Consider the following 72,089-nt stretch of genomic DNA (forward strand, 5'->3'; position numbering starts at 1 on the left):
TTATGTGGAAGGATGAATCTGAGTGGCACATGCTGGAAAGCCACGAGTCAGGTTCAGCCCAGTTAGTTTAACTGAGGGCTGCTGCCATGGCATTCCAGCAGTTCTCTCAGGTACCACTGAATTTGGTCACTGATTCTGCTTATGTAACAGACTTAGCCAAACATTTGGATTGTTCACTTCTGAAAAAAGTTGATAACAAAAATTTATTTTGGATGTTGAAATCTTTGTGGTATGCAATCCAGGCCCGAGTTCATCCATATTACATCCTGTACATTCAGAGTCACACTAACTTACCAGGTTTCATAACAGAAGGTAATGCCAGGGCTGATAGGTTAGCTAACCCTGCGTGGGTAGCACCTCAGCATGACAAAATTGCACAGGCCAAAGCGTCGCATGATTTTTATAATCAAAGTGTACATACTCTGCAAAAGCAATTTCAATTAACTCCAACTGATGTAGCTTTTTAAAAATTCTTTTTTGTTTCTTTTTTTGGTTTCTGATTCTGTTGCACTTCTGCACTTTTTTCCACTCCTGGATTTCTCAGTCTCCTCTGAGCTGAGCTCCTTTGGGATACTCCTTCATGGGGAGTCCCGCTTATCACAGTCCTCTGGGTCAGGACAAAAACTCCAAAGCCTGTTAGGATTGTGTTTCTCGTGTTTATTAGGATGCTATCACAAAACTTGGCAGGTCTCTCCAGACTATCTGCACAACTTCAATTCACTGCAATATGGCTCATTTTCTTCTGATGGTACAGAATGGCCTTGTGGCTCACTTTGTGTCTCACTTTGGCTTTGAAAGCACAAAATGGCCCCGAACTACGCAGTTCTTTTATCTTTATACTCATTCTTATCTAATTAACAATAGACATGTATATTATTTTTCTTAATGACCCAATGACCCATCATCTGTGCTGCACTGAGGCATTTTCTGTCCAATCACCTACTATTACCCAAAAACCTCTAGAAGAAGAACATGAAGAAGAAAGAAGAAGGAAAGGAAACAACATTCTAAATCCTCCACCTTGTCTTCTGCTTTTTAAACTGTTTTAAACTCTAACTTTTTTACCCAGTGACTTAAAAAAACTTTCTAATCTACACACTCACACTTTTAGCTTTTCTATCTGACTTTAACAGTTGTTTTCATGTATCACCATGAAAACATGCTCATAAATTTCATATTGTATGAAATTGTCTTTTTCTGGGTCTTAGAACTAAGTATCAGAAACAAGTGCACACAATCTGTGTCTCAGACTCCAACAAACTGAGGCTTGTGACATTGTCAGTTCTTATGCTGTCATGCACTCGCTGCACCTTTACCAGTGGGGGTAAACCCCAGAGGCCTAAAAGCCTTGCAGCTTTGGCAAACAGATGTCACTCACATTGCTGAATTTGGCCGATTTAAGTATGTGCACATGTCTATTGACACCTCCTCTGCTATGTGGACATCTGCTCACACTGGAGAAAAAGGCCATGATGTTCTTGCCCATTGGAAGATCGCTTTTGCAGTCTTAGGTATACCTTCTTTTGTGAAAACTGATAATGGTCCTGCCTATGGCTCACAAAAGATGCAACAGTTGTTACAATTATGGGGAGTATCACACAAATTTGGTATTCTACATTCTCCAACAGGTCAAGCCATTGTTGAATGAGCTCATGATACCTTAAAGCGTGTTCTGGTAAAACAAAAAGGGGGAATGACTTGAGAAACCCCGCATAGTCTGTTGGAAAAGGCTCTATATACAATCAATCACCTCACAGTGCCAAAAAATTCAGATAATCCTGTCATTTTGAATCACTTCCTTTCATTGCAGTCTTCAGGTGAGACACACCTGCCTCGAGCGAAAGTCTGGGTACGAGATCTATCCACTAACAAGTGGTCCATGTGAGCTCATCACTTGGGGTTGTGGGTATGCATGTTTCCACAGATACTGGGATACGGTGGATACCTGCAAGGTGCATTAGCCCTGACCTGCGACACCAAGGGCAGAAAATAGCCAACAGGAGACCTTCGGATGATGATCAGGATGCCGATCATCAATCAGATGGTCCTTCTATAAGTAGAGAGTGAGTGTTTTGCCCCGTTGACAAGTTAGACTTTGAGCAGACTAACAATGTTTTGTTTGTTGTATTAGAATTAGTAACTGTATTAGAATTAGCAATTGGTTCCCTGCAAGAATGAACAACAAGACTTGATGGTAGTGCATTAAGGATTCCATAGCATGGGTCAGAGAATCTCCCTGATCATTCTAAATCAGTGTCCGATTGAGGTTCTGTTTGGTAACCGACAAATTACTAAAATACCTATTGTGCTGTGTTGGTTCTCTTTCCTGCAAGGGCCCTGCAGGAGATAACAGACACTGCCTTTCCACCTTAAAACAAAAAAGAGGAACTGTGGATGTTGAATGTGAAAGATCAGGCAGGAAACAGTGTCTGTGTGAAACTAAGTCACATAACTTTCTCACCCTGGCCTAAGAAAGTATGGCCTGAGAAATTGTGAGGAGGAACTCAAACAGTCCTTGGAGAAGGAAAGCAACCTTTGCAGATGTTGTTTGTCTCCTTGTTGTTTACTTGCAAGAAATGGTCGAGGGGTGTTGTTCCTAACTGTTCAGTGATGGTGATGTGTTGGTTTGATGACCAATGAAAGTTTTACCTTTTTGGACCTTTTTGGACCTGTCTATAAAAGAGGATATGGAAGAATAAAACTAGCTCTCTTTGCAGCTAAACTTGAGAGTGTGTGTCATCACTATCGCCATTCCCAATACAGTGTGACACTCAATCAGCAGCAGAGAGAAACAGAAATTATGTCTCCTCTTGAAAGACTCTGTAAGGCCCTTTACATCATTAACTTCCTAAATTGTACATCATCAGAGCCTGACCCACCAGAACTCTGTCACTTCTCAAATTCGACCCAAGCTAAGCTCACTGAGAAACCACCAGTGCTAGTAAAGGATCCAGAAACACATCAGGTTTCTGGGCCTTTCCCACTGATTACCAGGGGAAGGGGCTATGCCTGTGTTTCACTACCATCTGGCCCATAATGGTTCCAAGGGAAAAGCATAAAACCATTGTCTTGGTTTTGGGAGACAGGTGTCTGCTAGGGAGGGCAGGAGCCTCCCTAACAGAATGAAAAATGTAGACCCCCTCCCTCCAAATTATGATAATCCTGAAATCAAGGGGCTCTCAGGCAGAGATCTGAGGATAGGAATAACAGTTCTTTGCTAATATTTATAACAAGGTGTTGTAGTGCATCTAAAAAATCTTGGTATCTCCCAAGGGTAAAACTCACCTCTGGTTTGTGTAATGTTAGTTCCTACCTGAAAACCTTCTTTCCCTTCCCCCTTCCTATTGGCTGTGACCTCCCTGTATCCCCTGATCACCCCTGTCCCCTAGTATAAGAGATAAGACCCAGGGCATTTTGGGCTCTCTCTTGCCCCGGATGGACAACAGACAATAAACCCGGGATTATTTCCAGCAAGTTTGAGCCTCCTGTGTCTAGATACTTTGAGTCCGTGTTGTATCCACTCCAAAACCCCCTCCACCGCCTGTGTCCCGAGATGAGCAGGGCTCTCACCACGGGGGGTGGGACAGAGGGGTCCCCCGAGAGGAGGATTGCAACAGAGTGGCACCCAGCCGTTGGGGCTGAACAAGCCCACGTTCAAAGGCTTATCAAAGCCAGGGTGAGCCGTTCTTTGGAGACTTTGGACGCCGTTTAAAATACAGCAAAAAAAGTTTCCGAAAAGGAGTCGAAAATCCTGCGGCACCAGGGGACCGACTCCAGGGCAACGGGTATCTTTCCACCGCCAGAAACGACAGAACAAGGTAAGATTTAACTCTGACACCGGGCTGGGAGGGGTGGAGAGTGAAACAGACCCCGGGGGACTGTGTTCCATGTAACCCCTTCCCAGCAGCAGCCGTCCTGGGTGTGTGGGGTTCCCCCCAGCCGTGGGCAGAGACGGGGGTGGGGGGAGAGGGAATTCTCCCTGCTGCCTGTACCAGTGTGAGTTTAATTGTAACCCTTGCGGTGCCAGTTTGTTTTCTGTGGTAGGGAAAATAGACAGATTGTGTGCAGAGCTGCTGTGACCTCCAGAATGGGATCCCAGCCCTCCACACAAGAAAGGAGTCATACACAAAAAATACAGGATTTTTTAAAAACCACAAATGCAAAAATTTCAAAAAATAAGTTAAAACAGTTTGTATCATATTTGACTCAGCAAAGTGAACAGATCGAATCGTTGCAATTAGACTCAGTAACTGCCTGGGATTAAATTGGAAATTTATTAACCTTAAAAATAGAAGGAGGAGACAAATCGGCTCTGAAATTCCTCCCGGTTTTTCTTTTAATTCGAAAAGAGCTGGTTAACAGAGAAATAAAACTGAAAGACAAACGGGCACTGCAGTCTCCACCTAACTCCCCTAACTTTTCTCCTGAAACCTCTGCTCCTCCACTGGAAGAATTACCCGGGACAAACAGTACAAGTTCTAGTCCCGTGTGTCTCTCTCAGCCACCCAGTCCTGCTTCACAAGCCATCAAGGCTCCCTCCCTATACCCTTCCAGTGTTAAAGAAAATGTATCTTCCTATCCTCACATGGCTGAGAGCCAAAATGGCGCTGGCCACGTGTTTCCTGGCCACATGGTGAATCCTCCATTGTACCCCCTTTCTCCCACCCATAATCCCTTCCACCCACCGGTTCCCGCCCCTAACCCTTATCAAAATCCCTTTGTTCACCCTGACATTCCTCTACCCTGCTCCACCCCCCAGCCCTGCTTGGCCCCACCCTATGACCCTGTCCCCCGAGGCTGTAACCCTATTCCCTATCCCTCCACCCCCTGTCCCACAGGGAGGAGGGGCGGGGAGGGAGAGAGTTACACCCCTTGCTCCTGCAGAGGGGCAGGGGGAGGCGTGTCCCGGCCCCGCCCCCCGGGGCGGGGGGGGTGCAAGCCTACTGAGCCTGGCGTGGCAGGGTGCAGTCCCTCTCCTGGCTCCTGCGGGGGTGGGGCTGGGCCTCTCCACAGGCTCGGTGAGGGAATGGAGCCCCCGGAGCCTGGCGTGGGGGGGTGCAGACCCCCGGGGCCTAGTGTGGGAGGGTGCAGACCCCCGGGGCCTGGCGTGGGGGGGTGCAGACCCCCGGGGCCTAGTGTGGGAGGGTGCAGACCCCCGGGGCCTGGCGTGGGGGGGTGCAGACCCCCGATAACTGGCGTGGGGAGGGTGGACCCCCAGGGCCCGGCATGGGGGGATGGTGCGGACCCCCGGGGCCCGGCATGGGGGGATGGTGCGGGCCCCCGCCCGGCTCCTGCAAGGGAGGAGCTGGGTCTCTCCACAGGTGTGGGGAAGGAACGGGCCCCCTGGGGCTCAGCGTGGGTGGGGGGGGTTGGCCCCCCACCCAGCTCCTGTAGGGGAGGGTATGGGCCTCTCCCCAGGTCAGGGGAGGGAATAGGGCCCCCAGAGCCCAGCATAGGAGGGGGGGTGGGCAGAGAAACCCAGGGAATACCAGCCCTGGGGAAGATGAAGTTATGCTAACAGTGGCTCCTGTAGTATACAATAGCAGCAGAGGAGCAATGTGATTACAACATCAGCCTTTCAATTACCAAGTAATCAAAGATATTTGTAAAATTAAGAATGATTTTTGTCGTGATAGCGAGGTCTTGAGGGGAATAATAAGAACTACATTGAAATCACAGGATTTAATTCCTGCAGATATTAAAGACTTTTTTCGGTGTCTGCTAACTCCCTCTGAATATGACCTTTGGGAAAGCTTATGGAAGAAATCATTAACAAAACTCCTAGCTGAACTCAAGCAAAGTAATCAAAATGCACATGATACAGAGAACAATGAAATCACTTTAGAACATTTATGTGGGGAGGGAAATTGGATTAATCCTGCTGATCAAGTGAGAGTATTAACAAAGTTTGTTGCAGATAAAGTTTGTGATATGGCTGAAAACATTTTTAACCAATTACCAACAGTTGATATTCAAGTCAGTTATGTTAATATTAACCAGCTCCCATCTGAGAGTTTCTTACACTTTGTAGATTGTCTTAGGCTACAGATACAGAGACAAGTAAAAGAACCAGTGGCCCAGACGAAACTGCTTAAAGAAATGGCCCAAAGAAATGCCAACGAGGCTTGTCGTAGAGTAATTCTGAGTCTACCTATTAACCCTCCACCCTCCATAGCAGATATGATTGAAGCGTGTGCCCAGAAAGCAGACTTGTACAGTGTACATGACAAGAAACCAGGCAACCCAAGGACAGTGGCAGCAGTGACACCAGGAATGAACAAGCCACAGATGTCACCAGAACAGCTGCAGCACATCATCTGTTTCCAGTGCAAGAGGCCAGGACATTTTGCAAGGAACTGTCCTCAAACTCAGCAACAAGGGAAACACCAGAAAGAAGCTATAGCAAATCAACAAAAAAACTAAAGTCTCAGCGCTTTTCTGTCAAGCGCAGAGAAATAAAAATGACAGACCTGAAACAGAAAAAAGACTATTTTAATGGGAAAAGGGAAGGAAAGGGAGCGGGGTGAGAGGCTGCAGAAATATATTTGTGAAAAACGTTTGCCTAATAAGGTCTGGCAACTGCAAAAGCGATTCAGACTTGTAACTGCTAAAGCTTTTTGTTTCAGATCTGATCGTTGGATTGTCGTTGGAGTTGACTTGCAGGATAATTCACAAGACCTGGCTGGACTGGATAGTAGGTATTTTGTTATTGGAGACACAGCACACACACCAATAGAGATTGAGGTGGCTCCCATGGCAATTAAGGGAGACCTAGCACACCTCACTCTCTTGGCTAGGTGTCCTCAACCACCCTTCTATGTAGTCCAAGGGCAGATAATAGCCCAGGTGATCCCTGTTCCAACAGAAGTCCCAGTAGATGACAAAGCACCAGGAGTCTACTGGGCAGAAGTAGTGGGTGAAGACAAGCCCATTATGGGATGTAATTTAACACATAAATCAGAACATCTCCATGTAGAAGGGTTAATTGATACTGGGGCAGATGTGACTATCATACCTGAAAAGGTGTGGCCCTCACATTGGGAACTGCAACCCGTGGCAGGAAAAATACAGGGTGTTGGAGGGATGAAACTGGCAAAAATCGCTAAAGATATCATCCAGATTGAAGGTCCATAAGGTAGGTTAGCTAGTGTCCAACCTTTTGTCACTGATTACAAGTGCCTGCTGTGGGGAAGAGACACCATGTCCCAGTGGGGAGTGAAATTAACAATTCCTGAGACATCTCAGGATTTTTGATGGAGGCCACTGTAGAGCGTCTGGTCCAAAAGCTATCTTGGGTAGATAATAATCCAATTTGGGTGAACCAGTGGCCTCTCAGCAGACAAAAACTCAAGGCAGTAGAAAAACTGGTGGAAGAAGAATTAGCCAAAGGACACATAGTAGAAACAACCAGCCCTTAGAATTTCCCGGTGTTTGTGATAAAAAAGCCAGGGAAGGATAAATGGTGCCTCCTTCAGGATTTGAGAGAAATCAACAAAAAAATAGAGGACATGGGGTCTCTTCAACCAGGCATGCCATCCCCGACTATATTACCACAAAATTGGCTACTAGCAGTACTGGATATTAAAGACTGTTTTTTTCAAATTCCCCTGCACCCAGCTGATGCGCCAAGGTTTGCCTTTTCCATTCCCACAATTAACCAAGAAGCCCCAATGAAACGGTACCACTGGACAGTATTACCTCAGGGGATGAAAGCAAGCCCCTTCATCTGCCAGTGGTATGTGGGGTCTTTGCTGTCCTCATTGCGTGCTGAAAAAAGAGATGCCATTATTTTGCATTATATGGATGACGTCTTAGTGTGCTGTCCCAGTAACAACATGCTGCAAGACACCCTTGGCCTAGTGGTTAAAGTTTTAACCTCTGCTGGATTCCAATTGCAGGAAGACAAAGTTCAAAGGATGCCACCTTGGAAATACCTGGGCCTGGAAATTACTGCACGGACTGTTGTTCCACAAAAATTGGAAATTATTGGTAATCCTAAAACTCTAGCAGATCTCCATTCCCTATGTGGGTCACGAAACTGGGTCAGACCCTGGCTAGGTCTCACTAATGAAGACCTGAGCCCCCTGCTCAATTTATTGAAAGGGGAGAGAGAGCTGCTGTCTCCCAGGGAGCTGACTCCAGAAGCAAAAACTGTGATTGAAAAGGCACAAAAGGCCTTGACAGAAAGACAGGCACATCACTTCAAACCTGAGCTGCCTTTCAAATTTATTGTCCTGGGGAAATTGCCACATCTACATGGGCTAATATTCCAGTGGGCCAAGGGCCAGAGAGATGCACTCTTAATAATAGAATGGGTCTTCCTCTCCCATCAACGACCCAAAACTATCACCAAGCCACAAGAGCTGATGGCTCAGCTGATTCAAAAGGCCAGGGTAAGGCTGTGGGAACTGGCAGATTGTGACTTTATGTGTATTCACCTCCCAGTCAGGCTCTCTGGAGAAGGCAAAAACTCCCCTGAGAGAATGACCAAAGAGATGTTTGAGCACCTGCTGCAGAGCAATGCTAACCTCCACTTTGCTCTGGACAGCTATAGTGGGCAAATTTCAGTTCATGTGCCAGCACACAAATTGTTTCATGAGGAATTCCACCTCATTCCTCGTGAGAAAAGGAGCCGAAGGCCACTCAAAGCTCTCACAGTGTTCACTGATGCATCTGGAACCTCTCACAAGTCGGTGATGACTTGGAGAAATCCACAGACTCAGCTTTGGGAAGCTGATGTTGAGTTTGTAGAAGGGTCACCCCAGATAGCTGAACTGGCTGTGGCCGTGAGAGCCTTTTAGAAGTTTTCAGAACCTATTAATTTGGTTACTGACTCAGCCTACGTAGCAGGAGTGGTGTCCAGAGTGGAGCAGGCAGTTCTCAAGGACATTGAGAACGAACATCTCTTTAGATTGCTTTCAAAACTGATTTATTTGGTTTCAAATCGATAACAACCTTTTTATGTGATGCATATAAGGTTGCATACCCTGTTGCCAGGTGAAATCACTGAGGGAAACCGGAAGGCTGATTCCCTTGCTGCCTCAGCTGAAAAGGTATGTCTCCCAGATGTGTTCCAACAGGTAAAGATAAGTCACCAGCAATACCATCAAAATGTGCCAGGACTGATTCATCAGTTCCAGCTGACACGGGATCAGGCTAAAGCCATCGTGGCTACCTGTCCCAATTGTCAGCTCCAGGCAGTGCCATCATTAGGCATCGGGGTTAATCCCTGAGGAATTGAAAGCTGTGAAGTGTGGCAAACAGACATTACACATATCCCCAGTTTTGGTCACCTTAAGTATGTACATGTGAGCATTGATACATACTCAGGAGCAGTGTATGCCTCTGCTCATGCAGGAGAAAAATCTGTACATGCCAAACAACACTTAGTACAGGCCTTTTCTCTATTGGGAATCCCTAAAGAAATTAAAACTGATAATGGCCCAGCATATCAATCCAAGGAGTTCCTGGGATTTGTCCAGCAGTGGGGACTGGAACATAAAACTGGCATCCCCCACTCCCCCACAGGTCAAGCTGTAATTGAGTGTACACACCAGACGTTCAAACAAGTCCTAGCCAGGCAAGGTAGCGAGGCAGTGTGGATGTCTCCACAACAGAAACTCTGTAAAGCTCTGTTTACTATTAATTTCCTAAACTGCTCATTTGAAAACATGAATCCTCCTGTGACTCAGCATTTTAACAGTGGTGATCAGTTTAAATTGTCACAGCGTCCAGCGGTTTTAATCAGGGACTCTGAAACTTGGCAAACCAAGGGCCCCTATGAACTTGTCACCTGGGGGCGTGGTTACGCATGTATCCACCCCCACAGGCCCCCTATGGATTCCTCAGAAATGGGTAAAACCTTTTTTTCCAAAGAATCCAACCCCAGCAAGAAGAGAAGAGAAGCAAGTGGCTGTTGCTTCCAAGAGAAGACGCCACCAGAGAGAGCAAGAAGAAACCTTTCTAGCCTCTGACCTGCATACTTTGGCTGTAAATATGTTTTAAAAAATGTCTGTTTCCTTTTTTTGTGGAAATAACCTACCTTTCACTCAAATCCATGATGAGCCTTAACCCTGCTGTCATCCTGCTCGCACTGAGCAGCCTGACAGTGGCCTGGATCGTCCCTCAGCCACAACAGAACATCTGGGTGACCTTGGCACAAACACTCCAACAAGAGAGCATCTGCCTGTCCACTGCAGCAGCAAAAGACCCTATGTCTACCTGTGAGAAATGAACTTGTAAAAATTCGTAGAAATCTAAATAAATGTATATAACAATAATGATATAAAATATGAAGTACAGTATGGCCCACAAGCCCTTCCCAGATCTAGTCGCGAATTCCCACTCAAAGGATAACGATCCTAGCCGGCGCCCATCAACGAAAAAGAATAGACAGGACAAGGATCATCAGGCTGACAGGGACAGGCTCGGCGCCCATCAACGAAAAAGAATAGACAGGATAAGAATCATCAGGCTGACAGGGACAGGCTCGGCGCCCATCAACGGAAAAGAATAGACAGGACATGAATCATCAAGCTAACAGGGAAAGGCTCCGACGAGATACTCATCACCGGACCTGAACACCCCGCCTTGCAGGCCACCGTTGGGGGAAGCCATCAGGTAGACAAAAGGAAAAAGTCCAGCCGAGATATCCATCAGCTCCAACCCGGATCCAACCATCCCATCCAGATGGCCTGAACCACAATGAAATCAAGAAACACCCAGAACTTCTTTACATATGAGGAGACTCTGTCCGGACGTCCATTTGACTCTATTCTCCAACGCCAGGAAATCAATTCATACAACAATCAAAGACCGTTGGTGAATGGTGCCTGCCTAGAATTTGGCCTCAAGGCTAAAAATCCCTATAAAAACCCCGGACAGTCTACCCTCCTTCGTGGATTTGGGAACACCTATACATTTGGGTATAGACCCCTGTCCACCCAGCGCTGCGCTGTTTGTTTTATTGTGGTTTTTCCTCATTGTTTATTTTTTTATAGAAATTGTTTTATAATAAATTGTTTTTTTATTTAACCCAAATCTGCCTTTGCATTTATAACATACCTGTCTGGTAGGAATCCCACTGCAGGCTGAAGAATTTTCAGCCAGCTTTAGTGATCCCAAGTTTAATACAGATCCCAAAACACATAGCACCCAGCCACTTGAAAACCATAAGCGGAGAATGGTAACAGTTAAAAACCCTGTGGAAGAGTGGGTACCTGTTGAGGGTTAGGTGTCTTTTTTTTTTTGTTTTTTCCTTCTGGCCTGCCCGGGGAATTTTTACCCATTATGTGCTGGGACAACCTAACTACCGGTACTTAGGGGTGCTCACAACGGACAAAGAGTAGCCGGGCCCGGGGAGGGGGGGAGGGGGCAGAAAAGGAAGGTGGGGACAGTTTTTTAGCTGGCTTTCTTCGGCTTCAGGGAAGGACATTCGTGTGCTGGGTCTCTGAGCTGCTGCGGTGGAGAGAAGGGAATTTCGCCATCAACCAGACGGAGCTGTGTTTCTTCTCCTTCACCCCTCTTTGTTGGTGGCCCCTCACCCCCTGTCCTGCTGGGACGTGTGGCAGCCACCGCCGCAGAGCTGCTGATACACCTCAGCCACCGGCCCAGGATCTCAGCTCATCCCTGCTGTTTCCAGCCGACTGTTCCTCGGAGCCCTGCAGGAGCACTGGGACTGCCCGCCCGAGGGGGTTTGTGAAACAAAGCCTCTCCTCCATCCCATCTCAGCTGAGAAGGCTGTCCCGGGGTCCCTGGTTCTGTGTTCTTGTTATTGCTGTAGTTATTGTTTGTTTGTTTGCCTGGTTATAGTAGAAAAGAACTGTTATTCCTATCCCCAGATCTCTGCCTGAAAGCCCCTTGATTTCAAAATTATAATAATTCGGAGGGAGGGGGGTCTACATTCTTTCATCCCAAGGGAGGCTCCTGCTCTCCCTAGCAGACACCTGTCTTCTAGAACCAAGACACTACCAAAATTGCCCAGAGCAGAAAAAGAACCCCAAGAATTAGAGCTATTAGGTTCTGCTCCTGCACCCTTTTGTATTCACCTTATGTATAACACACTGACAGACCATAAATTATATCACCACGTTGTGCAATATCGAAATGAATTTAAGGCAAGGAAATGGTGTAGTGTGCGGAGTCACGTCACAGCAGATGATCCTCCACGTTCATATCCAAGAACCCTCCCTAAAAGCATATTTCTGATTTGTGGAGATAGAGCGTGGGCAGGGATCCCATCTCGCCTTCGAGGAGGACCGTGTGCCTTTGGGAGGCTGTCCCTGTTGGCACCTAACCAAACCCAAATTAAAAAATGGATTCGAAAAGAAAATTCAACCCACAAAATTTACAAAAGGAACACTGACATTTTAGATCCAAATTGTGATTCTGACATTTTTCATTGGGCAAAATGAAAAAAAGAATTGCTGTATCCATATTTCTTCCATGGGTTGCAGCTGCCCAGGCATTAGGTGAATTAGGACAGTTAGAATGCTGGGTAGTGAAACAGGACAACTTAACATCCACTGCCCTCAGCTCCCTCCTCGAAGACGAAGAAATCACCAGACAAGCTACCCTCCAGAACAGGGCGGCTATAGATTTTCTTTTGCTTCTGCATGGACACGAATGCCAGGAGTTTGAAGGACTTTGCTGTTTGAACTTGACCTCGAAAGCTCCCAACGTCCATGGAGCCCTCCGAGAGATGAAAAACTTGATTGGACAAGTGAAACAAGAATCAGAGGACTGGTTTAGTGAGCTGTTCAAAGGCTGGGGACTCACAGGATGGTGGACTTCAATAATCAAAACAATCTTGGTGGGTTTTGTTATTTTGTTTTTAATTTTGTTAGCATTTGGAATTGTCTGTTGTTTGATTTTAAAGACCCTTATTAGTGTAATTTTTACTACCTCAGAAGCTAACCACATTGAACTAGCTGACAGAAATGAACCTAGTCGGCCCACCAATTGTGAATGGTGGGCAAGCTCATGGTAAAAGACAAAATGAGCTAGTTTTTCTTTCTCATTTTTGTATAACAGAAAAGGGTGAGGTGTTGTAGTGCATCTAAAAAATCTTGGTATCTCCCAAGGGTAAAACTCACCTCTGGTTTGTGTAATGTTAGTTCCTACCTGAAAACCTTCTTTCCCTTCCCCCTTCCTATTGGCTGTGACCTCCCTGTATCCCCTGATCACCCCTGTCCCCTAGTATAAGAGATAAGACCCAGGGCATTTTGGGCTCTCTCTTGCCCCGGATGGACAACAGACAATAAACCCGGGATTATTTCCAGCAAGTTTGAGCCTCCTGTGTCTAGATACTTTGAGTCCGTGTTGTATCCACTCCAAAACCCCCTCCACTGCCTGTGTCCCGAGATGAGCTGGGCTCTCACCATGGGTGGTGGGACAGAGGGGTCCCCCGAGAGGAGGATTGCAACAACACGCAAACAAACAACAATAACTACAGCGTTAGCAACAAAACAGAACCAGGGACCCCATGACAGCCTTCTCAGCTGAGACGGGAAAGGATGGAGGAGAGGCTTTGCTTCACAAACCCCCTCGGGCGGGCAGTCCCGGTGCTCCTGCTGGGCTCTGAGGAACACTTAGCTGGAACAACAAGGATGAGCTGAGATCCTGGACCTGTGGATGAGGTGTATCAGCAGCTCCACGGCGGTGGCTGGCACTGCCACATGTCCTGGCAGGACAGGGGGTGTGAGGCGCAGCAACGGAGAGGGAAAAAGGAGAAGCAGCAGCTCCATCTGGGTGATGGCAAAATTTCCTTCTCCCCACCGCAACAGCTCTACGCACCAAAGTTTTCTTTTCCAAAGCTGAAGGAGCCCGCCAAACTGTCCCCGCCCTCCTCTTTTCCTGCCCCCTTCCCCCCTTGAGCCCAGCCGAACTCTTTGTCTTTTCTTAAGCACCCACCAAGTACCCGCAGTTAGGTTTTCCCTGCAACTAATGGGCAAAAATTCCACGGGCAAGCCAGAACTAAAAGGACACCTAACCCCCAACAACCATATCTAGGTGTTGTAGTTAGGGCCTGGCGCTGCGGAAGAATTCGGGATGGAACGGAAAGCTAGTAACCCACCCCTCTTTTTAGGATAGTAAGTCCTTTTGTAATTAGCCAATAGCACCCAGGTGTGATGTATGTAGATGGGAGTAACACAGTGAACCCAAGCTATAAAATGTTAAGTTTCCCTGCAATAAATCGCCATTTTCGCCATCCATCACATTGATGCAGTGGGATATGGACGGAGCAGCTGGGAATAGCTGCCGTGCTGGCTCTAGCCAGGGTACCAGCCTTGCTTGAACCCCAACATCTAGGCCCTTGTCACAATCCGCAAGGTGGGATTCGTGATGTGGTTCTTTTAGTTGGTCTTAGAGTACAAAAGATTATCAGCAAACCAGGGACTTAAACAGCAAAATACACTTTATTGAGTGCTCATCAGCACTAATATGCAATAGAAGGAAAAGAAGAGAAAGCAAAGCATAGGAAAAGAGAGTAAGGGGATTATAGCTACCAACGTCGAAGTCCGCTCAGCCGTCCATCGACGCAGTCTTCTGTCCGTTGGGGAGATCTCAAAGGAAGGTAAGTTTGGGGTATAATTTTACAGTCTTTTACAAAGTGAGGGGCATAGGGCCAAAACCAGAGGAGATTGATGATCATTGTGATCAATTCCATTCCGCAGGGGGCAGGTGTAGGGTACAGAGCAAACCACGTCTTGCAAGTCTTTGCTCACCAGCAAGAACAAGGGCAATGTCTCTTGGAAACCCATTGTGCAGGGTACAACGCACAAGCTTTTGCTCACCAGCATGAATGAGTGCAGTGTATCGTGCAACCACCTGCAAACAATCACTTAGCAAACATCCACCTCATCTAGGCCCAAACCCTCAAACCAAGTCCCTTGTGATATTCAGGGTCTCTGTCTGTGACACGGTTGTGACACAGATGAGAGAATCTTTGGACCGCCTCTCACAGCCCTGCTGACACTCCTCCCACAAACACTAACAAGAATTCTCCTGAGTCCAATACAGGACCTCCTCAAAACCAGACCAGGTCTGCATGGAGATGAAGGCATCACCGAACAACCAGAAAACAGCGAAACTACTGTCCCATCACCCGACAGCAGACAAAACAGAGAACTGAACAAGATGCTGCTGCATCAGTCAAGCCATAGGCCAGATGCAATCTGGTCACAAATTGCTCCCTAGTTTATATGTTGTTATCCCTCTTTCCCTATAAAACCCTCATGTCCCCCTCCCTCAGCCCTTGCCAGAACCTCCCCAAACCTTATACCTACCCCCTCCATCCTCAGTTTTTAGTAAATAGAAAAAGGGGGGATGGAAAGGGACAAAGGAGAAAAACACAAACTCCCCCTTCCATCATAAAGCTAACAAATTTTGCTTATATTCCCTATCAGAAGCCCCATCCCTGTTTCTCCCTTGGGTAGTCGCAGCTAAACCCCTTGGTAAGCTAAATCACCTGGGGTGGTGGCTTAGCAAGCAGGCCAGTGTGGCATCTGCTGCCCTGAGCAATCTTTTAAGGGATGAGGAGACTACCAGACACACATTCCTAAAAAATCGAGTGATGATAGACTTCCTACTGCTTGCTCATGGACATGGCTGCCAGGACTTTGAGGGGATGTGGTGCTTCAACCTCTCTTCATGTTCAAAATCCATCCATGCAAACATCCAGAAACTGAAGGAACGAGTAAAGGACATAAAAGTGGAAAACCCAGACTGGGTCAATGAACTTTTCAGACAATGGGAATTAACAGGATGGGTTTCATCCTTAGTTAAGGGAATTTTGTGGATTTTTGTTGTGATTCTTATTGTGTTCCTTATGTTCTCATGCCTTGTATGTTGCTTTAAAAGATCTGTTAAGGAAGCCTTTTTACTAAATACTGAATAGGGAGTTGTGGAGGCAGGTCAGTCTGCCAAGGCTTTCCCATGGAGGAATGTGCCCTGAGGGAGCTGTGATAAGCTTATCACAGAGCTGCTGGACAATAAAGGCGTGGAATAACCACACAATGCTCTTGTCTCTCTGAGTTGGCCTGGGATAGCTTCTCAAGCAGAGCTGAAATCACTGAGCTGAAATCACTTGCAGCCACAGGCTGCCCCTTGCTGAGGTTACCCAGTGGCCAGGGATTGCCAGAGACCTCCCGAAAGCTGTCTCTTGTGGGACCTCTCTCTCTGGGAAGATTGTGGCATCCCAGGTCAGACCAACGGACACAGCCTGGCCCACCACATTGCACTGTTCAACCTTTCTGGCAGTTGGCGCATGAAAGAGAATATGATGTACCCACTCAATACCATGTTCTCTGGCCCATGTGTCTATAAGGCTATTTTTGATGAGTCCCATTGTCAGACTCAATTCTCTCAGTGGTACCATGTCTCCACAGGACTTGCTTTTCAAGGCCCAGGATGGTGTTCCAGGCAGTGGCATGAATCACTGGGTGCGTCTCCAGCCATCCAGTGATTTCTTCTATCATGGTCAGCACATAGTGCTTGCCTTGGTGGGTTTGGGGAAGGGTGATGTAATAAATTTGCTATGCTTCCCCATACCTATGTTTTGACCACCATCCACCATACCATAGAGGCTTCACCCGCTTGACCTGCTTGATTGCAGCATGTGTCTCGCAGTCATGGATAACCTGTGACATACTGTCCCTGGTTAAGTCCACCTCTCAGTCACAAGCCCATCGATATGTTGCATCTATTCCCTGATGGTCAGAGGCATCATGGGCCCAATGAGCTAGAAATAATTCTCCCTTGTGCTGCCAATCCAGATCCACCTGAGATACGTTAACCTTGGCAGGTCGATCCACCTGCTGGTTGTTCTGATGTTCTTCATTGGCCCTACTTGTGGGTACATGTGCATCTACATAACAGACCTTTGTGGTGTGTTTGTTTTGCATGGCCTGGTTTTTGGTAGTGGGGGGGCCACAGAGGTGTTTTCTGTGAGAAGCTGCTAGAAGCTTCCACCATGTCCAGCAGAACCAATCCCTGATGGCTCTGAAGATGGACATGCCACTGGCCAAGCCTGAGCCAATTAGAGATAATGGAAATGCCTCTGTGATAACATATTTAAGAAGAAAATCATAACAAAGTGGGTCACTGTTAATTCCAGCTAGAGAAGAGGAGGAGGCGAGAACATGTGAGGGAAAACAACATGGAGACACAAAGGTCAGTGAAGAAGGAGGGGGAGGAAGTGATCCAGGCACTGGAGCTGAGATTCCTCTACAGGCCATGGTGAAGCAGGTTATCCCCCTGCAGCTCATGGAGATCCACAGGGGATGCAGAGATCCACTCGCAGTCTGTGGGGGAGGTATGTAGTGAAACATTTTAACAGAGTAAAAGCATGATATTTTATTAAAAGCCTGTCTGCACAAGCCAGCCTTTGGTATAAATAACAATATTAAAGGTAGTGTCCTTGAAACTCTCATAGAGCAGTGAGAATAAAGAAAAACAATAGCCTTGTATTCTGGGGAAAGAATGTAAACAATACATATTATCCAGTAGTAGCTTGTTAAGACCGCGGACCCTGTCGGACCCTGTAAAAGTGTGCTAAAGATAGAAATAAACGGCGTTCGCCATACTTCTGTGATAACTCAGTGAATAGTCAGGTGGTTTCTCAATCGAAGTGCTAACACCAGAGTGAGTGGATGCCTGGAAGAAGCTATGATCCAGTGGGAAACCCGTGGAAAGAGGGTATGTCTGCTTCCATGCTGGAGCAGCTTGTCCTTGGAGAACTGCACCCCATGGAAGAGTGACCCACAATGCAGCAGCTTTGGGAGGACTGTTTGCTTGTGGGAGGGACTCATGCTGCAGATTTTTTGGGAGGACTGCTGCTTGTGAGAGTGGACCCATGCTGGAGAAGTTCACAGAGAGCTGTCTCCCATGGGAGGGATCCCACGGTCTCGAAGGTGAAGGACTCCTCTCCCTGTGCAGCTAAAGAAGGTCTCGGGTGACAAACTCAGCAAACCTCCACGCCCTGTCTCCCTGCACTGTTGGTGGGAAGAAGGGAGAGGCTGGGGGAAGAAAAGGTGTTTTTAAAGGTTTATTTTACTTCCCATTATCCTTCTCTGACTTTGTTAGTAATAAAACTCACTTTGTACTTGTAAGTTGAGCCTGTTTTGCCCTTGGAGTGTTTTCTCCCAGTCCTTATCTGAACTCATGAAACCTGAGTTAATTTTTTTTTTCTTTGCCCAGCTGTGGCAGGGGAGGGTGAGTGAGTGACTTTCATGTGTGCATGGCATTTGGCCAGTGTTGGAATCCAAAATAAAAGCCTCTCTGAGTCCCTCAGAAAGAGAAAATAATAAAAATATATTAAGCCATGGATATAAAGTGTTTTAGTTTTAAGTAGGTAAAAATATAGCTTAAGTGCCTTATGAGTTTGTGTTAGCTAGTGAAAAGCCTTATTACCCAGTTTAAAGTTCAGTGATACGCTTCACAGATTCAACTTATCCCCAGACACAATGAAAACATAGTAAGAACATCACTTATATTTCTAGATATAACAGATAGGATTATTCACCTAAACAGATAATACATTACACGTAGGATTTAGGTAAGGACTGGCACTGCTTTCGCATGTTAGAATTAAGCTTGGATTGGTGAGGAAGCTTATCTTAGAACTGTGTTTTTAGATGATTGGATGATTTACAAATTTAACCCCCTGTATTGGGGATCATGCACACCCACACCCAAAGAACAGCAGCACCATCATCATCATCATCATCATCATCATCATCAAGAAGAACTACAGCAAATGCTTCTGTGGCCTGGGACAACAGAACTCCATGCTGAGAAGCTGCTGTCCAGAACATCAGGACTTCATACCAGAGAGCTACTGCTCAGAATTCAGGACTTTATACCAAAAGCTTTTAGCAAGGACTTTAACTCTCTAAACTCTTTACCTTTGAGACTGATGCTTTTATACAATAAATATCTTTCTAGCAACCAACAACTGCTCATGTCTCCCTGAGACCTTGAAAACCCATTGAATCCCCATTGAAGCGTCAACAGGCCAGTGTCAAACCATGACAATGGTCAGCTTCCCTACCTGGGTAGTGATGTCTTCCCATATCTCAGAGGCCCAGATGGGTTTCCCTCTGCACTGACAGTTGGCCTTTCTTCAACAATCCAGCCATCCCCACAGAGCTACCATCAATGGGTCAGTGTAGAGACAGCGTCTTGGCCACTTCTCTTGTTCAACTATATCCAAAGCTAGTTGCATGGCCTTAAGCTGTGCAACCTGACTTGATCCACCTTGTCCCTCAGGAGCTTCTGCAATTCAACATGTGGGGCTCCATAAAGTAGCTTTCCATTTTTGGTTTGTCCCTACAATTTTGCATGAACCATCAGTGAAAAAGGCATATGGTTTTTGATTCTTTGGTAGGTGGTTATATGGTGGGGCCTCCTCAGCAGGTGTCACCTGCTCCTTTTCTTTTTTGAAAGATAGAACAAAACTCTCACCTTCGGGTCAGTTTTTTATGATTTCTCAAATCCCAGGGCAATTAGGATTTTCTATCTAGGCTCGCTGTGTGATCAAAGCAATCCACTTGCTCCACATGGCATCAGTGGCATGATGTGTAGAAGGAACCTTTCCTTTGAATGTCCAGCCCAGCACTGGTAGTCAGGGTGCCAGAAGCAGCTGTTCTTCAGTAACAATCACTTCTAAGGCAGCTCAAACCCCTTCAGAAGCAGCCAGAATCTCTTTCTTAGTTGGGGTATAGCTGGCCTCAGATCCTTTGTATCCCAAACTCCAGAACCTGAATGGTCATCCTTGAGTCTCCCCAGGTCCTTTCGGCCAGAGGCTCCAGAAAGGACCATTCTCCCCTATCAAAATGAAAAACGGGGGATGGGACCACCATGCTATTTAAGATGATTTATTGCTCAAGAAAGCCAGATAAGATATCAGGCTGAAGGCGTGAGATTTGGAGTGAAGCAATGCCGTGGCGAGAGAAAGCCCGGAGCACCGCGACTTCTCTAGAGAAGCAGCCCTGAAAAGGGCTGGGCCAAAGCGTGTGTGAGCAGCTTCGGGCAGACGAGTGATTCCAGCTCGGCTCAGCGGCGGCGGGCAGGCGACACGGGAAGAAGGGACGAGAAAGCTGGTCCAGCGTTCCGCCAAGCACAAACCTTTATTCAGACAGAGCTTTGGCGAAGGGAGCCAGGAACAGCTAATCTCCCGAACAGGGGAAAACCCGGGATATTTATAGGGGAGGAGAGGGGTGGGGGGAGCCCGAGATACATGTATCGGGGTGGGACAGCAGGGGGGAACACCAATGGGGCACAACAGTTTAACATAACTAACTCAAAGATCCCTGGGAGCAATACATTGTCTCTCTCTTACAGAGAAGTATCTTGTCTCCAGGGGAGAGCCAGGATCTCGGGCTCGGCAGGTTCGTCCACCCCCACAACTCCCCCTTCTTTACTTATTAAAAAGGCATCTCCTAAAGAGTTAGCTAATAGCGTCTTAAAACATGAAAACATACTTAGGAAGATAATAACAATTAGGAAAACCCAAAAAATGTTTTTGAGGAGGGAGGCAACCCATCTCTCGAGTCCCCAGCTCACAAAAAGGTCTTCAAGCCACTGGGGCTCTTTTTCAATCTGGAGTTCTTGGACTGCATGTTGGAGTCTCTGGATGCAGGCGTGGATGCCTTCACTAGGGCTGGAGAGGTTAAACAGCACAAACCGTACAACTCCTTGCAGTCGTGTCCATGGGCCAGGAGTAGGAAGTCTATGGCAGCTCGGTTTTGTAGCGTGGCATGCCTAACAGTCTCTTCATCTGTCAGGAGATCACTCAGGACAGAGGAGGTCTGGTTGGCCTGCTTACCAAGCCAACACTCCAGGTGAGAAGGCTCACCAAGGGCTTTAGCAGCAGCCGCCCACGGCAAAAATGCCAACATCACCACCCTCTTTGTGTAGGACCGACCTTTAATTTGGCTATCGCAATTTTCATCTAATTGGGTGAGATCTTTCTTTTGGCGGGCCAATTCATTCTTTTTCAGCCAATCATGTATTAGAGTTGAATTTGGAGTGAGGATGGTAAGCTGTCCAAGCGTGCAATGACCTCCCCGGAGTCGGGAAAGGAATTCCTGCCCACACTCTATCCCCACAGATCAAGAACACTCCCCGGGGCAGCACTCTGGGATAGTGAGAGGAGGTGGATCGTGTGCTGTTGGTGTAATTGCACCATTTGGACTGATTGTAAATTTTACTCTCGGGAGTCACATTTTTCCTTGATTTAATCACCCTGTGGTATTTTGAGGCAGGTAATGCATTGGCTACTGGGTGATAATTAAAATTTATGCAATAGGTAGCTCTGGAGGACCCCAAAAGCTCCAATTCCTGGGGTTCCTCTGGTGCATGGGGCAAGATCTTTGTCCACTCATCCCAAATGTCTACCGGGTTGGGTTCTTTCCCTGTGAAAGGATATTCGTGGGGCTTTAAAGGAATCCCTAGCAAGCAGGATGACAGAGGGTTGGTGGCGCTGCCCATGGACAACACATGCGTTCTTGTTTGAGCGTCTTTGCGAGGGTGATCCACACGTTCTCCTGGGGCTGTGCTACTAGCCAGGCTTACACAGCTGATGTTTTCAGGAGCATCCAGACTGTTAGGAACATCAGGAACCCAAGGATGGTTTTGCTCTCCATTTTCTATAACAGGACATAAAAGATTAGCTCTGATTTTTGGAGGGGGGGGGCTATTTTATTTCTCCCTTTCCTCTCCCGTCTCCCCCCTCTTTAAAAAAAAAACAACAATTATAAGCAGGGTTATTCTGTGTATTGGGGACACATGACCCAACACCAGCAGCAGCACAGAGGTGCATTTTGGTGTAAGCTGGCAATTTGGGCTAGGCAACAAAGGCAAGAAGGGGGAGGGGGATGGAGTTAAGAAGACTTGTGTACTGTCACGGTGTAGGGCGTGACGTTGGCTATCGTCTCGTTGCGGCCCTGGTAGCAGGACGGTTTGACCTCTGTCTGGTTGTTGGTCTGGTGGCATGTTGGTTTGGTGGACTCTGACGATGTCTCCGTTTCCAGGCTGCAGTGGACTGCTGTTTTTCTGGACCTGTGTGGGTCTCAAGAGACTCTGAAATTTCTGAGTCTGGTGCAGGGTTTGTAGGGCGTAAATAAGGTTTTACATTTTTCCCTGGGAGCCACTTAGGTCTTGATGGTGTGGACACACACGCATACCCTCTCCCCCAGGTAATCAATGGGAAAGGTCCTGATGTCCATTGTGATTCAGGATCCTTGATCAGCACTGGCGGCTTCTCCGTGAGTTTGGCATGAGTTGAGTTAGAGAAGTGCCGTATTACAGGGGGGTCAGGCTCTGTAGAAGAGCAATTTAGAAAGTTCATGACATAGAGCCTTACAGAGCCTCTCAATGGGGGGAATGATCTCTGTTCCTCCCTGCTGGTGATCAAGGACTCTTTTCAGGTTTTGGTGGGTCCTCTCTACTATTGACTGCCCTGTAGGAGAACGAGGAATGCCCGTGGTGTGTTTCACTCCCCACTGATTGAAAAAGTCTCATAATCTGTGAGAGATGTAAGCGGGTCCATTGTCTGTTTTAATCTGTTCTGGGACTCCCAGGGTAGCAAAAGCAAGGAGAAAATGTCGGATGGTGGGCTTGGCATTTTCTCCTGCATGGCTGAAGCAAACACTGCACCAGAGAAGGTGTCTACAGAGACATGTACATATTTATCTCTCCTGAAGGACGGGGCGTGAGTGACATCAGTTTGCCATATCTGGCAGCTGTTAAGTCCTCAGGGGTTAACCCCGGAGTTAATGACCGGTATTTGGAAAGATTGACAATTAGGACAGGTGGCAACTATTGCTCTAGCCTGGTCTCTGGGTAGTCTGAACATTCTCATCAGTGCAGGCACATTTTGGTGGAAGAACTAGTGGGACAGTTTCGCTTATGCGAAAATACCAGGGACACTGGCTGCTCCAGCAGGCATGGCTAAGGCGTCTGCCCTCCTGTTTCCTTCGGCAACGGCACCTGGGAGGTCAGTATGTGCCCTCACATGCATGACATAGTAAGGTTGCTTTCTGTGGGAGATAAGATATACTAATTCAGAAAGCAATTTGTATAAATTGGGTTAGAGACCTCTTTTAGAAATGTATGTTCTGCTCTCATAGCTATTCCAGCCACATAAGCCGAATCAGTCACCAGATTGAAAGGCTCTTGGAATTTCTCAAAAGATCTGACGACGCCTGCTAATTCAGGAATCTGTGGTGATCTCTCGACCACTTGGACATCAGACTCCCATTTCTGTGTCCTGGGGTCCTTCCAAGTCATGACTGACTTGTGGAATTTCCCCGAGCTATCTGTGAAAACCGTCAGAGCCTTGAGCGGTATTTTGCTCTGTAATGATTTGGGGAGAAAATTAAATGTAGTTTTGAAAAGTCTGTGGCCAGGGGGTGTATAGAAATTTGGCCTGAATAGCTATCGAGAGCTCACTGAAGGCTCTCATCGGTTTGGAGCAAGGGCTTCAAATCTCCAGTTGCCAATGGGAGGAAGATGCATGTGAACTCACAGGCTGCAAGAGTGTGGAGACGGACTCTAGCTCTTTTAATGAGTTCAGCCATGATTTCCTGCGGAGTGGTAATAGTCTTAGTGGGCTGGTTATGTGTAAAGATCCACTCAATGATAAGGAGTGGATCCTTCAGTGCCATGTCCCACTGAAAAATGAGCACGTGTAAGCGCGGGGCCTTACCCAGGATAACCAGTTGGAAGGGCAGGCTGGGCTCATAGCGGTGGGCTTGCCGCAAAGACAGGGCCTCCTGGACCTTGGTGATGGATTCCCGGGCCTCCGGCGTGAGGGAGTGTGGTGAATCGAGGGCCTCGCTGCCGCGGAGCAGGTTGAAGAGGGGCGCAAGGACTTCTGTTGTTACCTCAAGCAGAGGGTGTATCCAGTTGATGGACCTGCAGAGCTGGTGTAGGTCCCACAGGGTCTTGGGGTCGTCTCTGATGGTCAGCTGCTGGGGCACGATGGTTCGCTCATGGATCCACAGTCCTAGGTAGGTCCAAGGGCAGGTGTGCTGGATCTTGTCTTCGCGTATTTCAAATCCAGCATCCTCAATTGTCTGGATAGGTTTTTGTAAGGTCCTGTGCAGATAGTCATCGTCAGCAGCACAAACTAGGATGTCATCCATGTAGTGGAGGATGATGGCTTCTGGGAACAGGGTCCTCACAGGTGACAGAATGTGGGCCACGTACCATTGGCAGATGGTAGGAAAATTTTTCATCCCTTGGCAAGGACTAGCCAATGGTATCTTTTTAACGGTGCTTGTCTGTTTGGAGAGGGAACCGAGAATGCAAATCTGGGGGCATCCCGAGGATGGAGGGGTATGTGGAAAAAACGGTCCTTGATGTCAATGATGGCCAGCTTCCAATCTTGGGGGAGCATAAAAGGGGAGGGCATGCCAGGCTGAAGGGATCCCATGTCTTCAATGACATCGTTGATCTTCTGGAAGTCATGAAAGAGTCTCCACCTGTCCTTGCCTGGTTTGCGTAGAACAAAGACAGGGGAGTTCCAATAGCTACTGGACTCAGTGATGTGGCCCTTGGCAAGCTGCTCTTCCACGAGGGCTTCCAGTGAGCGCAGTTTGGTTTCAGATAGGGGCCACTGATCAATCCACACTGGATGGTGCTGTTTCCAGGTGAGTTGGGGGATGGTAGGTGTCGCTCGCTTCTCAGTGACCCCGACTAAAAATCCCTGCTGGGAATCCGCAGAGAAGCCCCCCATTGGGACAGGAGATCCCATCCCCAGAGGGTGATTGGTGCTTTAACCACAAATGGCCTGATGGTTGCCATTTTTCCCTCAGGTCCTTCCATGACAATATTCTGTTTGGTCCTCATGGAAGCTGTCATCCCTCCAATTCCTAAAATCATGCTTGTCACAGGTTGTAATTCCCAATTGTCTGGCCACTCGGAGCCGGCGATGATGGTAACATCTGCTCCAGTGTCTAGCATTCCTGGGCACTGAATTCTTTCCCCATAACAAAATAGGCTGCAGTCCACGATGAGTTTTCTGGAGCCCAAAACCTGAGTCCACATAGCGCTGGGGTTGAGGGGAACCTGATCTGGGCAGTCACTAGGAAGTAAAAAGGCCTGTGCCACGGGAGTCTGTTCCTTTAAATAATAAGGAGGGTCAATGCAGGTCCGGGAGGTGGAAATTTCATCTCCAGGGTATATCGTCTGAACCTCAGGAACGGTATGAATTTGCCCTGGAGAGTTGGTAGGATCCCCAAGTATTAAGATGTTGGAGGGACCGCCTGGTGGTCCATGTTTCCCTGTGGGGATTTTGTAAATACAGTCACCCTCCATATGTAAAGAGAGTCTAGTTACCAGTTGACACCGGGTTCCCACCTGAAGCGCTCCACTTGCTGGGTTTGATATTGTGGTCCCCATGAAGGCAGGATGGTGGGTTTGGCAGGAGGGGTGGAGTGGTGCGGCATGTGATTTGATGTCGAAGCGCGGGGCCGTTCTGCGCTCTGCTTGAAGTTTCCCGAACGCCAGTTTTGTCTGGGTAACCGTTGGTGGGCTGGAGGTTGTATAGAATGTCTCTCTGGACAGTCTTTGAAAAAATGTCCAGGCTCACCACAATTAAAACAACAACTTGTATTGGGGTCTGCAGCACAAACTCCAGATATCCCTTCTGCCACTCCTTTAGCCCCTGCAAGTGCCACCGTATTCTCACTTGAGGCAGAGGAGTGTTTCGTGCAGGCTTCAACCATCTGATCTATGGCTGGTTCGGGGTCCAGTGGGAGGGCTCGCAAAACTGCTTTGCACTCCGGATTAGCATTGGCCATTGTTATTTTTACTAATAATTCCTTTTGCGCCTGAGGGCTCTCTATCTACTTTTCAATGGCCACTTTTAACTTATCAATATACTTAATAAAAGACTCAGTTGCCCCTTGCTTAATATTGGTGAAGCACTGAGTTGGCACTTTATCATCAGGGGTGGTAAAAAGAGATATCTTAGCAGCATTAGCTATATCCTGTAAGGCTGCTTCAGGCAGATCCCGGGCCTGATCTCGGGGCTTTTGGAAATCTCCTTCTCCTTCTAATTGCTCTAAAGTAAAATTAGGTCTGTTAGCATCTTTAGCATAAACATCTGCCAATTGCTTTAAATGTTTTTTCCACTGCCTCTCCCATAACATGTACTCTCCTGGGGAGAGAAGGCAGTTCATAATATTTTTGATGTCTTGTGGGACCATGACGTGGGCAGAGAAGGAGGCTTCCAGCAAGTGTTTAAAAAAATGTGAACCCCTGCCATGTTCCTCAGCAGCTTTACAAAGTTCCTGCAGTTCCCTATAGTGGAGGGATTCCCATGCGGCAACTTGTGCCCCTGCCCTGTCTCTCCTCGTTATTACAGGAAAGGCAAGTATTTTCCGGGACAGAGCTGAGTTCCCCGCTCGTGTGGCTTCCCTCTGCACCTCAGCCCAGTGGTCTTCATACTCAGAATCTGAATAAGAAGATTCACTGCTCTCATCTCCTAGTGGAGGTGGGGGGCGCTTGGTGACAGCGCGGGGCCGGCTCGGGTGCCTAGAGCTGGCCCTTTTGTGGCCGGGTGGGGAAGCCGAGAGGGCCCCGCTCCGGCCGGAGCCGCCCCGACCTTCGGGGCACTGGGAACCTGGAGTGGGCGCTCCGCCGGGGGTGGGGCCCCGGCACGTAGGGGCGGGATGGGGGCCCGCGATGGGGAGGGGTTTCCCGATGGATGGGGCGGGGCCCGAAGCAGTTACACTCATCGATGCAGTGGCGGGGGAGGAGGAACAGGACGCGGCAGGAAGAGAAGGGGTAGAGGCAGGAAAGTGGCCATTTTGGGCATCGAGGGCGGGAAAACCGGGGTGGGAGTGGGACAAAATGGCAGGGCTGGCCACACTGCCGGCGCCATCTGTGCTAACACTAGGAACTGGGGGGGACACAATCGGGTGTGAGGGCATAGGAGAGAGGTTAGAGGAAAGACCCAGAGCGGCATGGCCATTGTCGCCCTGGTACGGGTAGAGAGACGGTGGGGGGGTGTCAGGGAGACGGCAGCAGCCCTGTGCCCAGGGGCAACGTCCACCCGCCAACTGGTTCTCAGATATGGAAGAGGGTTTAGGGACACTTGGAGAGGTTTACTGGGGTGGGGGGTTCAACTGGCGACCCAAAACTCCCTCTTCTTTTCCCTCTTTTTCCAATGAGAAAATAATATTTTGAAACACAGGAAAAAATTTTGCAACAGAAAAGTCTCCCTTTGCTTGAACGGTATATAACTTTCTTCCCACATTATCCCAAAAAATTCCCGATTTAGCAGAACCCGAATTAATCTTAAAATGTTTTAAAACCCAATGAATAAATCTTTTTAAATCCCCTTTAGAAAACTTAAAATTTCCCGCTTTTAGGGTGCTTACAACTTGGATGTACAAGTCCCTCTCAGGTGGGGTCAGCCTCCATGCGGAGAACTGTTTCCCCATCCTTTTTCACTCCCTGCCCAGCAGTAAAACAGCAAAGAAAAAGAAAAAAGCCCGAAAAAACCCTTCACGGGATCGACTTACAATTTCTCTTCAGCAGATGCAGGCGGGCTAACATAAAGCTGCTGGGTGGGTGGTCACCTAGGCGGCTGGTCCTCAGGGGCTTTTCTCCTTGCCCCAGATGGTCAGCGAGGGTCCCGGTCACAGCCTCTTGGATTGCCTCTTGCTAAAACGCAAGCAAGCTTCCTCGAGGGGCGGTGGCTCAAGTGGCGGCACACCTCGCAGCTAAAACTGCAGGCGGACGCTTCTTCAGGGCTTCTTCGAATGCCCCACGTTGAAACGCCAGTTGCCGCGGTGAGAGAAAGCCCGGAGCACCGCGACTTCTCTAGAGAAGCAGCCCTGAAAAGGGCTGGGCCGAAGCGCGTGTGAGCAGCTTCGGGCAGTTGAGCGATTCCAGCTCGGCTCAGTGGCGGCGGGCAGGCAACACGGGAAGAAGGGACGAGAAAGCTGGTCCAGCATTCTGCTAAGCACAAACCTTTATTTAGGCAGAGCTTTGGCGAAGGGAGCCAGGAACAGCTAATCTCCCAAACAGGGGAAAACCCAGGATATTTATAGGGGAGGAGAGGGGCGGGGGAGCCCGAGATACATGTATCGGGGTGGGACAGCAGGAGGGAACACCAATGGGGCACAACAGTTTAACATAACTAACTCAAAGATCCCTGGGAGCGATGCATTTTCTCTCTCTTACAGAGAAGTATCTTGTCTCCAGGGGAGAGCCAGGATCTCGGGCTCGGCGGGCTCCTCCGTACCCACAAAGCAACAAGTCAGCCATAGCTCAAGGTAGTCACGGGTTTCTTTTTCACACAGCAATATATAACATTTTGGTCCAATAGACAGTTGACACGAAACTTGTTTCTACTTATTAACCTATCACCTTTGCTTAATTTTGCTGCACTGTGTCTGTCTCTTAGCCACTAAGCTGACAGGTCACGTACTCATACACACATCTCTATTATAGCTTCTAGATCTCTAGCTTACTCTATAAATCACATTATTACAGCTTAAACTTCTCACTATTTTACCTAATATAATTTCTTACTTACTCAAGACATAGTCTTACTTATAACTATAAAAACATAAGTTTATAATTTTTCTAGTTAATGTTTGTGTACCTCTATCATTACATTAACCCAAGCTCTTTCTAAGGCTACAAATTGAACCCTTCAGCATCTGTGGAATTTTCTATTTTTCCATTTCCCATATCTGCCCTCTCACTCTGCACTAAAAAAAACTCAATTAATGGACTTGTTAATCATCTGTTGCATACACTGAGGCCAAATTTCTACTGGTACACTGACTAAACAAGTTGAAAATGGATTTTCTGGAGTGGTAATGGATAAGCATATGGTACCTAAACCTGAAACATTAGCTAAAGTCACTCAGACACTGGTACTAGGCTGACTAACTGGCAAAGCCACACAACTAAAGGCAAACAAAGAAATAAATTCAAACTTAACATTTGATTGAACTCCATATTTTTCTAAGGTCATCTTTTGGCAAAAGGTTCTTCTCTCAAATTTTTTAATTTTCAAACAAATTTTTTAGCATATTCTTTTTTTCTTTGTTTTTTTTCCCCCAATCTTGTTCATGGACTAACCAACGAAAAGATACAAAGTTATTCTGTGTACATGCAATTTTTAAAAAAATTTAGACATCTTCTGATTCTTTTGCAAAGTCCTTTTTATATTCTTCTACAAGAATAGGAAGGCAAGGACTAGTACCATGCTTTTGCCAAAAGAGCTTTACAATATTTCTGGTTTTACACCATTTACATTGATATAAAACCCAAGTTTCACAGCTTTGCAAATGGAACAAAAATAATGTCCAATGTCCTCCAGGGAAATGAAAAAATAACTATTGTTTTGAGGTCCAAATAGCTGAGACTCCAGGTGTGCTGTTTAAGCAGGCAAAAGTCCATCAAGTGAAAATGTTGATCCTTAACATTACTAAATGTTCTTTCAGATCCTGCAACAGGGAATAACTGAAGAAAATTAGTAGAAACACAACATTATGATGATAACATAAAACTTCTGTTGGCAAACTGTCTCTGTAGTTTTCAGACATAACTGTGTCTTGGCAGTTCTACTTCTGGTCTTGTTTTGAGTACTAAGGCTGCAAGGTGACTTCTCTATTGTTGGGGGTTAGGTTGTTTTTTTTTTTTTAATTCTGGCTTGCCTGTGGAATTTTTACCCATTAGTTGCGGCGGGGTAGGGGGGGGCGGATGGGGGAAAACCTAACGGAGAGTACTTGGTGGGTTCTTAAGAAAAGACAAAGAGTTTGGCTGGGCTCAAGGGGGGAAGGGGACAGGAAAAGAGGAGGGCGGGGACAGTTTAGCGGGCTCCTTCAGCTTTGGAAAAGAAAACTTTGGTGCGTAGAGCTGTTGCGGTGGGGAGAAGGAAACTTTGCCATCACCCAGACGGAGCTGCTGCTTCTCCTTTTTCCCTCTCCGTTGCTGCGCCTCACACCCCCTGTCCTGCCAGGACATGTGGCAGTGCCAGCCACCGCCGTGGAGCTGCTGATACACCTCATCCACAGGTCCAGGATCTCAGCTCATCCCTGCTGTTCCAGTTGAGTGTTCCTCAGAGCCCTGCAGGAGCACTGGGACTGCCCGCCCGAGGGGGTTTGTGAAGCAAAGCCTCTCCTCCATCCCTTCCCGTCTCAGCTGAGCAAGCTGCCACGGAGTCCCTGGTTCTGTTTTGTTGCTAACGCTGTAGTTATTGTTGTTTGTTTGCAAGTGAGTTGTGGAATTCCCTACCGCTGCTCCTTTGTTCCATGGTGAGTATGTCTCTACAGAGAGATTTACATCAGAAACTAGGTAATATAAGAAAATAGACCATATAAAAAAATAGACCATACTTTAGATTTAGTACAAAAAAAAGGTGAAGATACACAACCAAAGGGTATTCAATAAAGAAAATTACCCACAAAATCAGAACAGGAAGCGATTTAGCACAGCAGAAAAAATGTTACCCCTGTTTAATGGAAAACTATTTTGCTGGTTGTGTCTTCTCACAATCCAGTTTTAGAGGAGGGTGTTGGCCACATCAAGGGTGTGGTGATGGGACACTTGTGGCTGCTGGGGCTAGGTGGGATGGAGCATGGAGCTGATGGGGAGAGCAGCTGGGTGGGGAACACCAATGAGGGACAGCCTTTAGCAGTGGTGTCACTGTCGTTCTAATTGGGAACGGCGGGAAAGAACGACACGGACTCTCAGGGGAGTCAGAACAGGAGAAATCTTCTAGTTTATTGCTCTAGGCTTGTTATATAGATTAGTTCGTGGAAAGTACAGAAAGGAAACTCTTATTGGTCAGTAAATCACCACATCACCATCATTGGTCAGTGGGGTTCACCACCCCCTGACTTTCTCCTGCAAGGAAAACAAGAGGACAGACAAATAGCACCTGGCAGTTGTTTTCTGTTTCTGAGGATTGTTTTGAAATCCTCCTATGAATTCTCAGGCTAGCTTCTCAGGCAGGACTGAGAGGCCATGGGGCCTGCAGCCTGCTCCAAAGCTAGCATCCATAGTGTCACCACAGAAGGAACAGAGCTGCTGCACGACTTTGCAAGTGACTGGTGTGAGAAATGAACTTGTAAAAATTCGTAGAAATCTAAATAAATGTATATAACAATAATGATATAAAATATAAAGTACAGTATGGCCCACAAGCCCTTCCCAGATCTAGTCGCGAATTCCCACTCAAAGGATAACGATCCTAGCCGGCGCCCATCAACGAAAAAGAATAGACAAGACAAGGATCATCAAGCTGACAGGGACAGGCTCGGTGCCCATCAACGGAAAAGAATAGACAGGACATGAATCATCAAGCTAACAAGGAGAGGCTCCGATGAGATACTCATCACCGGACCTGAACACCCCGCCTTGCAGGCCACCGTTGGGGGAAGCCATCAGGTAGACAAAAGGAAAAAGTCCAGCCGAGATATCCATCAGCTCCAACCCGGATCCAACCATCCCATCCAGATGGCCTGAACCACAATGAAATCAAGAAACACCCAGAACTTCTTTACATATGAGGAGACTCTGTCCAGACGTCCATTTGACTCTATTCTCCAACGCCAGGAAATCAATTCATACAACAATCAAGGACCCTTGGTGAATGGTGCCTGCCTGGAATTTGGCCTCAAGGCTAAAAATCCCTATAAAAACCCCGGACAGTCTACCCTCCTTCGTGGATTTGGGAACACCTATACCTTTGGGTATAGACCCCTGTCCACCCAGCGCTGCGCTGTTTGTTTTATTGTGGTTTTTTCCTCATTGTTTATTTTTTTATAAAAATTGTTTTATAATAAATTGTTCTTTTATTTAACCCAAATTTGCCTTTGCATTTATAACACTGGCCAACCAGCAGCTTTTGGGAGGTATTTTAGTCCCTGTTTAACCACACATTTCACTCTCCAAATCTTCCAATCTGATTTTTGGAATTAAGGCAAATTGCTTTTTCTTGCTGGATTTCCCCTCCTCAATTTAATCTTTTTTCTTAAGGGTTTTTTGGCCACAATTTGTGGGTGCCTGGCCCAAAGGGACTGTGCACCTGATGACCCCAGTAGAATGAATCCACTTAACAGGAATTTACAGTGCAATGTACTCAGCTACACATGATGGAGGTTAAAAAATGGCTGTTAACATCTACAGCTATGCTGGGATGGCCTGGTGCCTGGCTACCTGACATGGTGATAGAGGAGGGAGGAGTGGGTGGGTTAAATTAAAAATTAAAATAAAATTGAAAAAATAAAAGGAAAATGAATCTACAGGAGCAGAGACTGGAGGCGCAGGTGGGAGCGGGGCAAGTGGCAGGAGCAGGGGCAGCCCCGGGGGACGGAAAGGGTAGACCCCCATAACGGGCGTTGCTGAGAGGACTGAGGGGACGAGGGGAGGGAGGGACTGATCCTTGACATTTCGCCTGCCGGTGGTCACGTGGTATGGAACGAGCCCAGCGGGCAGAGCAGGGTAGGGCGACGGACAGCCATACGCGTGCGGCCACGGCAACAGTCTCCACTCTCACACATTGCCCTCCCCATGTGGAGTGGCCCCGGGACACAAACTTGACGCCCCCACGCACAATGAGGTACCTCTGTTGCTCACAGAGCCGAAGACGGGCAGCACGAGGTATGCGATGTACATAAGCATCATGCCGTGGCTTGTGGGCGATGGGTAGGGACCACGAGCCTGCGCCACCAGTACACAAAGACACCAGCCGCCACTGCCTCCTGCCGCCCTGACACATCCCTGCAGCCAACGCACTGGCCAATGGGGAACAGCAGGAGGGCGGAGGGTGGAGCGAACGCGGGTACACAGATGTGCGCGTCTGCAAACACAGGGTCACGTGTGCGTGAGTATGCACACATGCATAAGTGGACACATGCATGTGCCCACATAGACACAGGTGCACATGAATACAGATGCATATGCCAATACCAGCACATGTGCACATACATGGGCACTGGGCACACATGCACAAACACATGCACACACATATTCTGGCACATGCACGAATGTCAGAATGCACACAGAGGCACAGATACATGCAGACACTACATACAGTCCCATGCACATGAGCAGCTAGAGGCACACCTACATCCACACACACATACATACATGCAAACAGGTATGTAGCCACATACGCTCACATGCGCAAAACATGGGCACGTGCCTGCAGCCAGCATCATGCTGCTCCCCCAGCCACAGCCCCACTCCCCTCCAGCAAAACATGTGCATGGAGCACAACCTGCCACGCATCCCTCTGCACCCCTGGCCATGACATGTGGGAAACACATGAAGTTGGGCCCAAAGCAGAGGATGGCAGGACCTTGTCTCCATCCCCATCCCCGTAGGTGACACAGTGGCCTATTGTGTTGATGTCCCACTTACTAAAAGAACTTATGCATTGGGGCATCATTGACCTAAAATGGCTCCAGCTGAGCCCAGAGGTATGCAGAGAGCACCTGGAAACCCCTCAGGGTTCAGAGCTGCTCTCCTCCCGGGAAAGCAAACCCCCATGGTTTAAGAAGGACAATTTCCCCTTAAAAATCCCCAACACATCACTGTTTATTTGAAACTGCTTAATGAAGTGGGAAAACCCAGTTGTGTGTGAGTGGCACAGGTAGGACCAGGAGCTTATGCTATACTACCTCAGGGTCATTTTCTGGGAACTAGGGAAGGGGTCCCTTCTGGGTAGGTGTTACGAATGAGAGAGGGGAGCTTAGGCAAGTCCTGACTTTGACTCAGATTTCTAGCAATAGCTCTGTTTAGGGTGGCCTGAATCCCAAATGTCTCTCATTCACAAGTTCTTAATAATGGCCGATTAAGTCTATTACAAAATGAATTATTTATTGAATAGACACAAGATTAACAGACATAAGACTTTAAACAGACTACTTACTACACAGGAATAAAACAAAAAGAACTACTAGTAGATAAAATACAGTGCACGAAAAAGGTACCTACGTTACAGCTAGCAAAGAAATTGTATAAATTAGGATTCAGTGTAACTTACCACCAAATTGATGATAGAGTACACATAGAATTCTTTCCCTCAATTTCCAGAAAAGTATCTGTGGAATTTTCATCCAAACTCTGTGGGAGAAGCGCTACACGTTTCCAAGGTGTGTGAAGAAGACTTCTGCTTCTGTTATAAATTCATATTATAATATTGGCTTTTTGCAAGTATTAAGATGAATGTTATATGTGTAATGTTAAAATGACTTTGCTGTTATAGTTGATACATGTATGTTTGAACTGTCTGCTTAGTTAGGATAACGTTCAATGAACAGGTGATGGGGACCCTGCTGATTATCAACACTCACCGTCTGTGGAAAGAAGGAGCCAAGGCCCAAATTAAAAGGTGATAAGAAGAGGATTAAAACCACAAGCCAAGAAACACGCATGCTCTAAAAAGGTGGACCCAATGAGTGGCCATGCTAAAAAGTTCCTGGAAAATATATACTAGTTAATAGAAAAGCTCGAATATGCATCAAGGTCTATGAATATGCATCAAGTTGATGCAATAGAAATGGTATATAAAGGGTGTTTCCAAAACACCCGGTGTGCACCCGGCCGTTTTAACCCTTTGCTTTACTGTCTTTGTCCCCTATTGTCTTTTTTATTAAACCTTTTAAAGTTTACCAGAAGAGTGAACGTCATTTTTCACAGCTTCCGAGAAACTGTCTAGTTTTTATAGTTTGTAAAGTGAAGTGTTTGTCAATCAGAAATTCCAGCTATTTATCTCCCTACATCTTGTTTTCAAGGCAAAATGTTTATTGACAACTGGAAGTTCCACCACCTGGCACCAGGGAGAGAGATAACTCACTGTCTTGGGGATGGTTTATCCCATACAATTTTTTGGGTTTTTGATTTGTTTTGTTTGTGCCCCGAGTGGCTGCTGTCCCTGCCCCACCGCCCACACCCCCTATCCTCCCTGGCTCTGGGGCTGTCGCGATGTTTGGGAACCAAGCCAGGGTTTCCGGAGGGAGTTGAGGGCAGGGCGAGAGGCAGCCCTTCCTCTTTTCGGCGCGGGCTGCTCGACTGGACACACGTGGCCAGTATTTCTCACAAGGGATCCTGCTGTTTCCGTGGGTTTTGCCTGCTCCTTTTTTTTATTATTATTTCTTTTTTTTTTTTTTTTTTTTTGGTTGGTTGTGTGAGAAATGAACTTGTAAAAATTCGTAAAAATCTAAATAAATGTATATAACAATACTATAAAATATAAAGTACAGTATGACACACAAGCCCTTCCCAGATCTAGCCACGAATTCCCACTCAAAGGATAACGATCCTAGCCGGCGCCCATCAACAAAAGAATAGACAGGACGCGGCCCATCAAGCTGACAGGAAAAAAAAAACTCCTCAAACTGACAAGGACAGGCTCGGTGACCATCAACGGGGAAGAATAGGCAGGACACGAAACATCAAGCCAAAACGGAGAAGCACCGACGAGATATTCATCACCGGACCCGAACACCTCGCCTTGCGGGCTACCGTTGGGGAAAGCCATCAAGTAAACAAAAGGAAAAATCCAGCCGAAATATCCATCGGCTCCAACCCGGATCCAGCCATCCCATCCGGATGGCCTGAACCACAAGAGCCACTCAGAATTTCTTTACATATGAGGAGACTCGGTCCGGACGTCCATTCGACTCTATTCTCCAACGCCAGGAAATCAATTCATACGACAATCAAGGACTGTTGATGAATGGTGCCTGCCTGGAATTTGGCCTCAAGGCTAAAAATCCCTATAAAAACCCCGGACAGTTTACCCTCCTTCGTGGATTTGGGAACACCTATACCTTTGGGTATAGATCCCTGTCCACCCAGCGCTGCGCTGTTTGTTTTATTGTGGTTTTCCCTCATTGTTTATTTTTTATAAAAATTGTTTTATAATAAATTGTTTTTATTTAACCCAAATCTGCCTTTGCATTTATAACAGATTGGTGCCGTGACTCGGATCGGAGAAACTGCGGGGAATCTCGCTGCCCGGGACGGGTACCCCCGCTGAATTTGGCGGCCTGGTGAGTGAAGAACCCCCGTAGTTCGTTCCGATATCCGAACCAAATTTAGGCGGAGGTAAAAACCACAATAAAAAGGATAAATCCGGATCGGAGAGCTCGGAAGGCACGGAGCCTTCGGGAGCCGCGGCTTACTTTGCTCGTAAAACGTCTAGTGCGCACAAGGGACACCCACGCAGGAAAATAGCTGTAAGTACTGCTGGTTGAGCGGGCGATCGGGCGAGTGTGTGAGACGTGATCTGATCACGAAGCGAGTGCGGACTTCAAGGTCGCGTTTCCATCCTCCCGCGAGGGAATTGGCCGGCCGCGAAGGAAGCGATACAGAGTGAAAGTTTTTTTTTTTTCCCTCGACACACACTCGTAAAACCTGAGACCAAAGGGTGTCTCGGGAACTGATCGCAAGGTACTAAGAGGGGAAGGGACGTCTTGTCGAGCTCGAGGCTGGTAAACCCTCTTAGTAACGGACCCAGGGAGAGGTCCAGGGAAGAATCAAAAGTTCCGATTACAAGAGACCTCAGCTCAGCTCGCTGAAAGGTGAGTATCGGCAAATTTTGATTCCTAAGTACACAACGCAGAAACTGATATCGACTCACGGAGAAGTCGAAGAAAGGTAAGAATATATTTGCGAAGTATGGGGCAGAAAAAGAGTAAGCTTCAAGGAAGAAGCACAGGAAAAGATTCCTCCGATCAGGGGGAGGAATCACCAGACATCCCACTGGAAAGTCCCTTGGGGTGGATGCTAAAACACTGGGAAGATTGTCCCCAAAGGAAGGGGAAATCAAAGGAGAAATTAATACATTACTGTATGGAGGTTTGGGGAGGACAGGAGTTGAGAAGTCACCTCACTTGGCCAGTGTTAGGCACATTTGAAAAATGGACGTGTAACAAGTTGTTCTCCTATGTGGAGGACAAAGTCCCCTCAGATCCTGAGGAGAAGGAATACGCTAAGCTCTGGGTAAATGCCAGAGTAGGGCTATTTCCAATAAAGCAAAAAGAAAAACGTGAGTCGAAAACTGAGTCCTGGGAACCCCTCGATCACTTACCACCCCCGTATCGAGGACCAGCGGGACCTTCCTCTGCCGATCAGGTGGTGCCTTCAGCACCCTTGGGCCCCCGAGACCAACCCACTGAGATACGTGTGTCTCAAGCGGGAGAGTCGGGGCCAGCAGCAATGCCGGCAGCCCTTCCCCTTTCCCCGCCTGTAAACACCGTAACCACAGCAACCTCCTTGGAGGTTTTTTCTGCGCAAGGCTGGGGAACACCCTATCCGCCCCTGCCGATCCAGCCGCCACAACCGGGACCCTCCCATACAACGGAGGGGGCTCCTCCCTTCAACCGGGTGGCGGCAGAAATTCCACAATTAATAACAGGGAGGCAATACACAATCACCAATTCCCCTCCCGCAAGTAGAACCCGTTTAAAAGCAAGAATGATAGATAATGAATGGGGAGAGAGTGAAGAGGGGCACCGGTTGCTCCCTCTTAGGGAAGTACCGACGGCCCCGGGAGTGATCGGTTTTGTGAATGTCCCCCTTAACTCTGGAGATGTAAGAGCATTTAAAAAAGAGATGGGGCGGTTGTTAGATGACCCTCTCGGAGTGGCTGAGAGGTTAGATGAATTTTTAGGGAGTAGCATTTATACCTTTGACGATCTTATGGCAATCCTGAGATCACTGTTTAATCCGGAGGAAAGGGAAATGATTAAACAAGCCGGGATCAGAGACTGGGACAGACGCAACCCACAGGGGACGCCAGGTAACCAGAAATGGCCTAGCGCAAGCCCGAGCTGGAATGCACAGACGGAGGAAGGCAGAAGGAACATGATGGATTTAAGGAGCATGATTATACAAGGTATAAGAGAAGCGGTCCCTAGGGGCCAGAACATTAGCAAAGTTTTCAAAGAGTGTCAAGGAAAGGAGGAACCACCCACTGAGTGGATCGAGAGGTTACGGCGAAGTTTACAGATTTATTCTGGGACTGACCCGAACTCTCCTATGGGGGAGGTTCTGTTAAAAACACAATTTGTTGCTAAATCTTGGGAAGATATTAGGAGGAAATTAGAAAAGATTGAGGGGTGGCAAGATAAAAGTCTTCAAGAGCTCCTAAGGGAAGCTCAAAAAGTGTACATGAGAAGAGAAGATGAGAAGCAGAAATCGCAAGCTAGAATTTTAGTAACAGCGGTAAAAGAAGTCCAGAAACAAGAACAGATGCAGGGTAAGTTTAAATCAATACCCGGGAAAGGTCGAGATTCTCACCGGGCAGCCCCGGCCCCATGGAAAGAACCCCCTGAATGCTACTACTGTAAAAAGGTAGGACACATTCAGCGAAAATGTAAACAAAAATTAAAAGATGAGAAAATTTTTCAGGAAGACTAGGGGTGTCAGGGGCTCTTTAATTTGGGGACCAGAACATCCAAGGAGCCCTTGATAAAGTTAAAAGTGGGACCCCAACGACAAGTGGTAAGTTTTCTTGTAGATACTGGGGCAGAAAGAAGTACTCTGCAAAAATTACCATACGGATGTGTGGCAAGCAGAGAAAAAGTTTTTGTAATCGGTGCAAAGGGAGACCCCTTTGAAGTACCTATAATAAAAGATGTGGAAATAGAATCTGAAAATAAAATTTGCTTAGGGAATTTGCTATTAGTAGAGGAAGCAGATTACAATTTACTGGGTAGGGACATGATTGTTGCTTTAAGAATAAATATCTTGATTAAAAACTCTGAATTGGTGGTAAAAATATTTAGGTTGACTCCTAAAGATGAAGAGAGAATTAACCCTAAAGTATGGCATTCAAAAGGAGAGGTAGGTAAGCTAGATATCAAACCTATCAAAATAAAAATCGAGAACTCCGAGGACCCTATAAGAATCAAACAATATCCCATCCCGATGGAAGGGAGAAGGGGGTTAAAACAAATAATTGATGACCTCATAAAAGGAGGAACTTTGGAGCCTTGCATGTCCCAACACAACACCCCCATACTGGCTGTAAGGAAAACGGATGGTAGCTTCCGATTGGTCCAGGACCTACGAGCGGTAAACGCTAGGACCCGGACTAGATTCCCGGTGGTGGCCAACCCCTATACTTTACTAAATAGACTCTCACCAGAAGATGTGTGGTATAGTGTGATTGATTTAAAAGATGCCTTCTGGACTTGCCCTCTGGATGAGAGGAGCAGAGATTATTTTGCATTTCAGTGGGAGGACCCAGAAACAAACCGCAAACAACAGTTAAGGTGGACGGTCCTCCCCCAGGGGTTTGTGGAGTCCCCGAACCTGTTTGGACAAGCTTTAGAACAAATATTAACCCAATTTACTTTAGAGGGCGATACAAAGCTTTTGCAATATGTAGATGATTTGCTAATAGCTGGACCAACTGAAGAAAGCGTTAGAAAAAGCACGATTGCCTTGTTAAACTTCCTAGGAAAGAAAGGTTTGAAAGTATCAAAATCCAAGCTGCAATTCACAGAGCCTGAAATAAAATATCTCGGACATTGGATATCCCAAGGGAAGAAAAAATTAGACCCGGAGAGGGTAGCAGGCATCCTCGCATTGCCTGCACCAAAAACAAAAAGGCAAATTAGACAAATCCTGGGGCTCCTGGGATACTGCAGGCAGTGGATTGAGGGTTACAGTGAAAAGGTGAAGTTTTTATATGAAAGATTAAACACTGATAGACTAAAGTGGACTGAACAGGACGATTCCAATTTTCAGAAATTAAAAATTGTCCTTATGACTGCCCCGGTACTAACCCTACCAGATACAAATAAAGAATTCCAGTTGTTTGTGGATGTGAGTGGACAAACAGCGCAGGGAGTCCTGACTCAGGAATGGGCAGACAAAAAGAAGCCTATAGGGTTTCTTTCAAAGATCTTAGATCCGGTCAGTCGAGGTTGGCCTACGTGTTTACAAGCAATTGTAGCAGTAGCTCTGTTAGTAGGAGAAGCAAAGAAAATAACTTTTGGGGCTCCTCTGGTAGTCTACACTCCCCATGATGTGAGAAACATATTGCAGCAAAAAGCAGAAAAGTGGCTGACTGATTCCAGGCTCCTGAAATATTAAGCCATCTTAATCAGTTCACCCGGTTTAGAATTAAAAACTACCTCGGCACAAAATCCTGCTCAGTTTTTATTCGGTGAACCTTTAGAGAAATTAGTTCATAACTGTTCAGAAATCGTGGAGCTGCAGACCAGAATAAGACCGGACTTAGAAGATCAGGAGTTAGAAGGGGGAGAAAGGTGGTTTGTAGATGGATCCTCGAGAATTATTGAGGGAAAAAGAAAATCAGGATATGCGATAATAAATGGTGCATCTGGGGAAGTTGTGGAATCTGGACCTTTGAAAGCAAGTTGGTCTGCACAAGCTTGCGAGCTCTATGCTCTCCTAAGAGCCCTCCGGAGGTTGAAAGGAAGGAGAGGGACCATATACACAGACTCACGGTATGCTTTCGGTGTGGTACATACTTTTGGAAAAATTTGGGAAGAGAGGGGTCTAATAAATACCAAAGGAAAAGATCTAATTCATGGGGAAATAATCAGACAGATTCTAGAGGCGGTCCGGGGGCCAAGAGAAATATCAATTGTCCATGTAAAAGGACACCAGACGGGGTTGCAGTTTCAAACCCGAGGTAACAACTTAGCCGATAAAGAGGCAAAACGAGCAGCCCTGCTTACCGTAAGTATTCCCGAGGTGACTCCGGAGGAATCCCCTGAAATCCCCATGCTCCCTTCAGAGAAAGAGATTGAAGAATTCAAAAAAATAGGAGGAGTCATGAAACAGGGAAAATGGTGGTTACCTGATGGGAGGGAACTGATCCCGAGGGGAGTGGCAAGGAGAGTGTTACAAAGGCTACACAAACAGACCCATTGGGGAACTCGGGCGCTAGCAGATCAGTTCCTGAAATTTTTTGGATGCAAGGGGATTTTTGAAATTGCCAAACAAGAGGTACAGGGGTGTGTGGTTTGCCAAAAAGTAAATAAATCCAACTCCAAACAAACCGTTTGGGGAGGGCGGCCTCTCTCATACCGACCATTTGAGAGAATCCAGGTGGACTTCACCGAATTGCCAAAAATCGGGAGATATAAATTCTTATTAGTAATAGTTGATAAACTTACGCACTGGGTAGAAGCCTTCCCTAGGGCAAGGGCTACGGCCCAAACAGTATCAAAAATTTTATTGGAAGAAATCATCCCTAGGTATGGGATAGTGGACTGTATTGATTCGGATCAAGGAACTCATTTCACTTCAAAAATTATAAAACAAACTTCAGAAGCTCTGGGTATCAGATGGCAATACCACACTCCCTGGCATCCTCAGAGTTCAGGACAGGTGGAAAGAATGAATCAGACACTTAAATCCCAACTGTCTAAACTCATGATAGAGACAAAAATGTCATGGATTAAGTGCCTCCCTCTTGCTTTACTAAATATAAGAACAATGCCTCATTCTGAAACGGGTCTGTCCCCTTTTGAAATGTTATACGGAATGCCATACAAACATAGAATGCCGGTGGGACACCCCCAAGTGGAGGATGTACAAATACAACCATATCTCATTGCTATCAACAAAAATTTACAGGAACTACGAAAAAAGGACTGATTCCCCAAAGCACCTCACTGGGATTTGCAATACACCAGATACAGCCTGGGGATAAAGTCCTCGTCAAAGCGTGGAAGGAGCTTCCCCTCAGCCCCCATTGGGAAGGACCTTTCCTGGTTCTCCTGACCACCGACACAGCTGTCCGGACCGCAGAAAAAGGTTGGACCCACTCATCTCGGGTAAAGAAAGTGAAGGAATACGACACCTCCAAGTGGAAAGTCACCACCCCTCCGGGAGAACTAAAGATCAGAATACAGCGTAACCACAAATGAACAGTAACGATCAGATAAGTTGTATACACCCTGAATGTAATTGTTTTCCGTTTATCCATTTCAAGTGCGCCTATTGTGATCAGATTTGGGTAACCCACTGTTTGGGAGGGTACAAACCTAAAGGATTGTGCACAAAGTGTCTAGAAAAAGAACAGGATTTGACTAGCCGTCTCTTAATACTTGCCACCAGGGCGGGATTGTTGGAACTCGACTCTCCTGAGTGGTTCCTACTTTTTCAAAAAGGGATAAGAGGGAAATTAGACTCCAAGGCAGAGGCTTTGGAAATTGAGTGCCGAAAGACAGTAAAAGTACCGTGCAGGACAGACACGATTAAGTCGTCTCGGTGGGCTACCTTTAAAAGGAGATACGCCATAAGAACTACAAGGGCCCCTGAAGAATATCCCTGCTGCCGGGAAGATGGTAATCCCCGCCGTATATTTTTATACGGGCGAAGGGCAAGGCAGAGGGATACACCGGTGGGGAATCCTGATGTTCCTGAATCTAGCCATGTGCTTGACCAAGGGAATGAGCCCCGAGGTGCCTCTGGGGGATCCTCCCCTAGAGAAGTGTAAACGGTGCCAGACCAACACAGATGCCGGACGAATAATCGATTGTCCTCCAGAACAACAAAGGGGGTTTTGTATTTCCAATGGCACTCAGTATAATCTATGTGAACTAAAAGGGGAGGTCTGGTGTTATCACCCAGCGGCAAGTCTTAAGGACGGGCAGTCTAAAACTCCTATAAAAAGAAAGACTGAAACTTCCCATTTCAGGTATAGGAGAGAAGTGGGAGTGATTTCCCCAATTCCAATTTGCAGTCAATGTAACAAAACGGTCTGGATAGGGGGGAAAAGACAATCCACCTTTTTGGCATATTATACGGTTAACCCTTTATGTTACAATAAAGCGAATTTGAAAATGTGTACCATGGGAGGGAAGGTATATTGGGAAGGAAGAAACTTAAAACATGAAGAAAAAGCTTTTTTTAATAATGAACCGATAATCCTTGATTTGTTAAAAAATAATGATGACCGGGTATGTTTGCAATTCGACCCAGTATTCTGCTTCTCCCGGGATGAGGAAGGGGTGGACCCTGAAAACAAAATAAAACAATTAACCCTAGAGTTAAGGAGGCGAGAAGCGGAGGCTCGGAAAAAGAGGCTAGAACAGGAAAGGCTTAACTCTCTTAGTGAACATTATGAGCAATTAGAGAAACAATACAGCAATTGGGGGTTGCCAAACCCCAACCAGAATCTTTTTATAGATCTAATGCAAGAAATAGCCACAGAATTAGGTCTATCTAACTGTTGGATCTGTGGCGGGTTAAAATCAGCTGAAAGATGGCCTTGGAAGGGAGAGGGACTTACCCCAGAGCAACTCCTAAAATGGGAAGGCTCTAAAATATCAAAAACAAAACAAAGACCAGAAGGATGGGTTATAGACCAAAGAATAATCGGTACTGTCTGCATTAGCAGAGAGGGGAAAGAATACACTGATTTAGTAGGCTATACCCCGTGTGTAAGCACACTCACGGTGAATTCGGAAAGCAAGACTAAAACCTGGCAACCTGAACCACCCACGGGCTATTGGAGTCGCTCCAGGGGGAATAACTGTGAATGGATGGAAATAATTGGACTTTGCTGGTACAAAAACTCTGGGGCCAATCCCTTCCATGAGCTAATAGGATTAAAGGAATATTGGGATGATCCGGCAAAGTTGAACAAGGGTTGGGAAGCTCCTGATGGTATATATTGGATATGTGGGAAAAAAGCTTATAGCGAGCTACCCAGAAAATGGAAAGGATCCTGCACACTTGGAATAATTCGGCCCTTTTTCTTTACTCTACCTAAAACAGAGAGTAAATCATTGGGAGCCCCTCTCTTTGAGACATTAAACAGACAAAGGAGGGAATTAAAACGGGAACTACCAATAGCGGGAGGCAACCAAAAGTGGAAAGAGGAAGAATGGCCTGCCGAAAGGATCATTCAATATTACGGGCCCGCTACTTGGGCAAACGATGGCAGCTGGGGGTACAGAACCCCCATTTATCTCCTCAACAGACTTATCAGATTACAAGCGGTGGTAGAGATAGTTTCTAACCACACTTCAGAAGCCCTAGAACTCCTAGCCAAACAACATTCACAAATGAGAGCTTTTGTGTACCAAAACAGACTAGCTCTCGATTATTTGCTAGCCGAGGAGGGAGGAGTGTGTGGCAGATACAACGAATCCGAGTGTTGTATGGAAATAGACGATTACGGAGAAACAATAAAAGGATTGGCTGCTGAAATTAAAAAGGTAGCTCATGTGCCAGTCCAAAAATGGAATTCAATCCTACAAGCCTCCTGGTGGGACCAGATATTCGGGCAAGGGGCTTGGTGGAAGAAGCTAGTATTTTTCATCACTTGTTCAGTTGCCGGAATCATTTTCCTTCCCTGCTTAATTCCTTGCTTCATCAGACTAATTCACTCTGTTGTGCAAGGAATGCAGATTGCCACACTTCCAATTGATCCTGAGAAAGCGCAAGGGAGACCTACTCCTCTCTCTAAACTAATGAAATTAGAGGAGGAAAAAGAAAACGAAAATGTGATTAAAGCCTTAAAGAAGTTTGAAAATAAATATAACCTGGCACAAGCATATAGTGAGAATTCGTTAACAGACTGGGAAGAAGATGAATGTGAGTAAAAAAATTATAGTCCTCCCCTGCAGAATTGGATGAAATAACACGAATTTTTAATGTAATGAATTATTAGGCGGGGGACTGTGAGAAATGAACTTGTAAAAATTCGTAAAAATCTAAATAAATGTATATAACAATACTATAAAATATAAAGTACAGTATGACACACAAGCCCTTCCCAGATCTAGCCACGAATTCCCACTCAAAGGATAACGATCCTAGCCGGCGCCCATCAACAAAAGAATAGACAGGACGCGGCCCATCAAGCTGACAGGAAAAAAAAAAACTCCTCAAACTGACAAGGACAGGCTCGGTGACCATCAACGGGGAAGAATAGGCAGGACACGAAACATCAAGCCAAAACGGAGAAGCACCGACGAGATATTCATCACCGGACCCGAACACCTCGCCTTGCGGGCTACCGTTGGGGAAAGCCATCAAGTAAACAAAAGGAAAAATCCAGCCGAAATATCCATCGGCTCCAACCCGGATCCAGCCATCCCATCCGGATGGCCTGAACCACAAGAGCCACTCAGAATTTCTTTACATATGAGGAGACTCGGTCCGGACGTCCATTCGACTCTATTCTCCAATGCCAGGAAATCAATTCATACGACAATCAAGGACTGTTGATGAATGGTGCCTGCCTGGAATTTGGCCTCAAGGCTAAAAATCCCTATAAAAACCCCGGACAGTTTACCCTCCTTCGTGGATTTGGGAACACCTATACCTTTGGGTATAGATCCCTGTCCACCCAGCGCTGCGCTGTTTGTTTTATTGTGGTTTTCCCTCATTGTTTATTTTTTATAAAAATTGTTTTATAATAAATTGTTTTTATTTAACCCAAATCTGCCTTTGCATTTATAACAGTTGGTTTTTTTGTCACTGTGACTGAGCTTTCCAGCTTGGCTTCTTTTGTTGCTCTGCTGTCGGGAAGCCCAGAGCCAGTGCGTGCCCCACCAGGACCCGGGACTGCCCTCGTTTCCCACCGGGGGGCTGCGCTGCTGCTGCCCTGCCCCTGCCGCGCTTCTACTGCTGCTCCAGGGTTTTTGGCTACACTGTAGTTGTTTCTCCCCTGCCTGCTGGGAGGTCGAGCTACAGCTGCAGAGTTTCTGATGCCTCTTGTTTGCTGTCCCTGGAAAGCCAGCCCTGCCGTTCCAGCTTGATGCTTCTGAGGTTTGCTGCTACAGCCCCTTTCACTGTCTAGAGGGGGCACCAGGATTGGCTGCCCCTGTGAGATGTAGGGGAAGGTTCCAAAATTTCAATATCTAGCATTTATTAATTTTTTTGTTGTTAATAAACGGGGTTTTTTCATTAACACCCCCTGGTATCCATTTCTCTCACTGGCAGAAGAAAAGGGAGTTATTGAAGCCCTTTTTCCTTAGAGGAAACACCCATTCCAGGGCGTTTTCTCCCGAAATTTCTCTCAAAACTGAGACACTCACTAGCAAGAGATAACTCATTAGCCAGACAGGCTGGCCTGGGTTATCTCATCAATTCATGTGAGGGGGGAGAATGTCTGGAGCTATCGCACCAGCTGATGGACAGAACAGATAAGCTTTTCTGTGGCAGAGGGAATGTCCAGCCACAAATCCCTATAGATTACCTCCAGCACAGACAATTCTCTCAGGTACTGGACACCTTGCTCCATGGCATTCCACCTGCTTGCGCACACTACTGCATCATCCTTGAGAGAATATCTTTCCCTCACACTTGACAGGTGTTGCCTCCAGAGGCTGAGAATATCTGTTCTATTCCAAATCCCCTTGTCAATGCCTGCATCCCATGACAGGGATCTCAGTTGCTTGGTGTACTGGTTATGCATTAATTGATAATTGGTGAGGAGGGAAGAAGCCACTCATGGAAAAGATGTTTCTGAGAAACTGCTAAGAGCTTCCTCTGCGTCTGGAAAAAAACAATAGCTGGCTAGCTCTGAGAACTAACAACCTATTAAACCATTTAGAAGCTGGGCTTGCCTCTGTGAAATACGTATTTTAAAGACAGGCAAGCCCAGGAAATCTCTCTCTTGCTTCTGGCCTTGAAAAGTAACTGGGCTCCGATTGGGCTGGCCATGCTCTGCTGCAGCCTCCCCTTTCCTGTGTGGCCTGGTGGGCCCAGGCCGGACCCCAACGGTGGCCGGGTGGCAGACAGGAGGCCACAGGGCCATGGCTGCTATCATCTCACTGACACTAAGCCTTGCCTCCACCACCGGCCTGCACTGAGCCGGGGTCCACTGGGCCCCGGAAGCGGCTCCGGGATGGGCCAGGCCCCCTCCACCTCAGCCCCCCTGTGTGGCCCCAGAGGCTGCCAGGCAGAGGGACAGGCCCAGTGTGGCCTGAAATCCATTACCGTGACTGCTTCGGCCACTGCCTGGCAGAAATCATCATGACCATCTGTCTTGGTTCTAGAAGACAGGTGTCTGCTAGGGAGAGCAGGAGCCTCCCTTGGGATGAAAGAATGTAGACCCCCTCCCTCCGAATTATTATAAATTTGAAATCAAGGGGCTTTCAGGCAGAGATCTGGGGATAGGAATAACAGTTCTTTACTAGTATAACAAGGCAAACAAACAACAATAACTACAGCATTATCAAGAAAACAGAAATAGGGACCCCGTGACAGCCTTCTCAGCTGAGACGGGAAAGGATGGAGGAGAGGCTTTGCTTCACAAACCCCCTCGGGCAGGCAGTCCCGGTGCTCCTGCAGGGCTCTGAGGAACAGCTGGCTGGAACAGCAGGGATGAGCTGAGATCCTGGGCCGGTGGCTGAGGTGTATCAGCAGCTCCGTGGCGGTGCCTGGCACTGCCACACGTCCCGGCAGGACAGGGGGTGAGAGGCCACCAACAAATAGGGGAGAAGAAGCAGCAGCTCCGTCTGGGTGATGGCGAAATTCCCTTCTCCCCACCGCAACAGCTCTGCGCCCAAATTGTTCTTCTCCGAAGCTGATGAAGCTCGCCAAACTGTCCCCGCCCTCCCCTTTTCCTGCCCCCTTCCCCCCCTGGGCCCAGCCAAACTCTTTGTCTTTTCTTAAGCACCCACCAAGTACCCGCAGTTAGGTTTTCCCTGCAACTAATGGGTAAAAATTCCACGGGCAAGCCAGAACTAAAAGAAGGACACCTAACCCCCAACAGGCACCCATGGAGGGTAGCACAGGTATGTAGAGAATATTTTAACAGAAGGTGGGCATGATAATTTCGTAAAAGCCTGTCTGCACAAACCAGCCTTTGGTATAAGTGGCGATATTGTTATAAATGCAAAGGCAGATTTGGGTTAAATAAAAACGATTTATTATAAAACAATTTCTATAAAAAATAAACAATGAGGGAAAACCACAATAAAACAAACAGCGCAGCGCTGGGTGGACAGGGGTCTATACCCAAGGTATAGGTGTTCCCAAATCCACGAAGGAGGGTAAACTGTCCGGGGTTTTTATAGGGATTTTTAGCCTTGAGGCCAAATTCCAGGCAGGCACCATTCATCAACAGTCCTTGATTGTCGTATGAATTGATTTCCTGGCGTTGGAGAATAGAGTCGAATGGACGTCCGGACCGAGTCTCCTCATATGTAAAGAAGTTCTGAGTGGCTCTTGATTTCATTGTGGTTCAGGCCATCCGGATGGGATGGCTGGATCCGGGTTGGAGCCGATGGATATTTCGGCTGGATTTTTCCTTTTGTTTACCTGATGGCTTCCCCCAACGGTAGCCTGCAAGGCGGGGTGTTCAGGTCCGGTGATGAATATCTCGTCGGAGCCTCTCCGTTTTGGCTTGATGTTTCGTGTCCTGTCTATTCTTCCCCGTTGATGGTCACCGAGCCTGTCCTTGTCAGTTTGAGGAGTTTTTGTCCTGTCAGCTTGATGGGCCGTGTCCTGTCTATTCTTTTTTGTTGATGGGCGCCGGCTAGGATCGTTATCCTTTGAGTGGGAATTCGTGGCTAGATCTGGGAAGGGCTTGTGTGTCATACTGTACTTTATATTTTATATCATTATTGTTATATACATTTATTTAGATTTCTACGAATTTTTACAAGTTCATTTCTCACAATATTGAGCTAATGTCCTTGAAACTCTCCTGAAGCAGAGAGTATGAAGAAAAACAATATCTTTTTGTACGGGAGAAAAAATGTAAACCTGTGTGTATTAGCCAATAGTAACTTGCTTAGCCCGCGGACCCTGTAAAACCCTATAAAAGTGTGCTAAAGATAGAAATAAACGACGTTTGCCATACTTCTGTGAAGATTCGGCTGAAGAGTCTGAGCGGGCTCTCAATACAGGTAAACCTGAAAGGGCACCCATGGAGGGTTGCAAGGGTAAAGCCGGGAAGGGGCCCCGGCAAAAGGGATGACAATCCCAAAATATCTCCAAAGAATCCCTTGGAGGAATGTGGAGTTGGTTTACTCATTTTCCCAGAGGTAATTAAGGATATAGATGCCCAAAGGGGGCAATAAGGGAAAATCGAGAAGGGGTCTTGACACTCCATGCCCAGGGGGGCAATAACGGGAGTCAAGAAGGAGTCTTGACAACAGGGCATAGACGAATCATGTTGTGTTGGAACAGAATTGGTTAAAGGGAAGCGTGGAGAGATATGGTTGAGGCAAAGACCAGGCATGGAGGTGCAGGACCAGGAGCACAGGCTGGGGTCCTGTGGGGCTGCTGGGACTCAGTGCTGGGCAGTTCCTGACCCCGCCAGTTCTGGGCAGGGGCAGCAGTGGTCGCTGGCCCCATGAGGCTGCGGGACACCCTGTCCACCTGTGGTGCTGCCAGCCATGCCCGTCGAGAGCGTGGAGGAGCTGTTTGGACAATGTGTCAGGACAGGGACTGGCTCTGGTATATGGTGTGTGGTAAATAAAGTGAGCACAAGGAGGAAAGGCGAAGGTGATGGCAGAATTTTTATGGCCCAAGAGGGAAAAACTGCAAGGCCCAAGGGGTCCCCGGGGACAGAGGGGATGGGGTTGGCCACAGGGAAGTGGCAGAGGCATTCTCCCTCTCCCCAGCAGGGGAGACCCAACCCGGACAGCGGTTGGGAAAGAATCAGTATGCTATCTGCAGGAAAGAGGGACACTGGAAATGGCAATGTCTGCAAAAACAGCTGGACTCTCAAGAGGAGGAAGTCCAGAGGATAATGGAAATGGATTGTTAAGGGTGCCAAAGGCTCTCATTGTACCAGGGACCCGCCAACCTGGAGCCTTTGTTAACTTTCAAGGTGGGTCTAGTGTAGAAGCAGGGCCTGGCGGCTCGGAAGATATCGGGATGTAACGGAAATGTAACGGAAAGATAGTAACCCCCCCTCCTCTTTAGTATGGTAATGACTCCTGCAATTAGCCAATAGCACCTAGCTGTGATGAAAGCAGATGGGAGTAACACAGTGAACCTAGGTTACAAAATGTCAAATTCTCCAGCAATAAACGCCATTTTGCCATCCATCACATTGATGCCTTGTGTGCGGAATGGACCAAGTGGCCTGAGTGTGGCTGCCGTGCTGCTCTTGAACCAGGGTGTCTGCCTTGCTTAAAAGGCAACAGTCCAGATCGAGAGGAGGTGTGTGTCCTAGTAAACACAGGGGCCTCTCGATCCACCTTTATTTTTATCCCTGAGAGGGGAAAATTGTCAAAAGTATTTTTGATTGTTCAAAGGAGTTGTGAAAATTGTGGTTTCTTCTGTAGGTTCAGAAGTTTGAACACATCTTTCTCTGAGGGAATTGTGGAAATTGTAGTAAATGAATTTGGGGATTTAATTCATTTGTCTACATGGGGTTTTGTGCAGAGCTGAAAGGCTCCTGTTTGGAGGGGACCACACCCCTCTGCTTTTTGTGTGTTTTGTTGTAAAAAGCCAGAATTGGCAGGTTTCAGTCCTGAAGCCAATTCTGAAACTCCTACCATGTGGGGAACCCCCCCACCATTCTGTGGTTTGTTGTGTAGAGCTAGAATTGGTAGGTTCTAATCCTAAGGCTGATTCTGCAGCTGCTGCCTTGTGGGGATGGTGGTGTCCCTATTGTTATAGATACATTTTATATTGTTGGCTTTTCGCAAATATTAAACTGAATGCTATGTGTATAAGAATGAGAAATTTTGTTGTATTAATATAGTTTTCTTTATTCCTGTTATTGATGAAATTTAGAAATAGTAGTATAATACATATATGTTAGGTTATGGCATAGTATTAAAATAAAAACTGCCTTTGTTTGTATAACCCAAAGACTGAGGAAAAAAAAATAGCTAGAGACTCCTGCATTTGTAAACTATCTTATCCAGATGAAGAGAGCAGTGGCCAGAACTCTGGGGGGAGGAATTTATTGCATTCCTGGTATCAGAGAATGTAAATCTCAATGGCGCCAAGAAGATTGATCTATTGGGAAGGGGGCAAGAGAAAACTAAACAGAAGAACACCAAAGATCCTAAGAAGAATGTATGAATATGTATGAGAATTTATGGATATGTAGTAGAGTTCTGTTTTTAAGGGACAATCCTTTGTTAGTAAGGTGTGCTCTCTTAGCTGAATGCAGAGACACCCGGCCGTATCTGTATACTTTACTTTATTTTTTTCTCCTAATTGGTTTTTTATTAAACTTTTAAATTCTATAAAAATTATGTGAACCTCGTTTTTCACACTATGCAGGCCTAGGTATTTATGATGCAGCTTCCTTTGTGGGGGCTATAGGAAAATTTTAGGGTAAAGTATTTTTATTATCTTTCCTTGGTTAATTTGTTAGTCACCTCCCTATGCCTAAGATGGACTTCATGCAAAAAAACTGGGACAGGGAGCAACTGGTTACCAAAAAAATGTGATTATCTTTAGGCAGTGGCATTGCTTGCTGCTGAACTGGATCATGTTTAAAAAGAAAATCAGTGGAACAAAAAGAGGGAAAATGGTAAAGCAGTTGACATGGACAGTCCTCCTGCAGGGATATACAGTCACTTGTTTGTTTGGGCAATCTTTGCAGAAAATATTAAGAGAGTTTACTCCACCCTCAGGAGTTAGGTTGTTGCAGTATGTGGATGTTAAACAAAGTCATGCTAAAGGAATTTTGGTGCAAGAGTATGGGGGAGCACAGAAGCCTGTTGCCTATTTTTCTAAACTGTTAAACCTGATAGCCAGAGGCTGTCCCCATTGTCTGCAGAACTGTGAAGCCACAGCTCTGATAGTGGCTGAGGTCCAAAAGCTGACATAGGGAGGGTATCTGATTGTTAAAGTTTCACATGAGATTAAAGCTTTGTTAACTGAGAGAGCCTCTAAGTGGATGACCAGCACTACGTTATTACAGTATGAATTTTTTTTAATGGAACAGGAAGATGCAGAATTTAAAAGTGGGGAAGGGTTTAACCAAGCTTCCTGTTTAAATGGCCCTGAAGCAGGGGGCCAAGAAGAAACCCATGACTGCATTCAAATGATAAATCTCCAGACGAGGGCAAGGGAAGATTTACAAATTTATGAGATACGCCCTGGCCTGAGGGAGAAAATGTGTTTATTGTTGGGTCTTCAAGAGTGGTAGAAGGGAAACAATTTACAGGATACTCTATTGTAAATGTAAAGCAATTAAAGGAAAGGGGAAGGTTACCACGGACCTGGTCAGCTCAGACAGCGGAGCTATGTGTGCTTGTGAGAGCCTGTGAATTATACCGAGACAAGACAGTGAATATTTTTACTGATTCTAAATATGCATACGGGGTGATACATGCATTTGGGAAACTATGGATAGAAAGAGGTTTATTAACCTGCAGAGGAAAGACGTTGGCTCATGAGAACTTAATCTCCTGCCTATTGGAGGTGGTGAATTTACCAAAAAGGGTGGCAATAATACACATCAAGGGGCAGCAGGCAGGGTGCTCGTAAGAGGCAATAGGAAACCAACTGACTGAAGAAGAAGCTCGTAAGGCTGCATTGTTGGCAGAAATTGTTGGAGTCTGAGGCAGGTTGCGTGCCCTTATCTCTGATACCTGGCTCTGACATCCAAGAAAACACTGAATTTCATATAACACCATGAAAACAACTGTTAAATAGAAAAGCTAAAAGTGTGGGTGTGTAAATTAGAGAGTTTTCTTAAGTCACGGGGTAAAAAATTAAAGTTTGGAGTTTAAACTAGTTTAGAGAACAGAAGTCAAGATGGAGGATTTAGGGTGTTGTTTCTTGTCCTTCTTCTTTCTTCTTCATCTTCTTCTAGAGGTTTTTGGGTAGTAGTAAGTGATTGGATAGAGAATGCCGCAGTGCAGCACACAGGTGTTGGGTCATTGGGTCACTAAGAAAAATAATTTACGTGTCTATTTTTAATTGGGTGAAAATGAGTATAAAGATAAAAGATTCGGGGCCATTTTACACCATTCGAACCAATTTGAACCAGGCAATGGTGGGCTGAACTTGAGCAGAAAGTCTGGGGAAGACCTGCCAAGTCTTTTGATAATATATTAATAAATAAGAGAAACAAGAGCCTAATGAGCCTTTGGAGTATCCTTCCTGACACAGAACTAAGACAAGCGAAACTCCCCCTGAGGGAGTATCCCAAAAGAACTCAGCCCTGAAAAGACTGAGATCGCGCATCAAGAAATCTCTAAGATCCTCCCCTTGCACCGCTGCCAGAGAAACTGTCTTTTCCACCAGAGGAACTTGAGATAGTTAAAAAGATGTGATGGATTGGCATTTAAGGAAAAAGTTAGGAACACCCACAGAAATTAAGTCTCCGAGAGAGGCTGCTGGGAGTTTCATCTCTGTTTGAGACCTGGCCAATAGCTGGCCATTTCTGAGAATTGACAGTATTGTTCACCATTGAAAAGTGAGATCAACTCTGTGAATACCACCTTTTAAACGTAAGCTTGGGAACTTCTAGCTTTCTTTGTTTCCGGCTTTGAAAGGTAACAGAACTCCAGCTGACTCCTGTTCCCCCCACCCCAGGCCCCTTTGGCCCGGCGGGGGGCTGGGCTTGGCCTCCCGCAACTCCCAGGCAAGGGGTGGAGCCTGCGGGGTTTCCCCCTGCCCCGGGCCAGGGCTGGGCTTCGCTGCAGCCCTCCCGTGAAGCCTTCCAGGTCATATTCCAGCAAGGTGGCTGTCCTGGGTTGATTATGATGTTAAATTGTATCCCCATTCGTCCACCTAACCCAGACACAGGTTTTGTATTCTTAAAATTCCATCTCAGAGTAAAAGTGAGTGGAAAAGAAGCACCGAGTCTGTTATCAGAGACTGTACTTGCTCCCCCCGCATCGGGAGTTTTGACTACAGCACAGACAGACAACAAGACACAGATCGCCTTGGCTTTCCAACTAGCCGGAGCAGAGAGGTCTTCCTGGACTGTTTTCTTTCCCTTTTTTGAAACAAATCGAACCTGCTCTGGACTGGGGACTCGGGGGAGCACCGGGAGCTTGCACCCGTGGACTACCGGGAGCCCAGCCTGGGCAGCGGCATTTTCCAGCGCCAGAGGGACTGATAACAGAGCGAACACCCACAGGAAAGAGACCCTCTGAAGTTTGTCATCTCTTCTGAAGGGCGAGAGGTTTTGTAATGTGATATCATTCATTTTTGTGCTGGGTAGTGCTGTGCCTGTGAAATAAACAGGTTTTTTCCACTTCTCTCAGAGAAATCTCTTCCCGAACCGGTTGGGGGGTGGGAAAAAAAAAGGGCCACGTGGGTTTGCTTCCCGGGGGGAGCCCCACTGGAGGTTTTCTCCCAAATTTTGCCCTAAACCATGACAAATACATTCATTGGCGCCCAGCGCGTGGCACGAGAGAGTGGAAAAACCCTGTACTGATTGTACTGAAGGGGCAATTACTTTGTATTGGGATAAGATAAAGCAGTCCCTAGCCATCCAGCCATGCTGCTTGAATTAATAATGTCTTTTGGGGTGCAGGCCTTCATGTGTTTCTGGTCGCTAGGCTTTTTTGAGGTTTTAATACCTTTATGGTCCCTTGGTTTATTTTCTTATCCACAACTAGCCCCGGTATTGTCCCTAACACATAGCTTTTACAGTAGAGGGGCACGGATTAGAATAGCTATTGGGCTGGGCCTAGTGATTATGATTTCCAAGAAGTTTATTCAGGTGCTGCAGTCTGTTCCAAATATAAAGGATTCATGGGTATGGTTATGCACCCAGTTTGTTAGAGGAGGAGCAGGGAATGAGGCTTTTCAACCTTTCCTTTCCTTCTTCTCCTCTGAATCGGTTACATCACTATTGGCGAGTGTTCAGTTTCCCCTGAATGTTAAAGAGACCATCTTTCTGGCATTTAATCTGGTAAGTTTCCTCTATACAGTCTTCAGCCTCTCTAGAATGAGGGCTGAGATTTCTAGAAGGACTGATGAAACCCCTGAACCAAGCATGGAAAGTCCTGAGTGAGGTGGAGAATGGGAGGATATGGGCCAAATCCTGAAGGAATTTTCTGACCCTGTAGTTTGGGACTTTCCACATGAACAAATTCTGAATCCAGCTGAGGTGGGGAAATATCTGAAAGAGAAGTGTCAGGATAATTCCAAAGAAAAAAAGATCATTGCAGTAAGCTGGGCCCTGGCATATGCGTACCGTACATTGCTAGATACTGTAGGGCAGCAAACAGGAGGAAGGGGACAGGGAGGTAAATCAACAACTACCCCAATTACTCAGGCTGCAGCCAACCTCCCAGTTACAAAGCTGGTAGCTAAACCGGACAGCAAGCCTCAACCAATGGCTGTTGCTACTAGCACAAGAAGTGGAAAGTGCACAGATAAAACCGATCGACCAGTGGATGATGATGATGATGATGCAGGAGAAGGACCCTCAACGCCTCCTGACACAAAACCAAGAGTCAAAGCAACTGGAACGAGATCAGAAGCTAATATTGAGTCTTTTTCTCTGAAAGATCTTCGTGGCCTGAGGAAGGACTACACTCGACGACCTGATGAATCTATAATTAGTTGGTTAGTCCGTCTGTGGGACGCCGCAGGTGAAGCTACAGTTCTAGATGGCACTGAAGCGAGGCATCTGGGATCCCTGTCACATGATCCGGTTATCGACCAGGGGATGATGAGGGGGGCTAACCCTCGCAGTCTCTGGGCACGGGTCCTTGAAAGTGTAGCCCAAAGATATCTGTGTGTAGATGATCTCTACATGCAGCAAACGCAGTGGAAAACCATCGAACAAGGGATCCAACGCCTGAGAGAAATGGCAGTGGCAAAGAGTGTTTTTTCAGATGACATACCAACTAAGAATCCAGACTTGGTGCCATGTACATCCGTGATGTGGCGAAAATTCGTACGACTTGGGCCACAAGAATATGCATCTGCTTTAGAAATGATGAAATGGGATGAAAGGGAGGAGACCGTGCTGGATATGGCGAAAAAGCTTTGAGCATACGCAGATGCCGTGCATGGCCCCACACATGCAAGAATTGCAGCTGTGGAAACACGTCTGCAGAAATTAGAGGATAAGATAGAGGAGAATCACAAGAAACTTAGAGATGAGATTAAAGAGGACCTTCTCCAAATCTCAGCAGTACAGATCAGAGGTCCTGGCACTCAACGCAGACGTTCCCCCGATCGGGAGAGAAGGTATACCCCACGAGCTGAGCTGTGGTTCTTCCTGCGTGATTGCGGAGAGAACATGAGGAGATGGGATGGGAAATCTGCTGCAGCTCTGGCACAACGGGTGCATGAATTGAAGGAGGAGAAGAGTCACAAAGGAAGTTCCACCAAAAGGGAAGCAGCTCCAGTTGCCCGTAGCCAGACTGCCAGGTATGATGACGATGACATGTCCGATCCCCTTGAAGGAACATCCAAGACATATACCAAAGGAAAGAAGGATAACCAGGCTTAGAGGGGCCCTGCCTCTAGCCAGGTAGAGGCTAGGGAAAATCGTGTTTTTTGGACTGTGTGGATTCGTTGGCCTGGCACATCAGAACCACAAAGATATGAGGCCTTGGTTGACACTGGTGCACAGTGCACGCTAATCCCATCAAGACATGTAGGGGCAGAATCTGTTTCTATTGCTGGCGTGACAGGGGGATCACAGGATTTTACCTTGGTGGAAGCAGACGTGAGCCTGACGGGAAATGAGTGGAAGAAACACCCCATTGTGACAGGCCCAGAGGCCCCATGCATTTTGGGCATAGATTACCTCCGAAGTGGGTATTTCAAAGACCCAAAAGGATTCAGGTGGGCATTTGGGATAGCAGCTGTGGAGACAGAGGGTGTCCAGCAACTGAACACCTTGCCTGGACTGTCCGAGAATCCATCTACAGTAGGACTTCTGAAGGCGAAAGAACAACAAGTACCAATTGCCACCTCGCCGGTGCACCGCCGACAATATAGAACAACTCGAGATGCTGTGATCCCCATCCACAAGATGATCAGAGAGCTGGAGAGCCAAGGGGTGGTCAGCAAAACCCACTCACCTTTCAACAGCCCCATCTGGCCTGTGCGTAAATCTGAAGGAGAATGGAGATTGACTGTGGACTATCGTGCATTGAATGAAGTGACTCCACCGCTGAGCGCTGCCGTGCCAGACATGCTGGAGCTCCAGTACGAGCTAGAGTCCAAGGCAGCGAAGTGGTATGCCACTATTGACATTGCTAATGCATTTTTCTCCATTCCCCTGGCAGCAGAATGCAGGCCTCAGTTTGCCTTCACCTGGAGGGGAGTGCAGTACACCTGGAACCGACTGCCCCAGGGGTGGAAGCACAGCCCCACCATTTGCCATGGGCTGATCCAGGCTGCCCTGGAAAAGGGTGAGGCTCCAGAACATCTACAGTACATAGATGACATCATTGTGTGGGGGAACACAGCAGCAGAAGTGTTTGAGAAAGGAAAGGAAATCATCCAGATCCTCCTGGAAGCTGGTTTTGCCATCAAGAAGAGCAAAGTTAAGGGACCAGCTCGTGAGATCCAGTTCCTGGGGGTAAAGTGGCAAGATGGACGGCGTCAGATTCCTACTCATATCATCAGCAAAATCTCAGCAATGTCTCCACCAACTAATAAGAAGGAAACGCAAGCTTTCTTAGGTGCCATAGGGTTTTGGAGAATGCATATTCCTGAATACAGTCAGATTGTGAGCCCTCTTTACCTGGTCACTCGGAAGAAGAATAATTTCCATTGGGGCCCTGAGCAGCAACAAGCCTTTGCTCAGATCAAGCAGGAGATCGCCCATGCAGTAGCCCTTGGCCCAGTCAGGACAGGACCAGATGTGAAGAACGTGCTCTACTCTGCAGCCAGGAACAATGGCTTGTCCTGGAGCCTCTGGCAGAAAGTGCCTGGGGAGACTCGAGGCCGACCATTAGGATTTTGGAGTAGAAGCTACAGAGGGTCCGAAGCCCACTACACCCCAACAGAAAAAGAAATTTTAGCAGCCTATGAAGGAGTCCAAGCTGCCTCTGAAGTGATTGGCACTGAAGCACAACTCCTCCTAGCACCCCGACTGCCAGTGCTAGGATGGATGTTCAAGGGAAAGGTTCCTTCCACCCATCATGCAACCAGTGCCACATGGAGCAAGTGGATTGCCCTTATCACGCAGCACGCCCGTATTGGTAAACTGAATCGCCCTGGGATTTTGGAGATAATTACAAACTGGCCTGAAGGTGAAAATTTTGGTCTCACAGATGAATAACAAGAGGAAGTGACAAGGGCTGAAGAAGCTCCACCATATAACGAGCTGCCCGCAGAAGAAACACGCTACGCTCTTTTCACTGATGGTTCCTGTCGCATCGTAGGGATGAACCGGAAGTGGAAAGCAGCCGTATGGAGCCCCACACGACAGGTCGCAGAGGCCACTGAAGGAGAAGGTGGATCAAGTCAACTTGCTGAACTCAAAGCTGTTCAGCTGGCCGTGGACATTGCTGAAAGAGAGAGGTGGCCAAAGCTCTACCTCTACACGGATTCATGGATGGTGGCCAATGCTCTGTGGGGATGGTTGGAGAGGTGGAAAGAGGTTAATTGGCAGCGTAGAGGAAAACCAATTTGGGCTGCTAAAGAGTGGAAAGATATTGCTACCAGGGTAGGGAGACTACCAGTGAAAGTCCGCCACGTAGATGCCCATGTCCCCAAGAGTAGAGCTAATGAGGAACACCAAAATAATAAGCAGGTAGATCAGGCTGCAAAGATACAAGTGTCAAAAATAGATTTGGATTGGGAACATAAGGGAGAGTTGTTCCTAGCCCGATGGGCTCATGATGCCTCAGGCCATCAGGGTAGAGATGCCACCTATAAGTGGGCACGAGACCGAGGGGTGGATTTAACCATGGACAGCATTTCTCAGGTTATCCATGACTGTGAGACATGTGCTGTGATCAAACAGGCCAAGCAGTTGAAGCCCCTCTGGTACGGTGGGCGGTGGTCCAGATACAAGTATGGGGAGGCCTGGCAGATTGACTACATCACACTGCCCCAAACCCGCCAAGGCAAGCACTACGTGCTCACAATGGTAGAAGCCACCACAGGATGGTTGGAAACATACCCTGTGCCTCATGCCACTGCCCGGAACACCATCCTGGGACTTGAAAAGCAGGTCCTTTGGAGGCATGGCACCCCTGAGAGGATTGAGTCAGACAATGGGACTCATTTCAAGAATAACCTTATGAACAGCTGGGCTAGAGAACATGGCATTGAGTGGGTGTACCATATCCCCTACCATGCACCAGCAGCCGGGAAAGTGGAGAGGTACAATGGACTGTTAAAAACTACCTTAAAGGCACTGGGTGGAGGATCTTTTAAAAACTGGGAGCAACATCTAGCAAAGGCCACCTGGTTAGTCAACACCAGAGGTTCTACCACCCGAGCAGGTCCTGCCCAGTCTGAGTCTTTACATGTAGTAGACGGAGACAAAGTCCCAGTGGTACATGTCAGAGGTCTGCTAGGGAAGACAGTTTGGGTCAATTCTACCTCGAGCACAGACAAACCCATTCGTGGGGTTGTCTTTGCTCAAGGACCAGGTTGTACATGGTGGATAATGCAGAGAGATGGAACAACACGATGTGTACCTCAGGGAGACCTGATCATTTGGTAAAAGGTTACTGCCATTGTCTGTACATTAAACCACGCAGACATGAAATAGAAGGAAATGTGTAAGTGTTGAAGGTATGAGCAAGTGAAAGATGGTGTTTTGAGTGAGTAAAATGAGAGAGTGGGGAATCCTGCAGCTCTCCAGCGTGGGGGTCTGGATTCAGTAGCTTAGTGTGGGGCGTGACAGGGGCATGATGGATATATTGCTTGTATTTTTTGGGTGGAACGGAGGGGAAGTTTCTATGTATGTAAATGTGTGCAGAGTTGGAATGTTAGTTTTGGCAGTAAGTCGACGATATGGGGATAAGGGGTGTCGTGGTTTTAAACTAATAACTAAGAAAATTACTTATTTCTTGCTGTGAGATATGGATTAGAACAAGAGCAAAACAGGCATAAAACTTAAAAGGAAAAAAAAAAGAGAAGTTTATTGACAAACTACAATAAGAACACCAGAATAAGCTTCCAGAAAAACCTTTTCATCCCCAGTCTACCCACTATTCCCTTGTTCACATGACAAAAGAGACAAAAACTTTGGAACTTTGATGGTTAAAACAGTCCCAATTCTTGCTACAGTCTTTTCACCAGTCTTTATAGAGAAACAGAAGTTTCTTCCTGTTAATTTATGGAGTTTCTCACAAGAAAAACTATTTTTGTTATAGTTTTCCATTGCTCTAATGTTAGCTGCCCAGAGCTGCTGTTATTAGAGCCCACTCCTCCCATTTTCACATCACTCTGAAGTGTGTATGGGCCATGAGTCTAGGGATGGGATTTTTAAGGATAAGTTATTCAAAGGCAAAAAGTCTTCTTCATCTGTTTCTGTGAGCTTCACTAGAAAACAGTTTTCTCATTGCCTCTCAAGGCTTCAAATCTTCCAGCACTTCACTGTACCATAATTACTCTACTTTTTTACTCAAAATTTACACTTTGAACACTCTATTCCTCCCTATATACTGTCATGAATTAAAGGAGTGTTTTCAAGACCTTATTGTCCATTTCCATAGTTTTAACAGAAAGATATTTCAGCTTAATTAAAGCATCTTCTTAATTCTCTACCTTTTCTGAAGCTTCTTTTCTTTCCTGTCACTGGTAGTTTATAAAGTCTCTTTTCATGTTGATCACTCTCTTTTTTCTCTGTCTGGATAAAAAGATTAATCCGCAAGTCTCATCTGGGAAATGAAAGAGTTAAAATCTTGCCCAGGCTGTTGTAAGTAGTTCTGTGGCCTCGGCCGGTGCAGGAGCTGGAGCCGTCTGCGATGGAAAGTTCCTCATGGCTGCTCTGGAGAGTGTAGGCGCCGCGCCCAGCCCGCTGCAGGTCTAGAGCCTCTCTCCTTCTTCACTCAGCAGTTTCTTTTCTGAATTTAGTTACAGCAAAAAACCTGCAGCCGAGCCAGAGATCGGATCGGCTCGGCCCGGCCCGGCCGGAGCCTGGAGAAAACTTTTTCCGCAGGGCCCGCATCTCCCGGCCGGGAGACGCTGGGCCCAGCCCAGTCCCCGCCCGGCCGCATGGCCTGGGCAGGGAACGGGAGGCCTGGAGCTCTGCCACCCTTCCCAGCCAGGAAACAAAGAGAACCAAGAGAGCTCTGGTTTTACACTTTAAGGTAGGGTTCACAAGTTGATCCCACTTTTCAATGGCTTAAACTGCTGTCAATTCTCAGCAATGACCGATAATTGGTCAGGAGAAAAGACTCCAGGCAGTTCCCAGCAACTTAAACTTTCTTAAAGGTAAAGTAACTCCATGACAAGGGGTGGAATGTCCTGGGTTGATTATGATGTTAAATTGTATCCCCATTCGTCCACCTAACCCAGACACAGGTTTTGTATTCTTAAAATTCCATCTAAGAGTAAAAGTGAGTGGAAAAGAAGCACCGAGTCTGTTATCAGAGACTGTACTTGCTCCCTCCACATCGGGAGTTTTGACTACAGCACAGACAGACAACAAGACACAGATCGCCTTGGCTTTCCAACTAGCCGGAGCAGAGAGGTCTTCCTGGACTGTTTTCTTTCCCTTTTTTGAAACGAATCGAACCTGCTCTGGACTGGGGACTCGGAGGAGCACTGGGAGCTTGCACCCGTGGACTACTGGGAGCCCAGCCTGGGCAGCGGCATTTTCCAGCGCCAGAGGGACTGATAACAGAGCGAACACCCACAGGAAAGAGACCCTCTGAAGTTTGTCATCTCTTCTGAAGAGCGAGAGGTTTTGTAATGTGATATCATTCATTTTTGTGCTGGGTAGTGCTGTGCCTGTGAAATAAACAGGTTTTTTCCACTTCTCTCAGAGAAATCTCTTCCCGAACCGGTTGGGGGGTGGGAAAAAAAAGGGCCACGTGGGTTTGCTTCCCGGGGGGAGCCCCACTGGAGGTTTTCTCCCAAATTTTGCCCTAAACCAGGACAGTGGCTGAAGCCATTTTGAGGGGGGCCCTGGCCCTAGGCAGGGCCGGGTCATGGCTGCTGACATCTTGCCAATATACCCCCCCCCCCATGGCCTGCAAAGATGGCTCCAGGCTGAAAAAAAGCAGCCGAAAAACGTCTGCTGCCTTCCAGCAGCTGCTGAGATGAAATCTGACACCATGAATACCTGCCGTGGCTTGGGCCAGATTTTAACCCTTTCACTACCCAGATGAGACCTGTAGACTTAATCTCTTCTCCAGAGAGAGGAAAGTGGGAGCGATCGACATGTAAAGAGACAGCATGAACCATCAAAGTCAGTAAGAGTCGAGTCTCACATGGAAGGAGAATGAGGAAATGCTTTAATAAGCTGAAATATTCTTTTGGTAAGGCCATGGAGATGGACAATAATGTTCTGAATCACTCCTTTAATTCATGAAAAGAGTATTAGGGGGGAATGAACTATTCAAACTGTAAATCTGAGCAAAGGTATCTGTTGATGAGCTAAGCAAATAGTGGAGTAGCTGTGATCCCATGAGATGCTAGAACAGAGAGAGAAAAGTGAGAGTTGATGAAGACCCTTGGCCCTCAGGGAGAAAAAGTAAAAACTCTGTTCCCAGAAATTATTAGAGACAGATGAAGAGAACCTTTTCCTTTAAATAACTCAACCTTAAAATAATACCCCTTGAATTCATGGCCCATGAACACACCTCAGGGTGGTGTGAAAATGGGAGGAGGACATAATGGCAGTTTTTTTCCAGGCAGCTGCTAATCATGGGACTGAAAAGCCATGAAAAAACTGTTTTCTCATGGAGAACTCTCCATAGAATGACAAGAGAAAACTTCTCTCTACAAAGACTGATGAAAAAATTACTGTATCGTTAGTACTGCTTTAACATCCCAAGTTTTGTCTCTGTGTTGTCAGTTAGCAAGAGAAAGGTTGAGTGGTGGGGAGGAAAAGTTTCTGGAGGTTTTATTCTCATTTCTTATTCTTGTAGTTCTACTAATAAACTTTCTTTATTCCTTTTAAGTTTTGAGCTTGTTTTTCCCTTCTCTTAATCCATATCTCATAGCAAGAAATAAGTAAGTATTCTAGTGATTTTTAGCTAATGCTTAAAACCCAGCACATTATTTGGTGTGTTGGCCAGGAAACCAAAATTGACGAATCGAAACTACTACAAACACCCTGGCTAAAGGATTTGTGTAGAATAGGTATGCATGTATTTGTTTTGATAACAATTGTATTAATTTTGATACCTTGTTTACTTCAGTGTACCCAGAGATTAATTAATAAAGCCATCAAGGGAATCTTTTTGGTAGAAAAGGAAGGGGGAGATATGGTAAAATCAGAAAGTACCTTGGACTGGACTAGCATAAGAAATCTGATAGCCAGGATGCCTTGGCAGGAGCAAACAGAGCTTTGAAGATTGCAAGAAGATTGAATCAAGCCTGGCAACAGGAAAGAAGATTGAATCAAGTAGAAGAGATGCTGCAAAAAATGTATGTTTGTATGTTTGCATGATGTTTAACCCAATCATTGTAGTAAAAATTTACTAGCTTTCCTAGAATGGTATATAAGCTTATGTAGCCCACAGTAAAATCGGATTCTGATCACCAAGTCAGTTGTCCCCGTCTCTCTTCATCGCCAATAATTGGGCATTGCAAAAATCAGATTTACAAATTGCATTATTAAATTATTCAAGTGTTTGTTCTGTCCACTTTTCAGGTCATGGGTTGTTGCAAGCAAAATTGAGCTTCAGAGAAAAGCCATATTAAGTGAAGTGCCTTTTGTGTTAATAGTATCAAAATGAGTTAGAATGTTTATGGATGTCGAATTTTAATTTTGCTATATTTAATTACATGTAAGTTTAGTGTTGGTAAGATTAAGTAAAGCTAAGTTTCACTATATTTAGGTCTGAGCATTCTTGAGTTAGGTTTTATCACTTTGGTATTCTTTTGAGGTTAAGTTTTGTTATTTCCTTCTGTCAACATTAATTTCTACCAGGTTTGAATATTGTTTAATTTAAATTGTCTCACATTTTGTTGAAAACACTTATCTAGACTGCAAAATATAGTTATTTTCACAGAGAGACGAGGACGACTATGATTGAGGTGACTGTGATGAAACACTTATGCACACCTGCTTGTGGATGGAGGGGAATGCTTGATTTCATCGGGGGTTCTATTGTTGCAATCTCTGCCGGTTTTGTTTTCTATAGGCAACACAAAAGAATAGTGACTGTTATTAATACTAGGAAGTTCAGAAGTTTTTTACCTTGTTTCATTTTTTGTCAGTGAGATGTGAATGTTTTGAAAATATTATCTTTCTCACACACTTACTGCTGACATTCATTGTATAATGTGAATTTATGTTTTTTTTATGTGAGCATTATTTATAGGGTGTCATTGTTGTATTTATAGCTGGCTTCTCATATATTTTAACATCTCTTTGTGTAACTACCTTTATGACGTATCATTTTGAGATCTTTTCGTTTTCTAACTACAGATGCATCTCCTTAAACGTGTTACACAGCTGTTCCTGTATAGGGTTTTTCTTGCTCTTTAACTCCTTCCCTTGTTTAAGAAGGCTTGGTATTGCCTAATCCAGTGTAGCTTTATTGTTTTTCAGTGCTTCCAGAGTTTCAGGAAAATGTATCATTGCTGAAAGCCAGCTACTCTGAGAGAAACTTCAGATTAAACCAACTTCTAGATGGTTTGATTGGTCTGTTGCCTAAGACTTGTAATCATTTGCTTTACACAAATTCACTTCAACGGTTTGCTGAGCTTTAAGCATCTCATAGCTGCTATTATTAAAACCTTGTTTTGAAAATGAGTTAAGAGACATCTTTCCAGTTTAAAGTCTAGGCCCTGGCCAAGCCTTAACTTTACCTGGATGGAATGTTTGCCAGCAGATCCAGATGTTTTTTGCATCAAATCAATATTCGAGTCACTTTTGACTTAGCAATTTGACCCTATCAATATGACAGCTGAATTAATTTTGAAGTGGGCTTAGAGAATCATTTCTGGAGGTGGTTGTCCAATCCTTCACCTGATTTTGTTGGCTGTTTGCAGACTCTGAGATGCTGGTACAGTGTTTTAGTGGTTCATAGTAATTCTATATCACGTTACTAGTAATGTTTATTATCTGACTGATTTCTGACTGCTGTGCTTTTTTGTTCATTATGTGTATAGTTTTGTTTTGATATTTTTCATGTATATCATAGAAGAGGTACATCTCACTTTTAAAAGCAAAGGGAATTGATGCCCTAAGAACAGTCAATTAATGCAATATGTACATTAGAAATTTAGACCACAATTAATTTTTGAATAATGAAATATTTACATCAGAAATTTAGAAAAGATCATAAAATTTCAATTCACAATTAAGTGAACCACAGCTAAGCCTAAATAAATGATTGATTAACTTCAAAGGGAGAGATGCCTATGTTTTATTAACAGGTTCAAAAGAGTCACCTATTCATCTGACCAGACACCAACTGCCTCTGAAAACATGAGACCCAGTGGGTATAGAAGTCACCATACAGCCTTAGTACTCAAAACAAGACCAGAAGTAGAACTGCCAAGACAGAGTTATGTCTGAAAACTACAGAGACAGTTTGCCAACAGAAGTTTTATGTTATCATCATAATGTTGTGTTTCTACTAATTTTCTTCAGTTATTCCCTGTTGCAGGATCTGAAAGAACATTTAGTAATGTTAAGGATCAACATTTTCACTTGATGGCCTTTTGCCTGCTTAAACAGCACACCTGGAGTCTCAGCTATTTGGACCTCAAAACAATAGTCATGTTTTCATTTCCCTGGGAGACACTGGACATTATTTTTGTTCCATTTGCAAAGCTGTGAACCTTGGACTTTATATCAATATGAAGAGTGTAAAAAACAGGAATATGGAAGAGCTCTTTTGGCAAAAACATGGTGCAATTCGTGTTAAAAAGAAAAAATTTGTAAAAGAATCAAAAGATGTTCAAATTTTAAAAATTGAGTGTACACGAAGTATCTTTGTGCCTCATCATTGAGTGATGTTTAAAGAAGATTAGGGGAAAAAAAGAAAGATGAAAAATTTGCTTGAAAATTAAAATTTGAGAAAAGAACCTTTTGCCAAAGGATAACCTTAGAAAAATATGGAGTTCAATCAAATGTTAAGTTTGAATTTTGCTTTGTTTGTCTTGTTTACTTTTAGTAGTGTAGTTTTGCCAGTTAGCCAGCTTAGAAACAATATTTGGGTGACTTTAGCTAATGCTGCAGGTTTAGATACCATATGCTTGTCCACCACTGTTGTGGTGCATCTAAAAATCTTGGTATCTCCCAAGGGTAGAACTCACCTCTGGTTTGTGTAATGTTAGTTCCTACCTGAGAACCTTCTTTCCCTTCCCCCTTCCCATTGGCTGTGACCTCCCTGTATCCCCCGATCACCCCCACCCCCTACTATAAGAGATAAGACCCAGGGCATTTCGGTCTCTTTCTTGCCCCGGATGGATGACATGCAATAAACCCGGGATTACTCCAGCAAGTTTGGGCCTCCTGTGTCTAGATACTTTGAGTCTGTGTTGTATCCACTCCAGGATCCCCTCCACCACCCATGTTCCGAGACGAGCAGGGCTCTCACCACAGGGGGTGGGACAGAGGGGTCCCCCCGAGAGAAGGATTACAACACACCACCACTCCAGAAAATCCATTTTCAGCTTGTTTAGTCAGTGTACCAGTAGAAATTTGGCCAATAACGGAAGAAATTGATAGGGTGATAGAAGGTACTTTTGCTGGGACAAATATGTTGAAATTTTAGACTCCAGTAAATACATGGGAATGGTAGACTCCCTATCTTCCTGAAGCATAGCACAGGTATTCCAGGTAACTCCACAAGACAAGCTATTATTGAAAGGACACATCAGGTACGGAAAGGACTGCTTGATAAACAAAAAATGGGGGAGGATGGGCTGAGCCCACAGGATGGAGTGCTGAAACCAGTTTAACCACTGGCGTAACATAACCAGAGGTGGTACAAAATTAAACATCTGCAAAAGGTTGGGGATTAGGCCAAATGACAAGGGAGCTTGTGGTTTTGCCTTCTTGCTGGAGCTGGTCTTCTCACGTTGGTCAGCTTTGGAAGTCGGAATACTGAGTGCTTCTCTAGGTCAGGCTAGTACTGATTTAGGTGTAGAGTAGAGCCAGGCTGGTTTAGTGTAGAGTTTAGATTGATTTCTTTTCATGATGGGTTGGGATGCTGGACATTCAGGCAATTAAACATAACTTCAGCTGTCTTAAATCCAGTACTCACTGAGATAGATAGTATTAGACACAACACACTGCAAAATATAGCTGCTATAGATTTTTTGCTGTTAGCACATGGTCATGGGTGTGAGGATTTTGAAGGACTGTGTTGTATGAACCTCTTTAGGGAACTTTGCTATTACTATTAGTCATTATTATATTGCTTTGTGTTATTCCATGCATCATAAAAGTGGTGACCCGCTTGGTAGAAAACACAGTAAAGAGAGTTTGGCTGGTGAAAGAAGAAAAAGGGGGGAATTATAGCAATGCATCTGAACAGCTTGAGCCATAGTGTGCACCAGCCAAACTGTCTGTAGAGTTTCTTATCAGACCCTCTGGAATTTCTCAAGGTTGCTGAGACATAAGCTGTTCTAAAAATAAGAAAGAGGCTGAAAAGCAAGAAAAGAAGACCACAAGAGCCAGATAACAGAGGACAGTTGAACACCTGGACTGTAACCAATCCTGTACCCTGAGGAGTGTGTGCAGAGCACATGGACAGGATAGGGGCACCAATGAAAAGATGTGTGTTTGCTTGAACAGTAGTTTTAGAATGTACAAGTAAGTGTATAATGTAAACAATAAATGGCTTCTGTGAAATCATATTGATTTGTTGATCAGAGGTCTTGAGCGCTTCCGCACTGTTACTGTTCATTTTCTTATTTCATTGCTGTTTCCAGTAAATATTTTTTATCTCAACCCATGATCTTTACCTTTTATGCCTCTGTTTTAGGTTACAATATAAGTTTTAACCAAAAGTATCTATATTCTATTACCATCTACATAAGCTGTTAAGATATGTGGGGCAGTGTTCTTTGTCTTCTCCATGGCTTGGTCCTGATAACTCCCTCCAGGGCCTAGCTCCACTAATGGACCATCAAGGTCTCACAGCATGACTAATAAAATTACATTATTCCATTGTGAGATGCCCCACCCAGGGGGATGAACCAAGCATTCCTACCTGGATATAATCTGTGGCTTGGAACACAACTGAGGCACTACCCACTGGATTCTCAGAGAATAAGAGCTCAATACCCACCGCTGGACCTCCAGAGAAAGACCGGATCTTCCTACAGGATCACTGCTTGAACAAAACCACATCCATTATTACAACAGGACTGTAGCCACCATTTAATCAGACTGCTACCAGCACCCTGACCAACAGGGTGTCAGGTCATATTCTGACTGTCAGTTTAAGCCAGTGTTTCTGTACTATTTCCTTTATTTTAATTTTCCTATTAAATTGTAGTTCTGACTTGGGATCTCCCACTGGTTTGCTTTCATGAGACACAAACCTTGAAGAACTTAAGGTTTTAGAGAGGTTAAGGTTTTAATTAAGAATAACCTTTGCTGGAACTAATTTAAATAAAATAAGCTTTGCTGAAATTAATTAAAATAAATAGATGGGCCTTGCTAAAATTAAAGGTAGATAGAAAGGCTTCACTAAAATTAGAAGTTAGTCATTAGCTATCCTGGATGTGAATAACTAATTGTCTGTCAACCTTATGTTTATTTAGCTGGGCTTGGGGTGAGAAGCAGAGAATCTGATAAAGAACTTCAAGAACATAAGATAATTGCAAATCAGAAACTTATTGAAGACAGGAAACTAGGAGCCCAGCCAGGCATCCATTTGTCACTTTGCATTGAAAAGGTAGAAAAGTCAGAATGAGGAAGAGATGTATTCCTTCCTCCCTTCCATGACCCCTACTCATAAAAAGACTACTGACCTATTTCGAAGAACAAACTACGCATGTTTAATTGCTTTTTTGTTGATTAGCATGTGAAGTGGACAGTGGGTGGTAACTGGGTTATTAATATGTATTTGTATTCAATACTTCTGCAAATAAAAAGCCTGTATGCACCTGTACTCGGGGCTGTGCGCGTTAAGAGGCTGACCTCCTCACTGGCCCAGTGCTGCTAATAAACATACCACTCTGTAACTTTAAACAGTTAAAGAGTCTTTGTCCATCATAGTTGGATACTGATATTAGATCATATCCATATTTTGGTGAATCATTCAAACTAGTACAGCCTCCAATTCTTCTCTCCAGCCAACAGCTGGGGTGCCAGAGTGGGAAGAGGGAGTCACCAAGCAGCACATATTTTGGAGCGGTTTCAGTGGGAACACTAAATTGACAAATACCATTCCTAAACCATGACAACTGTAAGAAACAGAAATTATTTGACAAAATACCCCAACCTGCATTTTTTCCTCCTTGGGATTCATCTCATACAGGTAGGGCCTGTCTCCCACATTCACTGAGAAATTCAGACACCATCTCCATCAGGGATGTGTTTAGAAGCTAAAGTTTTCGTCACATCGTTCCATCATGCTGGAGATGACCTTTCTGTCTAGAGATTGGGAATTTTCTCCAGAAGCAAGAGGCAAAGCTGGAGGATCTGTTAAGGAGTCACTCACCAGCTGCCCTTGAAGGCATCCCACTCTGGTGGGTCTCATCCTTGTTGGTACCTCACGTTGTGAGGATGCTTTCATTATTCCCCACTCCCATGCAACCAAGATAGGAAGCTGAGTAAGTGTAGTCCACCTTCAAGACCCAACCTCAAATGCTCAGAAGAACCACTGATTTGTCCAAATATATTCATTAACTCACATCACCACTTCATTTAAATGCAAAACAAATTTCTGAAGGTGTCTTTCTCCCCTGCTGCTCTGAGCAATACAGAGGTGAGGAGGGAGTATCCTCCTCCTGGAGACATACTGCTGACCAAGAGAAGAAGGAAAGCTCAGCCAAGGAGGTGGTTTCCAGGGCATCATGGAGATCTTCACCTTGACTCTTTGTACAGATGACAGATCCCATTAGAGCTGTAAAATTTTAGCAGAAGGGAGGTGTTAGTGAAATGTCAGAATATAGATCTGAGGCTCTCAGCCAGTGATTTCAACCTGGCAGAGCTTCTGCAAGGGGTATTTTTATTCAGTGGTTTTGCCACATGCACTTCAGGGATAGTGTAACTAAATGGACTTAAATGGGAAGTGTAATCATGTGGAAAGCAAAAAAATTGCCCTGCCATGAATCTGTCATATCCTGTGGCAGGTAAGATGAGCTCTGAGCGAAAATACATAACACAAGTGACACATTTCCCATTAGGATCTTAAAAACATCAGTCCAACCACCTCGAACATGAAAGCTCCTCTTGGGATTTACAGGACCACTTTCAGCTCATAGCACCATGGATAAATATTTCCTATGTATGTACAATCTCAGAGGGAAGATTTGAATGTATCCTGCTTTGAAATGGCAGCCTCTCTTGAAGGTCCATGTGGCCAAACAGTGGGGCATCCAGAAGGCTATAGTTGTAATGATGAGGAGGAATAAAGAGTATTTTAAGATACAAATAGTTAAATTTGCCAGTGGTAACATTCAAAAAGATGCATTTCCAAGGAAGCAATGGCAAGTCACTATTTCTATGAGTGACTTGATGATCCTTGTGGGTCCCTTTCAACTCAATATTCTGTGAGCTGTGATTTAGGCATATAGAGTTGGGGATTTCTACTAAAAACTGCTGATCACACCGAGCAGTGTAGCAGTACTGTCAATACTGGAAGATGTGGATGAGGTTGCATGAACTGGAGTGATGGGCATGACACTGGAGTTCAGCAAAGTCAAGTCTGAGGTAGAGACACGACCTGGCAGAATGGAAATGGGAGGTTTGGGTGTCCTTGATTGTGGGCCAGCCAGAAGCTGTCAATGCTATTAAGCCATGGATAAAGCAAATGTGATCCTCAGACATACAGGATGGCATTTTGTCAGAGGCTCACATAGAAACTCCCCTGGAAAAGGCACCAGTCAGGATCCATGAATTCTACATTCAATTTGCGTGGCTTACAGCACTGAAAAATGAATTTGACAGAAGACTACTTGTTTCTTTTCCCAGCTCTGATGTGGTTGCTCTGGATTCACCCAAAGCTGCTAATGCAGCTAGTAAATGTAGACAATTATTTGAAATTAAACTTGCAGTTTTCCCGTCCACTCCAGCTTTGCCCTGAGATTTACAGTCTGAAAAATGCTTCCCTCTTAGTAGCTGTCATTCAATTTTAAATTTCAACTGAATTACAAATCCAGAAGACTAACCAGCTCCAAGAAAAAACTTCCAAGGGGCATTTATGAATCAGTAGTTGTAAGGACTCATTTACTTTTCATAAAGTTCTTGGTATCAAAGTATAGACTAGGGAGGGCTGGATCCTCATCTGCTGTTCAGTTTTAGTAAAAGGAAGACATTCACCTTCTTTGCACCAAAGACAAAAGTAATGCAGGGTTTGTCTGCCACAAGTTTGCATTTTGCAGGCATGCTGCTCCTTTCCTTTACAGACAGAAGGGAAACTGCATCCCTGGGATGCTCTGGAGAGAAAGCCACAGCAGCTGACATTCATAGATTAAGACCCTAAAAAGGAGAGGCAAAACCAAGTCGTATTTCAGCAAATGGAGGTGATGCGAGTGCGAGAGCAAAGGACACCATTTACAGATTCTCCAGGGAACTGGGGATTTAATCCACTTAATAAAATGCTTTCAGTCCCCATTTCAAGTAAGACAAGCTAAATTTTCAGCCACAAAATTAATCTGCATTGCAACAAATTCACTGGGAAAAACAATACAAAATCTAACCTCTTTGGGTAGTTTTTATCAGTTTTTATTTTGCCCCTGAAATGACAATTCCCCCAAAGCCATGTGGCTCCTACATAAAAGCAAAGTGGCCTGAGCCACAAGGTGCTAAGTACCACATGAGAAATTTTAAGCTTTCCATTCAATGTATCCTTATGTCTAAAGACACTGAGTATGTCTTGGTGGTGGAAAAAAAAAATTCAGGAGATGTGTCAGCTCTCCTCTTCCCACATCTGCCCCAAATTCCACAGCAATGCTTTTCCTCAGCTGGTGATATACATGAAATA

General features: G+C 45.9%; 1 pseudogene; it reads left to right on the forward strand.

Annotated features, from left to right (window-relative positions):
• Positions 1 to 26,975: 26,975 nt before the first annotated feature.
• LOC148183305 (uncharacterized) lies at positions 26,976 to 58,482 on the forward strand (annotated as a pseudogene).
• The last annotated feature ends 13,607 nt before the right edge of the window (positions 58,483 to 72,089 follow it).

Source organism: Pseudopodoces humilis, chromosome 12, assembly GCF_049639895.1.
Source record: "Pseudopodoces humilis isolate 2021_Gansu_Grassland_sample_001 chromosome 12, ASM4963989v1, whole genome shotgun sequence".
Lineage (NCBI taxonomy): Eukaryota > Metazoa > Chordata > Aves > Passeriformes > Paridae > Pseudopodoces > Pseudopodoces humilis.